This window comes from Lactuca serriola, chromosome 3, assembly GCF_051521515.1.
Source record: "Lactuca serriola cultivar US96UC23 chromosome 3, Lser_US96UC23_V15, whole genome shotgun sequence".
NCBI classification, from domain to species: Eukaryota; Viridiplantae; Streptophyta; class Magnoliopsida; order Asterales; family Asteraceae; genus Lactuca; species Lactuca serriola.
In genome coordinates, this window is record NC_136410.1 from 191,777,106 (window position 1) to 191,849,194 (window position 72,089).

The 72,089-nt window shown below is 39.5% G+C and overlaps 1 protein-coding gene, 2 long non-coding RNA genes and 1 other non-coding gene across 5 annotated transcripts; 2 read left to right on the top strand and 2 right to left on the bottom strand.

The window, feature by feature from the left end:
• Positions 1-12,851: 12,851 nt before the first annotated feature.
• LOC145096608 (small nucleolar RNA R71) lies at positions 12,852-12,958 on the top strand. The gene has a single exon (XR_013703984.1). It is a non-coding gene; the product is annotated as a small nucleolar RNA R71 (small nucleolar RNA).
• Positions 12,959-31,107: 18,149 nt separating this feature from the next.
• On the bottom strand, positions 31,108-33,287 carry LOC145094769 (uncharacterized). The gene is made up of 2 exons (XR_013703545.1): positions 31,596-33,287; positions 31,108-31,274 (listed from the first exon to the last, which is right to left on the bottom strand). It is a non-coding gene; the product is annotated as an uncharacterized LOC145094769 (long non-coding RNA).
• Positions 33,288-36,024: 2,737 nt separating this feature from the next.
• Positions 36,025-39,680, bottom strand: LOC145093470 (uncharacterized). Its single transcript, XR_013702880.1, has 4 exons — positions 39,250-39,680; positions 38,868-39,031; positions 38,267-38,333; positions 36,025-37,190 (listed from the first exon to the last, which is right to left on the bottom strand). It is a non-coding gene; the product is annotated as an uncharacterized LOC145093470 (long non-coding RNA).
• Positions 39,681-39,813: 133 nt separating this feature from the next.
• On the top strand, positions 39,814-43,432 carry LOC145093469 (uncharacterized). Of its 2 annotated transcripts, none has more exons than XM_079031604.1 (5): positions 39,814-40,330; positions 41,121-41,157; positions 41,811-42,047; positions 42,139-42,186; positions 42,804-42,966. In XM_079031604.1, exons 1-5 carry the CDS (start codon positions 40,029-40,031, stop codon positions 42,933-42,935), a joined length of 756 nt encoding a protein of 251 aa, XP_078887730.1. In that variant the 5' UTR covers positions 39,814-40,028; the 3' UTR covers positions 42,936-42,966. The 2 variants fall into 2 exon arrangements, with proteins under 2 accessions (XP_078887730.1, XP_078887729.1); XM_079031603.1 differs by having other exon boundaries at positions 39,832-40,330; positions 42,797-43,432.
• The last annotated feature ends 28,657 nt before the right edge of the window (positions 43,433-72,089 follow it).

Consider the following 72,089-nt stretch of genomic DNA (forward strand, 5'->3'; position numbering starts at 1 on the left):
CCGCCGCAAGGGCGAGGCGCTATTTTCAGCAGGGTTGCGCTGGTTATGTGGCTTATGTCTTGGATGCCCGGGAGAAGGGAAAGACGACAGTTGATGACGTTCCGATAGTGCGAGACTTTCCGGATGTATTTCCCGAGGATTTACCGGGAATACCTCCTGAGAGGCAGGTTGAGTTTGGGATCGACCTGATTCCTGGTGCGGCTCCGATAGCCAAGGCACCGTATCGTCTAGCTCCCCCTGAGATGCAGGAGTTGTCTACGCAGCTGCAGGAGCTGCTAGACAAGGGTTTCATCCGGCCGAGCAGTTCGCCTTGGGGAGCGCCTATCCTGTTTGTGAGGAAGAAGGATGGGTCGCATCGTATGTGTATAGATTATCGGGAGTTGAATAAGGTGACGGTGAAGAACCGTTACCCACTTCCGAGGATAGATGATTTGTTTGACCAGCTTCAGGGAGCGTCTTGGTTCTCCAAGATCGATCTACGCTCCGGGTATCATCAGATGCGGGTTAGGGATGAGGATGTGCAGAAGACTGCTTTCAGGACCGGGTATGGTCATTATGAGTTTGTGGTGATGCCGTTTGGGCTCACCAATGCCCCAGCCGCGTTCATGGATCTCATGAACCGCGTGTGCAGGCCGATGCTGGATCGGTCAGTGATAGTATTCATAGATGATATCTTGGTATATTCCAAGACGCAGGAGCAGCACGAGGAGCACCTGAGGGAGGTGCTGGAAGTTTTGAGGAGGGAGAGACTTTTCGCAAAGTTCTCCAAGTGCGAGTTCTGGTTGCGCGAGGTGCAGTTCCTTGGTCACCTCGTCAATCAGAAGGGTATTTTGGTGGATCCGGCCAAGATAGAGGCCGTGATGCAGTGGGAGGTCCCGAAGTCTCCATCTGAGATTCAGAGCTTCCTAGGGCTGGCAGGGTATTGCTGGAGATTCATTCAGGATTTCTCCAAGATAGCAGTGCCGCTCACCCGACTGACCAAGAAGTCGGTGGTATTTCGTTGGGGGCCTGAGCAGCAGGCAGCGTTCGAGACCCTCAGACAGAGATTGTGTGAGGCTCCGATCCTTACCTTGCCAGAGGGAGTAGAGGACTTCGTAGTCTACTGTGATGCCTCGATCACAGGTATGGGAGCAGTATTGATGCAGCGAGGCCATGTGATAGCTTACGCCTCGAGACAGTTGAAGCCTCATGAGGCTAACTATCCTACCCATGATTTAGAGCTGGGGGCGGTTGTGTTTGCCCTCAAGATTTTGAGGCATTATCTTTATGGGGTCCGTTGTACTATCTACACGGATCACAAGAGTTTGAGGTACCTCATGGATCAGCCGAGTCTGAACATGAGGCAGAGGAGATGGTTGGATGTGCTAAAGGATTATGATTGTGAGATCCTTTATCATCCAGGAAAGGCCAACGTGGTGGCCGACGCCCTAAGCCGAAAAGTGTCGGCAGCCCCTATTAGAGATCTGTTTTTGAGGATGACAGTGATCACTCCATTGTTGGAGCGGATCAAGGAGGCTCAGGTGGAGGGCCTCAAGGAGGAGAGGCAGAAGTGTGAGAGGATAATGGGCCGAGTAGCCTCGTTTGATTATGACAGTCGGGGATTGCTGACACTTCATGGGAGAGTGTGGGTACCGTACTGGGGAGGAGTACAGCAGGTGTTGATGGACGAGGCTCATAAGTCTCGATTTTCCATTCACCCAGGGGCGACGAAGATGTATAGAGATCTTCGACCCGATTATTGGTGGCCTTGCATGAAGCGGGATGTCACTTGGTATGTTGAGAGGTGCCTGACCTGCAGGAAGGTCAAGGCGGAGCACCAGAGGCCTCACGGCAAGATGCAACCGTTAGACATTCCCGTGTGGAAATGGGAGGACATCACCATGGATTTTTTCACCAAGCTTCCTAGAACCGCACGAGGAGTGGATTCGATATGGGTAGTGGTGGATCGGTTGACGAAGAGTGCTCATTTTATCCTGATCCAGGAGAGTATATCGGCAGAAAAGTTAGCCGATATCTATGTGCGGGAAATCGTGGCACGTCATGGAGTGCCGGTATCGGTGGTGTCAGACCGAGATGTCCGTTTTACATCCAGATTCTAGAAGCGGTTTCACGACGAGATGGGTACTCGTCTTCATTTCAGCACCGCTTTCCATCCTCAGACGGACGGGCAGAGTGAGAGGATGATTCAGACTCTCGAGGACATGTTCAGGGCATGTGTTCTAGACTTCGGTGGCAGTTGGGATACGTATCTTCCGTTAGCGGAATTTTCGTATAACAACAGTTATCATGCGAGCATTGATCGACCTCCCTTTGAGATGCTTTATGGGAGGAAGTGCAGGACCCTGATTTGTTGGGGCGAGGTGGGTCAGCGAGTTATTGGAAGCACGGAGGTGGTGCTCAAGACGACCGAGTTGATCAAGCAGGTCCGTAGTAGACTGCAGACTGCGCAGAGTCGGCAGAGGAGTTACGCCGATAGGAGGCGTTCAGACTTGGAGTTCCGGGTGGGTGATATGGTCCTTCTGAAGGTCTCACCTTGGAAGGGTGTTATCAGGTTCCGGAAGAGGGGCAAGTTGGGTCCCAGGTTTATTGGTCCTTTCATGGTTTTGGCCCGGGTGGGTCGGGTTGCTTATCGGTTAGATCTTCCTGAGGAGCTTAGTCAGATCCACAACACTTTCCATGTGTCTCAGTTAAGGAAGTGTTTAGTGGATGAGTCAGCAGTCGTTCCCCTAGAGGATATTCAGGTTGATAGCAGCCTGAATTATATTGAGAGACCGGTCGCGATTCTGGATCGGAAGACAAAGACCTTGAGGAACAAGGAAATCCAGTTAGTGAAGGTGCAGTGGCAGCACCGGAAGGGGTCTGAGTGGACGTGGGAGGCTGAGGAGGAGATGAGAGAGCACTACCCGGAGTTAGTTGCAGATTCAGCCGTAGCAGACTTCGAGGACGAAGTCTGAGCCAAGTGGGGGAGAATTGTAACGACCCGTCTCCGGTATGATGATCCCATAGTATTTATTTAGAAGTTTGCAAGAGGGACTCGGCGAGTTCATAGCCTGACTCGCCGAGTAGGGACGAGATTTTCGAGCACGTGTTAGTCGGCGACTCGGCGAGTCCATATTCGGGACTCGGCGAGTCTGCCTGCCTGGAAGAAACCCTAAATCCCCGGGTTGCTCACTATTTAAGCCACCTTATAGCCCCCATTCTCGCCTCCTTCACCCTCAGAAAGCTGTGAGAAAACCCTAATCCATCCTTGAGTGATCTAAGTGTTCTTATGTTAAAATTTTGAAGGATTGAAGAAGGAAAAGAAGAAAGGAGTAAGGAGAAGAGTTGTAGAGCAAAGATTCAAGGGCAAATCAGAGTTCTTTGAGGTATTCTTCGGATTTCCCCCTGTTTTATGCTTTAAACCTCCATTAGAACTCTTCTAGATCTAGTTTGATGCTTTTCTCAAGCCTTATGATTGTATGGATACCCTATTATGTCGAGATATCCTTAGATCTGTTCATTTAGGAGTTGTAGAGCCCAGATCTATTGTCTTTATGGAGCTATTTTGCATGATAACCCTAGATCTACCCTTTTAAGTGCCTTTTTAGCCTTTATCTCCTTTTTCATGTGTTTGTACACGTAAAGTTGGAAACTTTACGTGGTGAATCAGCTTATTGGACTCAGATCTATCATTTGTATGTAATGGATCCAAGCAGAATCGAGTTTTGAGTTGCTGCATGCAAGCGACTTGGCGAGTCGGAAGAACGACTCGGCGAGTCGAGTCGCGAGTCCCCATTTTTCCCCTCTTGAGTGATGACGAGTGGAAGCCTGTGAGTAGTAGAGTGGACTCAGTGAGTTGGAGAGCAGAATCAGTAATGGAGGGACTCGGCGAGTTGTTCATACAACTCGGCGAGTCCAAGGCAATCTTCTTAAGTTCAAGAACAACTCGTCGAGTTGTTCGTATGACTCGGCTAGTCGGATGAAGATTGTCTGAGTTCTTGGATCGAGAGGGTACTCGTCGAGTCGATGCCATACTCGACGAGTAGCCACGAGTAGGGTTGAGAAGTGAGGCTAGCGACTCGGCGAGTTGGCGGCCCAACTCGGCGAGTCAGGTCAACTGTGGGTTGACTTTGACCGAGAGAGTTGACTTTGACCAAGGGTAAAAGAGTCATTTTACCCCAATGCAGTGTTTAGTATTTGATTTAGTGTGTTTATGGACTTGTAGCCGGGGAGATACCGGAGCAACAGCAGTTAGCTTCCAGAGCCATTCACACAGCAGCCAGTTCACGAGGTGAGTTTCCTCTCAATAGGAACGGGTCTACGGCCACAATGCCAGCCCGTTTAGTTAGCAGTAGTTCCGGACTTTGGTCCGATGCAGTAGTTGGAGTGCTTGATGTCTTTGTGATTCAAGCATGTTTGTGTTATGTGTTTCGGGCTCTGTTCCGATGTAGTATGCAGTATATGTGATTATAATAGTTGATATGTGTTATGCTATGTCATGATCAGCCAGTTCCGGACTTCGGTCCGATGCAGGGGACAAGGTCCCAGTCAGTTCCGGACTTCGGTCCGATGCAGCTAGTTCAGGACTTCGGTCCGATGCAGTCAATTCCGGACTTCGGTCCGATGCAGTTAGTTCCGGACTCTGGTCCGATGCAGGGGACAAGGTCCCAGTTAGTTCCGGACTTCGGTCCGATGCAGCTAGTTCCAGACTTCGGTCTGATGCAGTGGGCAAGGCCCAGTATGTGCTTTATATGTATTGTATGGTATGTGGTAGTTTGGGGGAGCTCACTAAGCTTCGTGCTTACATTTTCAGTTTTGGTTTCAGGTACTTCCGCAAGCAAAGGGAAGAGCTCGGGATGATGGCATCGCACACACCACAGCTTCAGTCTTGTCCTGGGAGTTGATTTAGTTTTCTTGATATGTTTGGATAACAGTTGTGATACAGTTTTTCCCACAGTGTTTTATTATGATTTTCGAAACACGCAGCACATGGTTTTATTATGTGATAATCAGTCTCGTGGTTTTATTATAATAAAAAAATCGAAATTTTCTGGTGGTATTTTCGGGTTGTTTCACAAATAATCAAGGATCTTCCTCTTTTCTCTCACAAAATGCTCAAGGACTCCTTTAGGGTTCTCTCTGGGGTTGGTGGCCGCAAATGACGGCCATAAGCCCTTTTAAATAGGTCTCATACCCTGAAATTTAGGGTTTCATTAAACAGCGTGGACTCGCCGAGTCCAGACGCGAACCCTTTCCCAAACCGCGATCATACTCGGCGAGTTTGAGCTCCAACTCACCGAGTCTCCTCACAAAACACCAAAATTAAGAAGAATAAATAATACATGGGAACCCGGGCTGTTACAATTCTCCCCTACTAGAACTAGACTTCGCCCTCGAAGTCTCGCTTTGCAAATAACTCCGGATGCTGCTCACGCATCTCAAGCTCTGGCTCCCAAATCATCTCGGACCCCTTACAATGCCGTCACTGACCCAAAACCAAGGGTATCTCCTTGTTCCTCAGAAACTTGATTTTCCGATCTCTGATGGCCACTGGTATCTCAGCATAATTTAGGCTCGCATCCACCTGAATATCCTCCAATGGAACCACTGCCGACTCATCGGCTAAACATTTCCTTAGTTGCGACACATGAAAAGTGTCGTGAATCTGCCCCAACTCTATTGGCAAATCCAAAAGATAGGCTACCCAGCCTACCCTCGCGATCACTCGGAATGGAACAATATATCGGGGCCCCAACTTGCCCCTCTTCCTGAATCGAATCACTCCTTTCCAAGGAGAGACCTTCAGGAGTACAAAGTCACCGACCAAAAATTCAAGCTCGGACCGGTGCCTGTCCGCATAACTCTTCAGGCGAATCTGAGCGGTCAACAACCTCTGTCTGACTTGTTGTATCTGCTCTAACGTCTGAAGTATGATCTCTGTACTTCCCATCACACGTTGCTCTACCTCTCCCCCGCAAATGGGGTCCGATACCCCCTTCCCTACGACAGCTCAAAGGGTGGCATACTGATGCACTAATGATGGCTGTTGTTGTAGGAAAACTCTGCCAAGGGAAAATACGGGCCACAATTTCCCCCCGAAATCTAATACACATGCCCGAAACATATCCTCGAGCATCTGAATCGTTCGCTCGCTCTGAAGTGTCCGCAGACATCACCATGGTAAACTCTTGCTCATTTCTCGTATTCATCTTCGTTACCGAGCACCAGGTCAGCTTTTGGCCCCACAGCGGAACCCCCAAAGGTCACACATAACATGATCCAAAACATCTCACTAACTTCTTCCCCGTGACCACTGTCACGGCCCAATGACACGCAAGTCACGAAATTCCCTTTTTCCTCCTAAAAAAATACAATCCAATCGAAGATCGACTCAGCTCTAACCTCTGGCGTCTGCTACACATATTTTACCGCGCGCCTCGCTGACCCTCCCGACAGAGACGGAGACCTCAGTCTCGCCCCGGTTTAACCACTAGGCTCCAAAAACTCAACACTAGGGCTACTCAAGCCTAAAACTCTTCTGCATCATGCACTTATTGGAGAACACTCCATCATCACGCTCTCTTGCCGTCTAGTGGGTACTATAGCTTCCCACAACATTACGATAGCCTCTGACTAGTGAGTACTACGGCTCCCCGTAGTATCACAACGCCAACTAACTAGTGAGTACTACGGCTCCCCGTAGTACCACGACTCCCTCCCTCTGACTGGTGAGTACTACGGCTCCCCGTAGCATCACAACACCCTCTGACTGGCAAATACTACGGCTCCCCGTAGCATCACGACTCTCTCTCTCTAACTTGTGAGTACTACGGCTCCCTGTAGCGTCACAACACCCTCTGACTGGTAAATACTACGACTCCCCGTAGCTTCACCCTATACTCTCATTCTCATTACAACGCCACACTATGTTCACTAACTCATGCACCGAAGACTATCATAGATAGTTACACACACACTTGCCCCGATATGCATTACAGACTCTGGCGGCAACCGCCATAACACAGAACCTACCTCTGCGGAGATCCACTTCCTTAAATAATCCCTCTTGATGACAATACATGAAGGGCTCCCACTGGAACCGTGGATACATGATACATCACTAGTCATCTTAAACCCAAGACTCTAAATAACTCTGAAATCGGGACGCTATACGCAGAAACCACAAAACACCCTAACAGAGCATCACAATGTCCTCCCTCTACCATTAATTCCCTTACTCCCAACACCATACACATACAACAATACATTTCCTCTGAATCCCATAATAATTTCTTATATCACTCGATGTGCAACTTCAGTGCATCCAAACACTCAATTGGAATACAAGGAAGGCGCTAACCCTTCAGAACACACTGATGATCTTCCGAAACCCTTTCCACTACTGCTCAAAATCCAAGCGAGAATACACATCCCAGCCCGGGAGTTGGCTACTCGACAATATTCTACCCATATTTCAACCCAGAAGTTCTCAATTGCCCATACCATCATTACGAGTCTTCTACTTGAGACAACTCTGACCTCCACCAGATTCCTGACCATTGACCACCCGTCATGGAGACACCCATCCTTCTTTCAGACATATACCTCATGCATTATCTTGCCCTACACCTTTCCTTGATCACCAATGACCCTGATCTCATGAATTCAAGCCGCAGGTTTCTGCATCCAACCCCTAACCGCTCTTACACAAATCTCTGGTTCTCTCAATAAACCACCCGGTTCTCCCCCACTTAGGGTTCGAACCATCACTATCTGACACATCAACAACCTCACGAACTATTTTCACCAGCAATAACGCACCTGTCCCTGGAAGGTGCTACGCAATTCCCGATAGTCCCCTTTTAAGGAATTCAATTGATCTCATAACTCTGAACCTCATATGAAATCCTCAAAAACTTCTCGTCACGACTGCCTCTAGTCGTTCAAAGTCTCGTACCAATCCAATACCAAACAACTCAACTGTCCAATAACATCACTGACTCATAGACTGGACCACGAAATCATCATACTCCCCCACCTCGACTCATCAACCGACGTTCCAACACATGGATCATCCCAAGAACAGGGACCCACTCCCATATTCAATACCCAATGTAGATAGAAAAACCACTGCACTGATTAACTCGACTGGACTCCCCACTGATACCTCTACAATACACCCTACTATACTCAAACAGGTGTAACGTGGTCCTTGACTATCTCAGTCCCAACTGACTATCTGCTGATGGTAAATCACTGTCTCGTAGCACACATGCTACCTGATACTCTGATGGAAAATCATCATCAATGACAACCTGCAGGGTTTTACCCCCAAACCCGAAACTTAAACATTAGGCCTCTCATGTTCCGCACACGAACATAAATAGCACCACTCAGGTCATAGAAGGTGACATCTCCTCTATCGACTGATTGCTCAACTCAGACCGAAATTCTCCCTTCCCTCTAACTCCTTACCAAAATACTCTGATAGGCTCTCGACCTCCCTCTCAAGGGACGCCTCTTCGAACTCAATCATGGCCTACATGCCTAAAACCCATAGCGTCCAATCTCTACCTCATCAATCGTGACCGGATAACCGGAGAACCACAAGCATCATTCACTACGAACCATGGTACTCTTCCCATGACATCTCTTCTCAATATACTCCGGTGTATGGTACCCGAACCATAGCATCACTCCTCCATCTGCTCCGATGTATGGTACTCGAACCATAACATCATTCCTTCATCCGCTCCGATGTATGGTACTCGAACCATAACATCACTCCTCAATCCGCTCCGATGTATGGTACTCGAACCATAACATCACTCCTCAATCCGCTCCGATGTATGGTACTCGAACCATAACATCACTCCTCAATCCGCTCCGATGTATGGTACTCGAACCATAACATCACTCCTCAATCTGCTCCGATGTATGGTACTCGAACCATAACATCACTCCTCAATCCGCTCCGATGTATGGTACTCGAACCATAACATCACTCCTCAATCTGCTCCAATGTATGGTACTCGAACCATAACATCACTCCTCAATACGCTTTGATGTATGGTACTCGAACCATAACATCACTCCTCCATCCGCTCATTAGAACCTTCAGAATACTCCCTGTTTCAAGTATGGGTCCTCTGCTTTCAGTAGTATGGGCCCATACTACCTGTCACATCTACCCATACTTTCCACATGGACTATCCCGGAGCTCCTAAGTAGCTGCTCGACCTTCTCGTTCACCAATTCCGTCGCGCGCTCGCTTCCCAGCGAAATTCTCTACTCTGCCAGCGCACTCATCTGGCTAAGGTTACTCCCTAGGCTCTTCCTAGATTCCCAAACTTCTCTGCCATCAGCTGCTGAAGAGCTCCTAATGATGCCAGCCATCTACCTCCTGAATATCGTCATATTCGCTTGGTAGCTGACTCCCATCATCGAGAGTTCCACAAAGCACGAAGCAAGCAGCATTCGAGCATCGAAGATTATATATGACTCACTTTGGGTGATAACTCCGCTTGCTCTGCTCATCCTCGAAAGTACCACCGAACTCTGCAACTCTTCCCCTCGTGGGTTCTAACTATTCTTTCTCTAAGTACCACGGTACTTATCTAGGTATCTCCCCTAGATTACTCCTCTACTCAAATCCCCTAAAGGATTCCAACTAAATATTCTCACTCATCACATACTCAAAAGCACATCGCATATAACAGCAATTCCTAGGCTAAGTCATCACAAATCAGGCCACTCTAGTCCTATGATATGGAATACCTAGCCTGTCTCTAGCATGCAATAATATCTCATAAAGTGCATCATAAATATCTCATAACACAAAAGTAAGGGTATTTTCGGAAATCACCGTTCGGGCTCTGGCTGATTGTACACACTGCTCTTTTTCGCTTTCTCTTTGAACTCTTATTCGCTTTAGAAAATTATTTCTTCGAAAACTTTTCTTACTTCCTCAGTTTGAGTCCAAATTTACCCGAAGGCGCATCCGAATCCCTCAAACCAAGGCTCTGATACCAACTTGTAACACCGAAAATTTCAAAACAATTTTTCATTTAAAAATAATCGTTTAATTCTTAAAAACACTTTGCTTAAAATCTCATTCATAATCGAATTACAAAACATAATTCCATTTTCACTTGCATAGTAAACTAGGATCCTCAAAACATGACTCTTTCTCTAGTGTGTACAATCGAGCCGGTGTCGTCCCGTGATCCTGAGAGAAACCTGAAACACATAACACAAAACACTGAAAGCACGAAGCTTAGTGAGTTCCCAAAAATACCACACATAACACATATTAGCCACTCGAGGCTATAACTCTGTGGGTCCGTGGACCCTACTCTATGAACCCTCTGGTTCTAACTCTGTGAACCTTCTGGTTCTAACTCTGTAAATATGCATAGCATAAATCACATAGAAATAATGCAGTACAACACATAGCATACAAATACTCTGTCACATAACTCTGGTTACCTACTCAAGGTAAAGTATAGTGAGAAGACTCACCTCGCGTATCTCGATAACTCGAAATTCCCGGAAATCACTCGCGCTCGATCCTCCGAGCTATAATCCTCCTACAACACAATATATCTCTAATTAACACTTTCACAACTAAGGTTGACTACCCCTATCAAGTCAACACTGGTCAACTCTGGTCAACGGTCAACGGTCAACTTTGACCGGACTCGGCGAGTGCACTAGAGCGACTCGGCGAGTCTATACGCATTCACTGACTCCCTAGGATCCTCTCTTGACACGTCGAGTACTCCCCTGGCTCGACGAGTTCCACCTGGCATGAATCGCGGGGCCACCACGACTCAACTCGCCGAGTCTCAAGAACAACACGGCGAGTTCCAGCTTGACTCAGTCCACCTGTCAACCCTCTTTGACTCTCCCTGACTCACTGAGTCAACCCTTAACTCGGTAAGACCACTCGCTGAGTGGTTATGGACAATCTTCATGCTACTCGCCGAGTCTGTTCTTCGGACTCGGCGAGTCTAAGCCATGCATGAACTCAAACTCACTCCTGAGGTCAGATCCGTTCCAGTAACTCATAGATCCAGTCCTTCCAAGCACATTTATCACGTAAAGTTACAATCTTGGTGCTCATGCAAAGGTCCAAAGGCCTTTTTTGATGATATGGTCTCTAGAATGCTATTCTAAGCTCATGGTCTCCATTAACACTCATAAAGCTTGAGGGAAAAGAGTCTCTGGACCTATTTGGGTCCAGATCTAAAGCATCAACACAAAAAGAGGCCAATTACTCCATGAATCATTCCACAAAGAAGCCCTAACTCTAAGATTTACACCAAGGGCTGAGAAAGGAACGAATGGTTACCTCAAATGAAGTCTCTGGACTCAGGAATCACTGGATTAGCACCTTCTTTGGTCTCCTCTTTCCTTGATCCTCTTCTATATGCAAAATCACCCACAAATAATCAAGGATCTTCCTCTTTTCTCTCACAAAACGCTCAAGGACTCCTTTAGGGTTCTCTCTGGGGTTGGTGGCCGCAAATGACGACCATAAGCCCTTTTAAATAGGTCTCATACCCTGAAATTTAGGGTTTCATTAAACAGCGTGGACTCGCCGAGTCCACCTTTTGGACTCGCCGAGTCCGGACGCGAACCCTTTCCCAAACCGCGATCATACTCGGCGAGTTTGAGCTCCAACTCGCCGAGTCTCCTCACAAAACACCAAAATTAAGAAGAATAAATAATACATGGGAACCCGGGCTGTTACAAAGAACTTCGCGTATTCTGGAATTTTTGAAAGCGACTCAATAAAAGGGGTATTAATCGGAATACCCTTTATTTGTTGAATAAATTCCAGGTGTTTCCTTTCCAGTGGACTGGGATGCGCTCGAGACGGAAATGGTAAAGGAGGTTGATAAACCGGAAAAGGCTCAGGAACTTTTTGTTCAGAAAAGGGCCACGTCGTGGCCAGACAAGTGCCACGTCGTGGTGCAAGTGTTTCAGCAACCTCTTCACTTTCGAACTTTGGCTTCTTTGGTTTTGGATCGGCCTGCTGTGGTTCTTCTTCTAATGCCTCCATGAACTCAGAGATGGCCTCTTCTTCAGTATCTATGGCCATTACGTGAGATTTGGTCTTCATTTCAGGATTTTTCGGGCATAGCTTCTCATGAACCAGAGTGGCTAGTTGACCAAGTTGCACTTCAAGATTATTAATGGAGGCTTGTTGATTTTTTATTAAAGCTTGTTGTTCTACCATTAATGCATGATGATTCTTTACCAAAGTTCTTTGTTCATTAATAGTAGAATCAGTAGCCTCGTGTCTCTTTTCCGAGGCTTCCATAAACTTTATCAACATGGTCTCAAGATCGGGTTTCTTCTCAGCTGGTGGCTGATCCTTTTGGTAGAAGCCTCGGCCTGTTTGCCTATAATTCTCTTCTTTATGCTTCTTATGTTCTTCATATGGCAGCCACTCTTTCTTTGGTTTCCTCCAGTCTTCATCGTACTTGTCCCCACTCGAGTAGCATACTTGAGCCTTTTTATTCCCATATTCATCCAAATTACAGTCCTTGGTTAAGTGTGGACCATTACACCTCTCGCAACTAACTCTTATGGCATGAATTGAGTGGTCCATTTGTGTCAACCTCCGCTCCATATTATTTAGCATAGCCATTATGGCTGCTATTTCTTCAGTTTAGGTCCCTCCACCACCTTTGATTCCTTCTTGCCTAGGGTTGTGGTACTCACGAGAGTGCTTCGCGAATTCTTCAATTAGCTCCTTAGCCTCCCTTGGATTTTTCTTTGTTAAAGGTCCTTGTGAATCAAGGAGTTGTCTTGTCATAACGTTGACCCCATCATAGAAAATTGACATCTCTTGTTGCACATTTAGATCATGTTGAGGAAATTTTCTGAGCAAGCCCTTGTATCGCTCCCATGCTTCGTATAATGACTCCCCCGGCTGTTGTTCAAAGTTGGCTATTGCCTTCTTGAGTTTAGATATCTTGGATGGTGGGCAAAATTGGTCAAGAAATTGCTCACGCATTTGAGCCCAAGTGGTGATCGTACCCGGTGGAAGTGATTTTAACCATTCTTTATCAGCTCCCTTGAAGGTAATGGGAAGCATCCTAAGCAAGACGGTGTTTCTGTTGACCTTTGGGACATTAAAGTAATCTACAATGTCATTGACTTCATCGAGATGCTTAAAAGAATCCTCATGATCCCTCCCATAAAATGGGATATCCTTCAATGCAGTCAAGATGTGCCCCTTCAGCTCGAATGTGGCAGTGGCAGGTATTGCGGGTTGGATTAAACCGGGACCCATATCTTCTCAGATCCGCTTCTTGTAAGCTCCCATGGACATCTCCTCAATGTCTGCCATCTCGTTCCTTTGCTCGTTCTCGGGTTCGCTCGTATGTTCTTCAAATTCAGGCTCGGTATCGTATTCAGATTCGGTTTGGACGGGTATTTGATCCAAGTGTTCAAGCTTTCTCTTGTTCTTTGAGGATGAACTTGACTCCCCCGATTTCTTTGAGAACACTGATTTGAACTCTTGCAATGGCGTCTTCTTTGGCGTGTGATCTTCCTTCGTGTTCTTGTTCTTATTCTTGTGAAGAGTAGACTTGGGATCTTCGAGTGGTGGCACCAAAGGTGTGTTAGAGCCTCTGGTCATGAACTACTGTAAACTAAAATGAATAAAAGCATAAAACTGAACTAAAATAGAAAAATAAACTAAGAACTAAAAAAAAACTAAAATTCTCAGAAACCACTTCGTGGCACTTTTCTGGCCACGTCGTGTTCTCTGAAATAAAATAAAAAATTAAATTTTGCTGGAAAGTTAACTTTTTGCGGGTTCTACCCCACAAAAAGGATCGATTAACCTAATGCAAATAAATTAAGAAACTATGTCGTTCCCCGGCAACGGCGCCAAAAACTTGATGTGCACGGAAGTACCCACTAATTTTAATATTTATAACCTAACAAACTTAGACTAACTATGCACTTATAGGCAGTGTACCTAATCAGATTACAGTATAGCTTAGGTAAGTCAAATGTCGATCGCAGGGAACGGTGTTATTAATTACTTTATTAACTACTAAATTAATCTAATTATTAACAAGCTAAGAGGGTTTTTATCTAATTTTTCAAGTTTAGATGAACTTAATTCTTTAACAAAAACTCAATCAATAAACAAAATACTTCTGTTAGTTCGAATCCACTTTCACTCAATGGTTATACATTAGCTATAACTATTACTGTTGGTGACCAATTAAGAATGTATTAGCAATTTAGTTCTAAATCTACTAATTATTAATCAATTCATGTAAATCTATTTATGTTCATACAATAGTTAACACATAATCAATTATTAAATAGAATTCGAGCCATGAAGATTAATTAATCAAAACACAATTACAGTCATAATATGAGTTCTCTAACGCAGCTTAGCTTAATTATTCAATTACTAATCTAAGATTGGTTTGATCTTAGCTCCAATAACTAGTGTTCACTATATCATTAGGTATTCAAGTTCATGCAGAATTGTGTTCACTAACTACACAGAACAAGAGTTTAAAGCAATCAAATAACTAGTTCAAGCATGCTACGTAAAATCAATCAACACAAGCATATCACCATCAATTAAAGTTAAGTCTAATGCATTGAAACCATGAGTTCCAGCTTCATCTAGCTAACAGAAGCAGCTAGATTTCGCTGGACATATTAACAGCTAAACAAACGAATATTATAATCCAAAACATGTTAAAGTGTACCAAACTATAAACCAATTTATGAACTCTTTCTTCCTTGGTGCTAGGACCAGCTTCTAGATCTTTTTCTCTTCTGAATTTCGTATTTAGGAACCCCTCTAAGCCAGTCAAAAGTCCTCCAAGTCGTAGGGTTCAAGAGTATATATATATATATATATATATATATATATATATATATATATATTCTGAAAAATCTTGTGCCACGTCGTGGTTATCTCTACCACGTTGTGGTTTTTTAAATATTCCGTATCTGGCAAGGACTCCTTCTTTACGTAATCTTGTCTTCTAGAATACTCATGTCACGTCGTGGTTTACTCTGTCACGTCGTGGTTTTAGCGAATTCCGTGGCTTTCTTTATCTTTTGCACTCCAAACCTCCAATGTTCCATGAATTGTCAAATCTGGCGCCTTTCTTCAAAAATACTTCTAATTGGCTGCAAGTAACAATTTAAACTCATAAGTACCATTATTCTAAACATATTACCAACTTATTAATAAAAATGTCAATAAATATTGCCTAAAAATAGGTATGAATATGGTAATATCATAGCACAACACCTTCCAGCGGCAACAAATTTAGCTTCAACGGTAGAACAAGCCACTAATTTATGCTTCTTGCTTTGCCAACTCACCAAGATATCTCCATGCATTTGAACCCATCATGAAGTACTTTTACGATCAATGTCATATCCACCATGATCAGAATCAGTGTATCCCACCAGATTGAACTCAAAATCATGAGGATAGTATAACCCAATATTTGATGTATGCTTCAAATAACAAAAAATTCTCTTTATAGTGTGAATATGAGATTCCTTAGGACTGGCTTGATAACGAGCACACAATATGGTTGTAAACATAATGTTAGGACGACTTGTAGTAAGATAGAGCAGTGAACCTATCATCCCTTGATACAGATTTGTGTTCATATCAGCGCCAGTTGGATCATCACCAATAAACGTTGATGAAGACATTGGAGTTGTCGGTTTGTAGTTAGAAAAACCATACTTCTTCAGCATATCTGCAAAGTATTTAGTTTCAAAAACAAAAAATACGATCACTTAGTTTTTTAATCTGCATACCTATAAAGAAGGTTTGTTCACCCATCATGCTCATTTCGAACTTCTTAGCCATGATCTCAGCGAATTCAGAACTTAGATTCTCATTAGTGGATCTGAAAATGATATCATCAAAATACACTTGAGCAAGAATGATGTGAGATCCTGAAGGCTTGATGAACAAGGTGTTGTCAATATTTCCTCTTTTTATGCACTTGTAAGAAGATAGCTCGCCAATGTGTCATACCATGCTCTAGGTTCTTGCTTTAAACCATAGACAGCTTTATGAAGACAATATACATGATTTGGAAACTCTTCACTTTCAAACCCTGGAGGTTACTTTAGAAACACTTCTTCTTGAAGATATCCATGTAAGAAGTTAGTCTTAACATCCATTTGATAGACTTTGAAGTTGTTGATCGAAGCAAAAGCAAGAAATAGAAGAATTTATTTAAGTCTAACAACAGGAGAAAATGTTTCATCATAGTCAAACCCTTCCAGCTGACATAAACCCTCAGACAAAAGTATAGCTTTGTTTCTTATGATGATACCATCTTCATCCATCTTGTTTTTAAAACCCAACGAGTTCCAGTGATAGTTTTTCCTTGATCCTTAGAACAAGAGTCCGCACATGTTGACGTTCAAATTCATTCAGCTCATCTTGCATAGTCTTGATCAATTTAGCTCCTTTCAGGGCGTCAACAACATTCTTTGGTACAATCATCGAGACAAATTCACAAAAATGTAGAAGTTGCTGCTGAATCTGCTACGAGTGAGAATCTCACAATTTACATCTCTAATGATTTGAGATTCAAGATGATCTCTAAGAATTCTAGGATTAGGACATTCATTCATGTTGTTTGGAACAAAATCTTATTGAATTGATGGTTTAGCTTCTTTAGAGATGGCAGGCTGATCTTCAGAGATAGGTTGTGAGCTTATATTTTGATCAACATTAGGAACAACAGGCTCAGTGTCATTTCACAAGAATTCATGAACAAGGTTTGAGGGACTGGAAGTAAGTTAATTCATAATTGATGATGGGTGATCAATCTGGTCATGAATGAATGAGTCTTCATTGAAAGGTACATGAGCAGTTTCCTTAACAGTTTGCCTTGAAGATTAAATACGATGCAAGCTTTGGATATACTAGAGTAACCTAAAAACACTCCTTCATCAACTTTAGCTTCAAACTTAGAACGTTGATCTCTTTTATTCAACCTAAAAACACACGAAAGTAAGAGATGTACGGTTTCCTTCCCTTAAGTAGATCATAGGAACATTTCCCATGACGCTTAACAACGATTGACTGGTTTTGGGTATAATACGTTGCGTTGACAGCTTTAACCCAAAATGACAAAGGAAGACCGGCTTCAACAACCATAGTTTTTCCAGCTTCAATGAGTGTTCTATTTCTTCTTTCAGCTATGCCATTTTGTTGGGGAGTTTTAACAGCAGAGAAATTCTGGGAAATTCCTTAGTTTGAGCAAAAGTCTTCCTAAGATGAGTTTCTAAACTCAGTTCCATGATCACTACGTAATTTACTAACTTTGTGTCATAGACAACTTCCCATTGCTTAATGATAGAAATGATTTCATCAGCGACATGACTCTTCTTTATAAAAAATACTACCCAGGTAAATCTTGAAAACTCGTCCACAATAACGAAAGTATACTTCTTCCTAGCACTTGACTTAATTGGGACCGATCCAAAAAGATCCACATGGAGAAGATGAAGTGGTTTGATGATGGAGGAACAAGACTTTGGATTGAAGGATGACTTGGTTTTCTTACCATTTTCACATGTTGAGCATAGCTTATCATTGACAAATTGCATATTAGGAATTCCTCTTAAAATCTAATTCCCTGAAATCTTTGATATGTTCTTGAAATTCAAATGAGATATATGCCACAACCAATTTAGATAAGACTGGCCATGAGAGAAGAAGCAACAACGATGAAAGTTGTTAGTAGAGAACATATCCAAGACATCGATGTCATTCTATCCGTTAACAGTTAGAATAGTGACATTGTTTTGATCAACAACCTTTCATTCTCTCTTGTTATATTGAACTTCATAATCAGCATCACACAGTTGGTTGATTGAAATGACATTGTGCTAAAGACCTTTCACGTAAGATACGTTCTTGAGTACAACAGAATTGCACATGATGGTTCATATCCCTTTGTAGCTCCCTTACCATTATCTCCATATGTAACAGTAGGATCATCCTTCTTTATGAAATCAAGAGACTTGAATCCAGTCACATGTCTTGAGCAACCGCTATCTAGATACCAAATATGTTCTTTACCCTAAAACTAAAATATATAGTTAATATACACTGACCCCTCTTGCAATGGGTCACTTAAGAAAAGATGTTATAACAATCATCAGGGAGACAGTTTGAAGAGTTTCCCTTTTTTATCCACTTTTCATTTCAAATCATGATGTTGTCATTGCGAATGGTTTTCTTTTCAAGAAAACACTCTATGACTTTATGAGAAGCTTCACCACATCGATAACAAACTTTGATTCTAGGATTCTTTCCATTAACATTAGATTTTGATTTCTTTTCAACTGTTGAATCTGAAGAACATTGATTATTTGATTTAAGAAATTTTGTTTTAGTTCTGGAACAAGGATTCTCATCGATGATATGCTTAGACAATACCTTGTCATGAGGCTCATGAGACATTGAAGAGTCATATGAAGTAGAAGACTTTGACTTATCTTTAGGTTCAGAGTTGCTAACTGTACACTAAGGAACGATGCTAAGAATTCCGTTTACGGAATGAAATTCACTATTACATATAAGAAATTTTAGCAAAGCCTTGGTGGAAGGTAGAACATAGTCACGATGAGAAGGTTGGCGGGAAGTATCAAGAGCAAATAATTGAGAAATACATTTGATGTTACCATTAGAATCACCGGAGCAATGAGTATCAATTAAAGTTTGATTTAAAAAAATAAGAACTCACAAATCTATTTTTAAATTCTTTTTCTAAACAATCCACGGTATAGAAGGTTTATTTACACTCAACACCTTTTGTTAAGGAAACATCACCTATATCGTTGTAACACCCACATATTCGGGCTAGTCAATTTCGAGACAATAAACATCAAAAAATGAGTTTTTGATGGAAGATTGGTTAGAAGGCGTAATATTAACGAAGTTATAGTATGTGTTACAAGGGTTTCGTACATATAAAGAACGCCGAAATCCGAGTTATAACGAAGAAGTTATGGCCTGTCGAAGTTTTACGGCAAAACCGGCATGGCACCGGGAAATGTAAATAGTGAATTTACGATAGAGAACTTTTTAGCCTTATCAATATAAACAAAAGTTTTAGTGTATGTTAAACTGAGAGCGTGCATAAAAAAAATGTCCAAATCTGACTTCGTATGAGGAACTTATGATTTTTCTAAGATTTGGCTTAGTATTGCACAACCCGGAATTCGAATTTTAGATCGAGCGGTTTTTGCCCAATGTGACCAAAATGAGAGTTAAAGGTCTCATTAATAGGAACTCAACGGTAAAAAGACAGACGAAAATGGAGTCCGTATGTAGAAGTTATGAATTTTACGCGGTCATTTAACAGTATAATCTCCTCTTACTGTTAAATTTAAAATCGGTTGAGAATTAGCCAACAGAGTCAAAACAAAAGTTTTATATCTTATTTTTATCTACACGTGGATATAAAGAACGTCGAAAACGGAGATTGTATGCAAAAGTTATGAATTTTTGAAAATCGACTGTTTTACCCCCTATATGCGATGCCACGTGTCAGCACCAGGCTTTGCCTTGGTGTCCAAGCCAGCTCACGACGTGAGCACTACTTCCTCACGACGTGAGTGACCCCAACTCAGCCTATAAATAGATGAATGAAGGCTACCGAGTTCCTCACACCTCCCATCATTTCTCTCTCTCTCTCTCTAGAACCTCTCTCTAGCCTCTAAAACCCCCCTAAAGCCTAGGTAAACCCCCTAGCACCCCGAAGGAAGCCCCGAGGCTCCCGGAGACTCTGAGAGAAGTCTTTCGGCACGGTAGCGCTGCTCCAGATGAGCTCGGTTTTGAGAAAAAACCGCTGTAAGTGAGCTACGTCTGCCCTATCTTTAAATATAGTTTATATATAAATATAATATCGTTATTATGAACCTATAAATAAGATTTATCAGTGATTCAAAGTCGTTATATTGATTGATCTACTTAAAGGGATGATGTCTAGGCTGTGATTTAGTGAGATGTTTAAAGTGGGATTTCCAAACAGTATACTTCGTATACCAAACGGAACCTACCTCCGATATGATCCTACCAGGTTGTTCCTTACTTGATAGATCATGAAGTAGATTCTGAGTTAATGATGAATCTAGACTAATAATTAATCATGGTAATATTAGACTAAAATTTAGTGATAATAATGCTAGGTTTCGTCGAAGGAAAATAGAATCGTTAGAAGCGAATCGCTGGCTGAGTTTGGAATCATCACTTTAACACGTGAGTGCATAGTTATTTTCATCTTACACATAGATATGAAATATTTTATATAAATTACGTGCTATATGTGCATATTATCTGTATACTTGTTATCTATGTTGGATGAACGATTTTATACATGTTTTAAATAATTTAAATTGTATATGTATTTTATATCTACAAATATGTTGGGTAAAACATGTATAGATGAATGATGAGAGATGAAAAATGATATGAGTGAACATTGGCAGCTATAGACTTAGTGCCTAATAAATAACCTCGGCAACTATGGACTTAGTGTCTATTGGATAAATGCTGGTAGCTATGGACTTAGTACCTGTTAGATAAAGTTGGTAGTTATGGACTTAGTACCTATTAGATAAACACTGGTAGCTATGGATTTAGTACCCGATGAATGAACTTTAGCAGCTATGGAATTAGTGCTTTACGAACGAGCATTGGAGCTATGGACTTAGTGCCTGTCATATAAACCCTGGAAGCAATGGACTTCGGAATGAACGAATGCAGGATAGATGACTCTCAGGGTAGACCCTAAGAGTAAGGAAGATACTGGGGATGGGTAATTGGGTTGATTGTTTGATGTTTAAGCATAATAATTAAATTATTTTTGGCTGAAAACCCTATGTACTCACCAGGTTTCCCAACCTGACCCACTCAAGCTTATTTGTATCACAGGTGTCAATATGAAGTTACATTACACTGAGAGATTAAAGAGATGTAGATCACCAGTGTAAATGAATGTAAGTTCTGTTTATGCTTATGTTTCTATATTAATGATGACATCCCAAATGTTTTCAAATGAACAAAAATACATTTCTTTGGAAATACTTTGATAACGTATTTATCATGTTTTTCTGGGAACAAATTTCACAACATTTTTATTAAAAGAGGTACTCTGATTTTTATAAAGCATAAACAAAATCGGTCTTTTCTGGCCGTGAAAATGGGGATGTCACAATCGCCTCCAGAATTTTCTCACACTGATATGGAATCTGAGCATTAATAATTCTTGTGACTTATGGTGAGAAGACGCCCAATTTTTTAAAATAAGTTGAATGCATTTAGCATGATCAACAACTTTTTCTTTTTCAGAATGGAGAAAATTGTTGGTCAATGAGATACATGTGTTTTCCCTTTTTAAGAGAGAAATAGATTTTTCAAGAAAAGAGAGTTTTCCTTTAAGATTTTTTTTACTCAAAGAGAGAAGATATTTCTTTGTTTGAAACAGATAAAACGAAACATAAGTGATCAATCATGTCATCTTTTTCGATGTTATTGATAGAAGAGAAATTAACAAGATTTTTTACCTGATACGTTGAGGTAGCGTCTTATTCTAACATAGGGTCTGTAGCAGCTTGAGAAGGATCAATGTCAAGAGATCCAACGCTGTCATTTGATGTGTCAACATGAGATTCAATGATATGGGCCATGAGACACTTACCTATTGAGACTTTGTCATCTGAAAGATTTTCCTTTTCAAAAGCAGATGATAGTTTGATCATCATCTCTTGAGCAGTCGAGCAGTTTTGAACCAAACGATAGATATAATAAGGGAGTGAGTTTCTAATAGCAACTCTCGCCTTTACATCGAGATTCAACACCCTTTTTTCTTCCTTGTTGAATCCCGAAATAGATTTCCTTTTTAGCTTACTATCAGATGCACCATCATTGGATGATTGATTCGTAACGGTGATGGGTCCTTTGTTGATGACGTCGAGCATGTCAAAGTCCATGATCTCGAGAGCATCCATGGCCTTTGACTTCCAAGAAGTGAAGTTTAGTTCATCAAACTGAGGAATCTTGTTGTAAGCAGTCGATTTTGGATTGTAAGAGGTCGACATAATTACTTGAGTGTATCAAAAACCTATTGTGATACCAATTGAAGTTTTGTATCGATCAGATACACTTCAAGAATAACGAAGAAGAACAAAATTATTAATCAAATAAAGAACAAAAACGTAAATAACACAGAGGATTCACCAAATTGTCTTTCACCAAGAAAGGGGTTGTTTTTACCAAAAAAATGGGTTGTCACAAAGAAGGTCACCAAAACGTTAACGACACCAAGCCGTTCTACATTAGGGTTTTACCTTAATGTTGAATATATACTAATCTATACAAGTATATCCCTTAATTGAAGGAATTGTATCTAAACTATATACTAAGAACTGATCTTCATAACCATGATATCGAATATGCTATCTATTCTATACTTATCCGTATCATTACCTAATATACAAAGGTTACACATAATAACTATCTACACGATGACGCTGATAAACTTGAGATGCTGACGTTGATGTTGATCTTAACGCTGGCGTTGGCAGATAGAGTATAAGTATTTTAACTCATCAGATCATAAGCTGAGACCTTACACATATTAATCAGTCAAAACCAAATACGGATGAGGAAAGAGATTTCATGACCAGGGTTCCATATTTGAGTGTTTTTGGATGTCTCATATATGCTATAGTCTATATTACATGTAACGCCCGCGTTTCCAGGCTAGGCATTTTCGTTGATGTAATAGTCTAGGTTAACCTTTGTAACCCGTTTTGAAATAATAAAAGTGTATTATTTGAGTATTATGTGTTTTGTGCTTAATTGCTTAATTATGTGGTGTGATTAATTCAGAATAAAAATAAGCGTCAAAATTAAAGTTTGAGATAAGCCCGATAAATTTTTCATAAAGTTGTAGTGGTCGAAACAAGGATTCCGGAGATATAAGGAATGCCGAAATCCGAGTTATAACGAAGAAGTTATGACCTGTCGAAGTTTCGTGACAGAACCGGCACGACCCAGCGCGACCCAGCGCGACGTAAATAGTGAATTTAAGGTAGATAGATATCTATCCTTAGTGACCTAAATGAGAATTGAAGATCTCATCGATAGTAGTGCAACGACGGAAAGACGGACGGAATCGGAGTTCAGATGAAGGAGTTATGAATTTCGAACGGAGTTTTCCTGTCCCGGCCTACTAAAGATATTATATAAGTAATATACTTATAATATATTAAAAATAAAGTCAAAATTAGCCAATGGAGTCTAAACGAGAGTTGTAGAGCATAATCTCACCTTCGCGGCGATATAAAGAACGTCGAAAACGGAGTTCGTATGCGAAATTATGAATTTCTGAAGTTCGGGGCGCGAAACCCCAAAACTGTCAGAGACTACGACGTGGAAAGCAGTGCCACGACGTGGCAAGTGTCCTGACACCTCCAGGAGGCCCCCATATGCAACTTGGGATGACGCATGCAGTGACGACCAAGGCCACGACGTGGAAAAAGGTTGCCACGACGTGGCAAGGGCCAAATTTGCCCTATAAATAGATTTGAAGGGCCAGCCGTTTAGGGTTGCTATTTTCTCTCTTCTCTCTCCCGTTTTGCATCGATTTGCATGCCAAAAGTACCCCGAAGCCCCGGTAATATTCCTGAGTCCCGAAGCAAGTCCCGAGATCCTGAAGATCCCGAGAAGTGCGGTTCCCGAGCCGAAGCTCTGCCCGCGAGAAGTCGATTTTTTGTGAAGATCTTTCAGATCTGCTGAGGATTTCTACTTCTGCAAGTCATAGTGTTGTCCGATCATCTTCTGATCAAGTGAGTGTATACTACCTTTCATAAACACGATAATAATACAAGATTGGTTCGAGTGTATTAAGTATATTGTTGTTTATAAGTGTGAGTGTGTAGTTACTTTCTTCTAACGCATAATTATGAAGTATTTTATACGGAATACGTATTATGTGTATAATTTTGTGGTTATGTGTGAATGTGTATTCACTTTCTTCTATCTCATAGATATGATTTATTCTCTATGAAATACGTGTTATGTGTGTGTGTGCCTCATCTGTTATGTGGAATATGTATTGATTAAAGCATGCTATACAGTTTTTTTTTAAACTATGTATAAAATGTATATTTTTATCTACTAATATGTTGGGTAGAACATGGGTAGATAGTTGGTGTGTAATAAACAGATGAGAGGCCTCGTTGTTGTTTGATTTAGTCATCTAGCGGAGTTTAGATGACGACCACTGGCTATTCTAGACAGTCTTGTGGAAACATTAGCAGGTTCGCCACCTGTAGGTGTTAATGAACTTGGGTGTTCATTTGTTGTACTCCATCCCCCTCATGGTTGCCTTATTTGACTTATATTGCTGAGGTACCCCCGAAGCATGTGTTGTCGCCCCGATGAAATATTCTTAGACTAGGTCCCTTGTGTTAGTTGTTTTAGGGACATAAAGTGAGAATAACGGGAATAGGTAATTGGTTTATTGTTGGTTGGTGAAAATTAAATATGATTATTTATTGTGGGTTGAAAACCCTATATGCTCACCAGGCTCCCAAGCCTGACCCACTTAGTTTTATTTGTATTACAGGAAGTGGCGCAAGGGCGTGAGATGGATGAACCATCAGTTGTTTTGTTTACAAGTCTGTATATGTTTATATTTGTTGAATGACTTGTAATGTATTCGTTTATGCTTATTGGTCTGTATCAGAACATGACACCCCGAGTTTTGATTATAATGAAAATACATTTCTTTTATGAAATGATTTGGTAAACATTGTTTTATCATGTTTTGTTTTTGGGAACAAATTCCGCAACTCTTTCAAATCAAAAGGATTTACTCTGAAATTATTTTAAAAGCATAAATGAAAATCGGTCTTTTCTGGCCGAGATTTTGGGGATGTCACATTACACCTGATATGGCTCATGCTGTTAGTGTGGTAAGCCGGTTTTATGAGTAACCCATGAAAATCTCTCTAGTAAGCAGTCAACTAGATTATATGATACTTGAAGGGAACGATTGAAATTTGTCTGGTTTATGGTGCTAACACACTAAATAGTGACATGGTTGGTCATGCATATTCAGACCATGATGGTGATCTGGTGAAAAGAATATCACTAACATGTTATATATTTACTTTATTCAGATGTGCTATAAGTTGGAAGTCAACATTAAAAGCTATTATAGGCTTGTCTACAATTAAAACATGGCACATGTTAATGCTCGGAGGAATAAAGGGGTGTATATGGTTAAACGGTCTTATTTAAAGTCTTAGATTGAAGGTAGAGAAACATATATTGTTTTGTGACAATTAGAGTGTTGTATGTCTTGCAAAGACAAAACATATTGATGTAAAACTTAATTTCACCAGGGAAGTTTTGGAAGAATAAACGTTCACTATTAAAAAGATATATACCAAGAAGAACCTGATCGACATGTTGACAAAATCGTTGCCTACAGAGAAGTCTAAGCATTGCTTGGACTTGGTAGATGTTCGCAAGTGGTAAGTCCCTTCGGGACAAACAGGCATGAAGGGGATGATTCTTGATCATCCTTGATGGCCGAATAAAATTTAAGTCAAATTGAAGATTGTAAATTTATGAATTAGAATTTTTGTGACCGATTAAATAACTCGACCTGAACGGAGTGAAGAAAACTCGAATGACGATTTTGAAGGGATACGTGTTTGGAGTATGTTGATGACAGTTAGGCTCGAAGTTGTACACATCAAACATTTATCCTATGGGGTGCAGAGGAATGGAGCCCCATGATATGAAATTTTTTAGTTATTCCAAATTTACTTTTATATGATACATCTCTAGGGAAAATGACTTATTAAGGTAATTAACTTTTCGGTATGTTCACATCTGGGTAACTATTTTTTTTTTGTATAAATTTAGGTAACAAACTTGTTGGAAGTATTCACATATGACCCTTATGACTTGCTATAGCAGGTTAAATCCTAGATGTGAACGCTTTTAACAAGTTCGTTACCTAGATGTGTACAAAAAAATAGTTACCCAAATATGAACAAAACGAAAAATAAAAGTAAATACACGAATGGTCCCTGTGGTTTGGGAGAACTTGTGTTTTTGGTTCCTAACTTATTTTTTTTAACTTGGATGGTCCCTACTGTTTATTTTTGTTACGCGTTTGGTCCCTGTTTTACTTAAAAAAACTATTTTGCCCTTATTAACTTATTTTTTAATTCATTTTCTTATTTATGTATTTATTTTTTATATATTTAAAAAAACTAATAGACCCCACATATCTGTATCTTCTCACCATAAACCTCAAACTATATTTGAGAAATTTAATTCGGATGGTCCCTATTGTTTATTTTTGTTGCACGTTTGGTCCCTATCTTAACTAAAAAAACTATTGTGCCCTTATTAATTTATCTTTTAATTAATTTTCTTATTTATGTATTTATTTTTTATATATTTAAAAAAATTAATAGACCGCACATATTTGTATCTCCTCAACGTAAACCTGAAACCACATTTGAGAAATTTAATTTGGGTCTTACCGATCACCATCACATCTCTCATCCTCCCCAACTTCTATTTCTTTTCCATCTTTAGTAACATCGACATCTTCACCATCCTTCTTTTTTTAGGTATTTCAACTCCGACGAACCAACACCATAACCTACTGTCTCTTCATCTTTAGTAGGTTGTGGTGTTGATTCAACGGAGTTAAATGACCGAAAAAAGAAGGGATGATGAAGACGTAACAAAATTAATAAGTGCACAATAGTCTTTTTAGGTAAGACAAAGACCAAGCTCGTAACAAAATTAAACATTATGGATCATCCGAGTTAAAAAAAAAAGAAATTAATTAAAAAATAAACAGTATGGATCATCCGAGGAGATACAAATATGTGGGGTCTATTAATTTTTTAAATATGTAAAAAATAAATACATAAATAAGAAAATTAATTAAAAAATAAATTAATAAGGGCATATTAGAATTTTTAGGTAATACAGAGACCAAACTCGCAACAAAAATAAACAGTAGGAACCATCCAAGTTAAAAAAATAAGTTAGGGACCAAAAACACAAATTTCCCTAACCCACAAGGACCATTCGTGTAATTTACTTTTATTTTTCGTTTTGTTCATGTTTGGGTAACTATTTTTTTCGTACACATCTAGGTAATGAACTTGTTGAAAGCGTTCACATCTAGGATTTAATCTGCTATAGCAGGTTATAATGGTCATATGTGAACAATTCCAACAAGTTTGTTACCTAGATATGTAAAAAAAGATAATTACCCAGATGTGAACATATCGAAAAGTTAATTACCTTAATAAGTCATTTTCCCTACATCTCTATAGTTGTTAGGGTTTACAATTATAAATTTTCGTAGTTAGAAATTTCAAATGTAATCACTTTGTAACCGTTTTATATAAGAAAAAGTTCTCTTGTTTGTGTCAATGGACATGTGTCATATCAATCTAACCACATTAAATCTTTGTATCTTTCATCTTGTTATTTTGGTTTCTTGCGTGACATCAATAAAAACATATAAACCTCGATACACAAATAAATTACTGACCCAATGCATAGTCAACAAATTATGTACGTCTCTAATGTGAAATAATGAGTTTATGACCAAATAAAAGTCAAAAGGATCCCACCATTTTCCATCATGTTGGGTTAGGTATGAAGATGGACCCCCCCCCCCCCCTCCCCCCACCCTTACCCTTACCCCACCCTCCTCAAAAGCACATTCACTATACTTATTATGAGGGCTTTTCATGCCTACATCCAAGGCCTCACGCTCCATCATTTGAAATTTACTTATGCTTAACGGTTTGAGCTACAAGTTTTCAAGAAAACGAGAGATGCCTAATGAATTGAACGATAGTGATATGTGAATATGACACATCATAAAAAGAATGGGATCAAAATCATGACATTTTTTTTTTCACTTGGTAACCAATGATGAATTTCTTTGTCGATATACAAGTGTAAGTTTTTGTACGACTTCAATGGACATAATGTTTTGACTTGTTCTTTGATATATGGTTTTATAATTACGCGAGAAATATCATCTTCACGAAATTCGATATATATAATCTTTTGAACATCGATCACGTGACGAAAATGATCAAATGAGAGTGGAGACATAGGTGGTTATTTAGGAGTAGAGTAGTTAATTTGCCGTTTTTAAAAAAAAATATAGTTATAAGTCATAATAATAAATAAGATATATTGATAATCGGAATGAATTAGTTGTAGTTATATGCTAAAATCAAATTGTTTAGTTTATTTTAATCATTTACATATACATAAGCTAAAGGGTTTACAGTCCAGTGATATCAAATGTTGTATAGATATCACTTTCTTTTCTATACTTTAAGTCATTTCTGAAATATATGTGAAATTAAAAATTGATTAGATTTTTTTTTCTAAAACTTAAAAAATAAATAAAGAATAAGCATGTATATCAGAAAAAAGATACACTTTACACTCGACCTAATAAAAAATTATAGGGATTACTTAAATGTCTAAAACAATGATGGAAACATAATTTCAAGTAATAATGGTGATGCCAAAAGAAACAAAAAACTTATAAAAAAATGCTAGTATTTTTTTTAAATAAATCGACAAAAAAATGTTATTTCTTAACCAAAAAAATTAAAATATATTTATTTAAGTCATTTAACTAGATTTTTTAAAATTTTATCTATCTATACATGTATACATTAATCAAGAAAAATGACCAAAATGAATGATGCACCAGAATTTCAAGTTATATAACGAAATGACTGCTAGTTTCACAACATGTCATATTAATGTTGTGATTTTTTTTATTGCCATATGATGTATCACCATGACACCATGTATGTTGTGAAGTACAAGACCATTGCGAAATATTTTTAAAGGAATTTCGATTATGATTTTTTCATTTAGTTTAATTAGGTTTCGTAATAAGTCTGTAAATTTGTAAATGTTCTAAAATCATTGCCAAATTACCCAATTTTGTCCATAGTAGCCATTGAAGCTTTATAACCGACTTACACAAACTCAACTCCCATTACATCTCTTTCAAATATTTTCTTTTTCAATAAATGGCTAGTAGGTCATATAATGGCGACAAATGTAAAGAAGTTATAAGAACCTCAATAATGCCAACAAATACAAATATATTTGTGAAGACAATGATAGTGACTTTTGATTAACCACATATTTCCTATTTTTTCAGCAAAATAGAATTCTACTTTGTCGGTGGGATCTCCTTGGTCAACAGAAAACAATTCGTGAAGGCGAATCTATGTTGTAATTGCATTTTTGGGATTTGTTTCCATGACTCGACCGCAATCAGCTAGAGTTTTGAGCAATAGGTTTTGACAAAATCCTCTCCGATGAACTAGTAGACGTAACATCATGTTTGGATAAAGGAGATTTTTCTGGTTCTGGAGGCTTAAATTTATTCTCACGTGAAAGCAAGTGACAAAAGTCAATACCAATGACGACTAAGTAGAGGTAGCATTTTTTAGATCTGTCGAGCAAGTGATTCAAGTTGGACGATCATAAAACAGATTGACGATGTAGAGTGTAAAATCTCACCGAAAGAGTAGCTCCACCGGTTCCAGTTCTGGTTCAGTTCCAGTTCCAGTTCCCATCGAAGATCCATGAGGTGGGTTCTATACCATCAAATCCACAAACCATAGTAATGAATGGACATGGAGTTCTACACAACTTGCAGCCGATTGTCGAGGCATTTGAAGTTTGATGTTGGTGGACGCTATTTGAGTGAAGCATAAAGAGGAACAAAATTTTGTTGGAGATATCTAAAGTGTTGTTTGATTTTCTGAAGCAAAAATCCATGAAGTCTGCGGACCACCTCTGCAACCCTCTGCAGTAGAAGAGGTGGACCAAACGGCTGCAGACTGTAATAAGAAGCATGTTTATTTTTTTAACATCCGCATACTATTGCAGACATTAAAAAACTTAAAATAAACTAATTTTATAAATCAAAAATAGTTTTTTAATACGGAAAATTTAATAATGTATAACATTTTCGCAAGAATTAATGATATTTTAATAAAAAATAATGATATTTCAACAGTAAAAAATAAAGATATTTAGTAAAAAATAATGATATTTCATCAAGAATCTATCATTATTCAATATAAAAAAGCAAAAAAAAATTCAACAAAAATAAACGAAAAAAAAAATGAAATAAAATTTCAACAACATATAATAAAAATTTCAGCAAGAAAAAAAAAAGAAGAAGAGGTTGCAAGAGGCAGTACAAGTGCTGCACCAAACAGAACACGCGCATATGTTTTTTACTCTGAAGACTTCTAACAAAAAAAAAAGCTGCGAGATGAAAAGTGTTGCGTGTGCTGCGTCGTGTAACAATAAGAGGTCTGAAGATGTTTTTTTTTCCAAAAAACAAACAACACCTAAGTGAGGGTTTCAATTAATAACCTAGTGAGAAGTAGGGCTGTTCACTGTTCGGATAAAACCGAATTATCCAATTGGACAATTTGGATTGAACTATTTGGTTCGGATATTCAGATTTTTTGATTGGTTTTCAAGAAAACCGAATTATTATTTTGGATTTCGGATTGATTTTGGTTTATAAAATAAGAACCGAATAGTCCAAAAAAACCGAATAAATATTTATTATTTATCTATTTATAATATATATCTATAGTTATTTATTAATTTTGTAATTTATTTTTTCAAACAGGTTCAAAACATTTCACCCGATAAAAAAACATTAATATACATTTTCTCTCAAAAGTTTTCTATCTATAAAATATTTAAATATAATATATCTTCTTATTAGTTGTTTATAAATTTCAAATCCCAACTAAATAATTTGTTTTTGCTTCTTGTATAAAGTTGGGTAATATTATAATTATATGTCGTGTTAAAATGTTTCGGTTTTTGAAAACCGAATTATAAAAACCGATCCAACCGAATTGTAATTGGTTCGGATCGGATTTCAATTTAGTTTGGACTATTCGGATTCATGTTTTGAAAACCGAAATCAATTTGGATTCATGTAACAATGCAAATTTTCAAACAAATTTTTCATTTTAAAAATAAGGTATTTCCATTCAAGACAAGGCATAAATAGTTTAAATATTCTGTCAAGTACAAATAGTCAAAATCCCAAGATCATAAAAGCATTCTTCAGTGTGTATCGATCATGCCGGCGCCTTCCCACGGTCCTCGCTAGTACCTGAAACACATACATAACAACTGTAAGCATAAATGTTTAGTGAGTTCCCCAATATACAACTTACGCACATACGGCTTTCTAGGCCCTGACCTTCCGGTCCATGTGTCTCAGGGGACTTCCGTCCCTGCTGGGTAAACCTTCCGGTCCTACCCACGCCGACCTTCCGGTCCATCACACAACATATCGCCTTCCGGCCCATGACATACATAGCACACATATAACAAATAACTTACCACATATAGCATACATATCACATATCATATCCGACCTTCCGGTCACACAGTCAAACCCTTCCGGGTACAGTATAGTGAGAAGACTCACCTCGTAAATGCTGAAAGCTAGCAAATCCTGAAGTCACTCGTGCACAATCCGACGAGCTACAACCTCCCTATAACATCACATATCTCTCATTAACACTTATATCTTCTAAGTGTGACTATCCCTAAGAAGTCAGACTTAGGTCAACTCTGGTCAACGGTCAACAGTCAACTCGACCGGACTCGGCGAGTGCCATGGCGACTCGGCGAGTCTAGACGTTCTCCAACTCTCTGAGAGTCCCTATCTACTTGTCGAGTATCCTCCTTGACCCGACGAGTTACTCCTGGAAGAATCGCGGGGCCACCCCGACTCCACTCGCCGAGTCTGAAGAACAGCTCGACGAGTTCCACTCAATCTCCAAGCTACTCGCCGAGTCTGTTCATCGGACTCGGCGAGTCCATGCCATGCAGTCGATCAAACTGCTTCCTGAGATAAGTTTCGTCCCGAAATACACAAGCATGGGACCTACTGGACCTCTAAAGGTCCTAATACAGGGTTATAGTCGTTGGATAACAAGGTACTAATTTATCTAATCACCAAATGGGTTCCATAAACCCTAAATCCATGCACACATCAACATAACAGAAGGAATCCGAAATATTACCTGAAATATGCACTCTCTGTGTCCCCAAACTGCAGAACTCGAATCCCTTGCTGTTCCTTTAGCCCAAAACTCTTCTCCTCCTTGCACAACAATTTCTTCAAAGCCCTAATATCCTTCAATCTTGCTCTAGATGCCCACAGCCGTTTAGGGTTCTTCTCAGTCGACTAAAGACGGAAAATGACGGCCTATAAGTGCATTATATACGACCCAAACCTGAACGGTTAGGGTTTTCGCTAAACCGCGTAGACTCGTCGAGTCCATATCGGACTCGTCGAGTCCAGTCGCGAACCCGCGACCAAGTCTGCGAACCTACTCGGCGAGTCTTGGCTCCAACTCGCCGAGTCCCCTCTTAACTTACCCCAAAAACATAATTTAACAATACCTGAGATTCCGGGCTGTTACAACTCTCCCCCACTTGGATTAGACTTCGCCCTCGAAGTCTCACTCTGAAAATAGTTCCGGATGCTGCTCCCGCATCTCACGTTCCGGCTCCCAAGTCATTTCCGACCCCTTACGGTGTTGCCACTGGACCAACACCAGAGGTACTTCCTTGTTCCTCAGAACCTTGATCTTCCGATCTCTGATGGCCACTGGTCTCTCGGCATAATTCAGGCTTGCATCCACCTGAATGTCCTCTAATGGAACCACTGCCGACTCATCGGCTATGCACTTTCTCAATTGCGACACATGGAAGGTGTCGTGGATCTGTCCCAACTCCGCTGGCAACTCCAACCGATAGGCTACCCGGCCTATCCTTGCAATCACCCGAAATGGCCCAATATACCGGGGCCCCAACTTGCCCCTCTTCCTGAATCGGATCACTCCTTTCCAAGGAGAAACCTTCAGCAGAACGAAGTTTCCAACTTGAAACTCAAGCTCGGATCGGCGCCTGTCTGCATAACTCTTCTGTCGGCTCTGGGCAGTCAATAACCTCTGCCTAACTTGCTGAATCTGCTCTGTCGTCTGAAGCACGATCTCCGTGCTGCCCATCACTCTCTGTCCCACCTCTCCCCAGCAAATGGGGGTCCGACACCTTCTACCATACAACAGCTCAAAAGGTGGCATACCAATGCTCGAATGATGGCTATTGTTGTAGGAAAATTCTGCTAAGGGTAAATATGCATCCCAGTTACCCCCGAAGTCTAACACACACGCCCGAAGCATGTCCTCCAACGTCTGAATCGTCCGCTCGCTCTGACCGTCTGTCTGGGGATGGTATGCGGTACTAAAATGCAATTTAGTACCCAGCTCCTCATGAAATTTCTTCTAGAACTTGGAAGTGAAACGCACATCACGGTCTGACACAATCGAGATCGGCACTCCATGCCGAGATACCACTTCTCTCACATATATCTCTACCAACTTCTCCGCTGAAGAACTCTCGCTGATGGCAAGGAAGTGTGCACTCTTCGTCAACCTATCCACAATCACCCAAATTGCATCAACTCCCCTGGCAGTCCTCGGCAATTTGGTGATGAAATCCATAGTGATCTGTTCCCACTTCCACTCGGGGATCTCCAATGGCTGTAACTTGCCATGCGGTCTCTGGTGCTCGGCCTTAACCCTACGGCAGGTCAAGCCCTCTCAACGAACCATGCAACGTCCCTCTTCATACAGGGCCACCAATACTCCTTCCTCAGGTCCAAATACATCTTCGTAGCACCGAGATGGATCGAGAATTTCGATCTATGAGCCTCTTCCATCAAAGTAATACGCGTACCGCCCACAAACGGTACCCAAATCCGACCCTGAAACGTCATAAGCCCTCGCCCATCCTTAACGAACTCTGAAATTAACCCCACGACCCGCTCTTTCTTCTGCATTTCTGGTCGCACAGCTTCGGCCTGCGCCCCACGAATAGCATCCAATACTGGAGTCATCACAGTCAGTCTCAAGCATACATCTCGCAATGGAGTGCTCTCCGCCCTGCGGCTCAACGCGTCGGCTACCACATTAGCCTTACCTGGGTGGTACAGGATCTCACAATCATAATCCTTGACCACATCCAACCACCTCCTCTGACGCATATTTAGGTTGGGCTGATCCATCAAATACTTCAAGCTCTTATGGTCCGTATATATCGTACATCGAACCCCATACAGGTAGTGACGCCAAATCTTGAGAGCGAACACTACTGCCCCCAACTCTAAATCATGCGTGGGATATCTCGCCTCATGAGGCTTCAGCTGCCTCGACGCATACGCTATCACATGACCCCTCTGCATCAACACTGCACCTAGTCCCGAAATCGATGCGTCGCAATATACCACAAAATCCTCCATCCCTTCTGGGAGAGCTAATACCGGGGCTTCGCACAACCTCTGGCGAAGTGTCTCAAAGGAGGTCTGCTGCTCGGGCCCCCATGAGAATGCAACACCCTTCCGGGTCAATCTGGTGAGTGGCACTGCAATCTTGGAGAAATCCTTAATGAATCTCCGATAATACCCTGCCAACCCAAGGAAGCTCCTGATCTCAGAAGGTGACTTCGGCACCTCCCAACTCATCACCGCCTCAACCTTGGCCGGATCGACCAATATCCCTTTCTGATTAACAACATGTCCCAGAAATTGGACCTCCCGCAGCCAGAAGTCACATTTGGAGAACTTTGCATAAAGCTTCTCCGACCTCAATACCTCAAGGACCTCCCTCAAATGCTCCTCATGCTGCTCTCTAGATCTCGAATACACCAGAATGTCGTCGATTAATACAATCACTGACCGATCCAACATCGGTCTGCATACCCTGTTCATGAGATCCATGAACACAGCCGGGGCATTGGTGAGTCCGAAAGGCATCACCACAAACTCATAATGCCCATATCGCGTCCTAAACGCTGTCTTCTGGACATCCTCATCCCGCACTCTCACCTGATGGTACCCTGACCTCAGATCGATCTTGGAAAACCAAGATGCTCCCTGCAACTGATCGAATAAATCATCGATCCTCGGCAACGGGTAACGGTTCTTGACCGTCAACTTGTTCAACTCCCGGTAGTCAATGCACATCCGGTGTGAACCATCCTTCTTCTTAACAAACAGAATAGGTGCTCCCCATGGCGAGCTGCTCGGCCGAATGAATCCCTTCCCCAGCAGCTCCTGGAGCTGCGAGGACAGCTCTTGCATTTCTGGAGGTGCAAGACGATAAGGCACCTTAGCGATAGGCACGGCCCCCGGAACCAGATCGATACCAAACTCTACTTGCCTCACAGGAGGTACTCCCGGCAGCTCCTCGGGAAAAACATCTGGAAACTCACGCACCACCGGGACCTCCTCAACTGACTTCGGTCTCTCGGAAACCACCCACGTATCCATCACATACGCCACAAAACCCTTACAGCCCTGCTGTAGACACTGCCTCACCCTAGCGGCCGAACAAAAAGTTGATCCCGAACGGGTACCCTCGCCGTACACCGAAAGAACTCCCCCACTATGGTCTCGTATGGTCACCAACTGACGCTCACAGTCGATGACAGCGCCGAATCGGCTCAACCAGTCCATGCCTACGATGACACAGACATCACCCATCACAATAGGAATCAGATCAATCGGGAATTCAACCCCGAAAATCTCTAGTACACATCCCCGAAGAACCTCCGTGGCACAAATCACTTTCTCGTCAGCTATAGAAACTCTCAAGGGTCGGCTCAACGACTCACGACTAGCGCTGATATGTTGACTAAAGGCTAAGGACACAAAGGACCTACTCGCACCCGAGTCAAATAACACTAAGGCAGGCACAGAGTTCACAAGGAAAGTACCTACGCATACAATAACATAAGCATAACATCTCGACATTAAAATAAATACATGAATTACAACATACCTGCCACGACATCGGGCGCAGCGCGGACCTCCTCCGCAGTCAGCTGAAAGGCTCTTCCCCGAGCCCTCGGGGCCTCGGCCTTCACCGGTCGAGTCGCAGTAGCTCCGGCAGCAGGTGCAGATCCCTGAAGAAGCTGAGGGCACTCGGCCTTCCTATGGCCTGTCTAGTTGCAATGAAAGCAAACCGTAAATCCCTTGGGACACTCCCTAGCAATGTGCCCCTCATTGCCACACTTGTAGCAAGCACCAGATCGATACGCCCCCTCATGACCCTTGCCGCACTTTCCGCAAGTGCGGCCCTTCGAACCTCCTTTGCTCGCATCGGCGGACTTTATCCGCTTGGCTGCCGGCTGGAACTGAGCCGGTCGCCGGTCCACCCGCTGAGACTCGGCCTCCTCCCTGGCCTGGGTCTCCAACTCGATCTCGCGCTTCCTGGCATTCGCCTGAAGCTCGGCAAAAGTATGGTAAGTGGAGTTTGACACAAACTCCCGGATATCCCTCCTCAACACTCCCAAGTACCGGCTCATCCGAGCCTGATCAGTGGACACCAGCTCGGGGCAGAACATCGCCCTCTCATGAAACTTCCGCGTGATCACCGCGACAGAATCAGTACCCTGCTTGAGGGTTAAGAACTCCTGAACCAATCGTTCCCTCTCCACCGGGGGAACGTACTCATCCCTGAACATGGCAGTAAACCCCTCCCATGTCACCGCTGTAGTCTCTGCCAAAGTGAAGTTCGCCGTCACGAACTTCCACCAGTCCTTCGCTCCCAGACGGAGCTGGTTCAAAGCGAACCGTACCCTCAGGTGCTCCGGGCATGAACAAGTGTAGAAGCACCCCTCTATGTCCGCGATCCACCTCATCGCAGCAATCGGATCCTGCGTCCCATCGAACTCCGGTGGCTTCGTGTTGCTGAACTCTCAGAACAGCAACGAGTCACCCCCCTGTGGCCTAGCAGCGGCCACAGCTGCAGTAGCTGCAGCGGTTGCAGCCTCAGTCAATGCGGCGTACCGCTCATCGAATGTCTCCATCAGAGTGGTCTTAATAGACCCAAACATCTCCGGGATCTCAGCCCGGATCGCTGCCGCCACCTCCTCGTGAATCATCTGACGAATCTCCTCGTCACTCACACCGCTCGTACTCGCTCCGTGGCGTGGTCTAACCATGATGTCTCTGAAATACAACATAAAACTATCAGAGACTCCATCGAGTGTAATCGCACTCGATAACGCAACCCTACTCAGTCTCCGATATCCAGGGATTCGTACTTGGGTCTCCCACTGACCCGGTGTCTTCGGTAGTACGGGCCTAATACTACCGACCACACCGCATCAGCATTCATCCCAAGTCCTCCTCCCCAAACCCCGGATAGTGAGTACTCTACTTCTGATATGCACTATCTACCCGCATACTAGCAAAGCATCTCATATCGGCAAACTTCCCTAGACTAAGGCATCACAAATCAGGCCACTCTAGTCCTATCATGGATACCTAGTCTTCTAGCATGCATAACAATTTATATCATATAACATTATAAGGTATTTTGGGGATCTTTACCGTTCGGGCGCTGACTGATCGTACACACTGCTTCTTTCTTGCTTACCACAAAACCATTTACAAAAGTTTATGCCTTTATTTAAGAAGTCTTCCTCAAATCCTCGGTTTGAGTTCAGTTACTCCCGAAGGTGCACCCGAATCCCTCAAACCAAGGCTCTGATACCAATTGTAACAACGCAAATTTTCAAACAAATTTTTCATTTTAAAAATAAGGTATTTCCATTCAAGACAAGGCATAAATAGTTTAAATATTCTGTCAAGTACAAATAGTCAAAATCCCAAGATCATAAAAGCATTCTTCAGTGTGTGTCGATCATGCCGGCGCCTTCCCACGGTCCTCGCTAGTACCTGAAACACATACATAACAACTGTAAGCATAAATGCTTAGTGAGTTCCCCAATATACAACTTACGTACATACGCCTTTCCAGGCCCTGACCTTCCGGTCCATGTGTCTCAGGGGACTTCCGTCCCTGCTGGGTAAACCTTCCGGTCCTACCCACGCCGACCTTCCGGTCCATCACACAACATATCGCCTTTCGGCCCATAATATAATCGCCTTCCGGCCCATGACATACATAGCACACATATAACAAATAACTTACCACATATAGCATACATATCACATATCATATCCGACCTTCCGGTCACACAGTCAAACCCTTCCGGGTACAGTATAGTGAGAAGACTCACCTCGTAAATGCTGAAAGCTAGCAAATCCTGAAGTCACTCGTGCACAATCCGACGAGCTACAACCTCCCTATAACATCACATATCTCTCATTAACACTTATATCTTCTAAGTGTGACTATCCCTAAGAAGTCAGACTTAGGTCAACTCTGGTCAACGGTCAACAGTCAACTCGACCGGACTCGGCGAGTGCCATGGCGACTCGGCGAGTCTAGACGTTCTCCAACTCTCTGAGAGTCCCTATCTACTTGTCGAGTATCCTCCTTGACCCGACGAGTTACTCCTGGAAGAATCGCGGGGCCACCCCGACTCCACTCGCCGAGTCTGAAGAACAGCTCGACGAGTTCCACTCAATCTCCAAGCTACTCGCCGAGTCTGTTCATCGGACTCGGCGAGTCCATGCCATGCAGTCGATCAAACTGCTTCCTGAGATAAGTTTCGTCCCGAAATACACAAGCATGGGACCTACTGGACCTCTAAAGGTCCTAATACAGGGTTATAGTCGTTGGATAACAAGGTACTAATTTATCTAATCACCAAATGGGTTCCATAAACCCTAAATCCATGCACACATCAACATAACAGAAGGAATCCGAAATATTACCTGAAATATGCACTCTCTGTGTCCCCAAACCGCAGAACTCGAATCCCTTGCTGTTCCTTTAGCCCAAAACTCTTCTCCTCCTTGCACAGCAATTTCTTCAAAGCCCTAATATCCTTTAGTCTTGCTCTAGATGCCCACAACCGTTTAGGGTTCTTCTCAGTCGACTAAAGACGGAAAATGACGGCCTATAAGTGCATTATATACGACCCAAACCTGAACGGTTAGGGTTTTCGCTAAACCGCGTAGACTCGTCGAGTCCATATCGGACTCGTCGAGTCCAGTCGCGAACCCGCGACCAAGTCTGCGAACCTACTCGGCGAGTCTTGGCTCCAACTCGCCGAGTCCCCTCTTAACTTACCCCAAAAACATAATTTAACAATACCTGAGATTCCGGGCTGTTACAATTCACTTGATTGGATCGGATGAAACCGATCTATCCAAACGAACACCCCTAGTAAGAAGGCGGAAGTGACATGGACCTTGTGGCTCCACGTAAGCTATGCCAAATATGTTTAAGCACATAAAAACCGGTTAATAGTTTGGTGATTTCCCTATTTAACAAGTAAAGAGGACTTCATATCTTAAAAGAAAAACACTATGGAAATTTGAAAACAAAAATGAAAACTTTACAAGGCTATACTATAATGATATTATATATTAAAATTTTATGAATTATTAAGTTGACATTTAAGTCTCACAAAAAAAACTTAACGGAAAAGATGAATAATTGTGGATGCTATAAATAATGATAAAGTGCTTTGATTCTTTTATATAATTTGAATAAAAACGGATAGAGTAAAAAGTGAGGGAGATTGGATTCAAATTTAATAAGAGAAAAATTGAATTTTATTTAAATATGGAAAAAGAAGGTGATAGCATCCATGCGCAGAGAGCAAAGGGTGCCCCACTCCCACCCCCTTTCATGGCCTCGGCTCCCATCCCAACAGCCGTCCACCTCAAAAGCTCCCTCAAATATCATTCTCTTCCTCACCGCAATTCAATAAAATAATCGCAGTTTTCCCCTTTTCTCCGATGATTTCCGGGGAACATTACAGTCTGCCACCACCATTATTCAATCTCATCACTTCATCTTCTTCATCGATCAACAACTAACTTCTTACACCACACAAACACTTGTGTAACGGAAAGAGATAGATCAATATGGGCGGGATGACCTCATCCATGGCGGCGAAATTCGCATTTTTCCCGCCCAATCCACCTTCGTATAAGCTAGTTAAAGACGACCTCACTGGTTTACTCCTTCTCAGTCCTTTTCCTCACCGGGAAAACGTCGAAGTTCTTAAACTAACCACTCGTCGAGGATCGGAGATCGCTGCTGTGTACGTGAGACACCCTATGGCTACTTCAACTGTTCTGTATTCTCATGGTAACGCCGCCGATCTAGGTCAGATGTATGAGCTCTTCATCGAACTCAGTATTCGGTTAAGAGTAAATCTCATGGGGTACGCTTTTCTATCTCAAAACCCCTTAATTTTACTCTCTCTACGTTTTCTCCATTTCTCAATTTCCAGATTTGGATACACATTCGTCGCTGTCAAGCACTGTTTTATTCATTACTAAACCCTAATCACTTCGAATTACACGTTCAATTTAGTGATTAGGAAGTTATTTGCATTCCTAGATCTCATGGTGATTTGCTTCTTGTGTTCTGTTTATGTCAAAGATATCTGTTTTGATGATTGTCCCCTCTAGTATTCTTTCGATTTTTGATCGGATTATTGTTTGTGTCTTCTAGGGTTCTTTCAATTTGAGATCAAATCATTAAAAAAAATGTAAAGTACTAATCCAATTTCTACCTTTTCATTAAATCTTGAGTTATATTCAGTGCATTTCTACTGTAGATTATACTTTTCATTTGATTTAAATTGTTATCAAGTTACTTTTTTCTAAATCCTTCTTGCAAAAACATACTTTTTTGCAATTCCATTTTATTCTACTTTGTTGTTAATCATAAACTGCACGCTAGAATCATCCTTCAACATTATCTTGTTCACAATCTTAATCACTTGATCAGGAGTAAATGACATCATTAAAAATCGGTTACTAAAACTCACTTATGATTTATGATTCATGATATTGAAAATAGTCAAAATACAATGGAAATATTCACCAAAAAACATTTGTGTGATATTTATCTCATTTTCTACATCTTTCCTAAAATTTCTAGTTTTGATTGAAGCATTTACTAGGTGATCAACATGGAGATACATTAAAAGAATGTAATTTTTGCAGGTATGATTACTCAGGATACGGACAATCTTCGGGGAAGGTGAGTAAATTTGGAAAATTCATAGCCAAAATGTTTTAAAAAAAAAATTAGGAGGTGTTTGGATGCGTGTTTAATCTAATGTTGCAATAATCAATTTTGAGTGTTTGGATAAAAATATTATAGTTAAAACAACCAAAAGAAGTTGATTTGAGAAAATTGTTTATCAAAGATAAATGTAAAATTATTTACCTATTCTTAGCTTTAAATCGAGTAATCATATAATTCTGATTATTCAAATTGCAATAATAATTTTCAAAACATATATCCAAACACCCTTTAGGCTTGTTTGTTATCTAGGACATGACATGATATGACAGACAACCTTGTACTGTATTTGGATTAAAGCAAAGAGACAAAAAATTGCAATCTTTTGTCCCACCCACAAATATAAAACAAGGTGTGACAGAGACTTGCTATTGATCACATATGTGCAAAAGACGTAAATACCATTTTTATCAACAACATCAAAAAGAACGCTAGAAAGCTTGTTCGTCTAGTCATGTTCTGTCTTGTCTTGTCTTTTCCTGTCTAGTAAAATCATGTTCCGTTCTGTTTTGTCTTGTCATGTTCGGTTAAATCATGTGTTATTCTGTTCTGTTCCGTTTTGTTTTGTCCTGTGTTGTTTATAAGGCAATATCTTTTGTGTGGTGCAGCCAAGTGAGAATAACACATACGCGGATATCGAAGCAGTTTATAAGTGTCTCGAAGAGAGCTATGGAACAAAACAAGACGATATCGTCCTTTATGGCCAATCCGTTGGAAGTGGGCCCACATTAGATTTAGCAGTTCGTCTTCCTCGATTAAGAGCAGTCATACTTCATAGTCCGATACTCTCAGGATTACGAGTCATGTACCCCGTTAAACGAACATATTGGTTCGACATTTATAAGGTTGATTACATTTTTTTTCTAAAATTCCATTTTATTCTTTTTAAATAATAAAAATAATCACATTTAAATCACTTTTCTTCCATTTTTTCAGAACATCGACAAAATCCCTATCGTCGATTGCCCCGTTCTCATCATTCATGTAAGTTTGTAAATCCCGAAAAAATAGGTTGTGTTTTTCTGTATTTTGTTATATTTATAATATAATCTTTATAGTTTTATTAATATGTTGAAAACAAATATTGTATTTTAATCTAAATGGACCTTTGTCTAGTCCTCATCTACTTTGGAATTATATGATTTCTTTTTTCTTCTTTATATTATATTATTAGCAACATCTGACTTCCATTATTTGGTCTTTGGAGTTTTCTAGTTCATGTCCCCTACCCCCTACCCTTACCCCACCCTACCCCACCCCCACCCACCATGCTCTGCTTATCATGTTATGCCCTTGATTCAATGTCTCAACTAATGTCTAAATGATTGCTAGCTACCCTTTTTAATGATTAAATGTTAAAAAAATTCTTAAAAGAGACTTAAATGATGTTGCTTGCTATATGTGGCAAAAGGGCATTGTTGGAATTTTGATACATTGGGTAAAGTATTATGTGTAATTTTTTAGGTCAAAATTAAATCATGGTTAATTTGTCAACTCTCTTTTGTTTCACAGATCAATAAGTTAAAAGTAAATTGTAGATATTTATTTGCATTTTCACTATTAAAATAAATAATTTATTTAATAAAAATTCTAGGGCACAGCGGATGAAGTGGTTGATGTGTGTCACGGGAAGCAACTTTGGGATCTTTGCAAAGAGAAATACGAACCGCTTTGGATCGAAGGAGGAAACCACTGCGATCTCGAGCTTTATCCCGATTACATCCGCCATCTGAAGAAATTCATCTCAACGATCGAGAAATCGCCGACGCACAGACACAGCAGTTCACGGCGGAGCACCGATCATCACTTCGAACCACCAAGGCGGAGCACCGACGTGTTCGAGGCATCGAGAAAAAGCACAGATCGACGAGAGAAACCGAGGAAAAGCACCGAAAAACTGAAAGCGCAATCGATTAATGTGGAGAAGCTTGAGAAGATGAGGATGTCGTTTGATCAGATGGAGAGATCGAGAAGAAGTGTTGATGTGAATGTGATTGAGAAGACGAGAAAGAGTGTGGATGTTCAACAGCTGGAGAGAGGGAGAAAGAGTGTTGATCGGATGGATAGAATACGAAGTGGATAGAATATTCATAGAAGGTGTTGTGATTTGATTTGGTGTTTATTTAAACTAAAAAAAAAATGTAAAATTTAAGCATGGTTTGATTGATGTTGTTTGGCATCATATGTTGTTGGTTGTATCTATTTCATATCATTTTTTTTCTCTTTTTAATTTACTAGTTTCACTATTACTTGAAATGAGAAAGGTTGTGGTGGAATACATTTGTATTATGCAATAAATTCATGCCAAAATGAGTAACACTACGGGAAAGTTTGGTTTGATGAAATAAAATGATCAAAAAGGACTCATGAGGTATTATCTTTTCAATTCAATGTTTTTTGATACACTTATCTGATCCAATTATCCATCGGATGTTGGATGTTAATCAATCTAATTCGATTGAACCGATCCAATTAAACAATGGGGAATTAGTTTTATCTATTTAATATTCACTACAATGTCAATCAAGTTTCTATCCAAAGCTAGAATTGAGTAACGAATTATTTAAAGTGTTAAAAAAACACTCATGATGAAAAATAGTTAGTGATAAGATAAGTTATTACTAATTTTGTGCAAAAAGTGTTATGTTGGTTGGATATGTAAAATTGAACAAACTTGATATATTAGTTCAAAAACACACCCTCAACCATTTCAAACCACCATTGATGGCATAAACTCCACTTTTACGGCCACTACCCTAGTTAAATGGAGAATGATTTTTTTTTTTTAGAGTTAATACATAATTTTGTGCTCTACCATGGTAAAACAAAATATTTCTTATTGATTGATAACTTAAAATTCAATGTACCCGTCTAGATAAACAGTTATAGTTAGACTAATGGAGAAATCTACCATTAGCAAAAAGAAATAGGTGATATGTAAAAAGCTTGTGCTTGAATTCTATTGGTCACACTCAAAAGTCATCATGAAAATTTAAAGTAAATTTTGTTAGTGCCGACAAAAGAAAATACATTCTTTGCATAGAAAGCATATGAACATACTATAGTTCCACTATTTTAGTATATCCAAACAAACATACTATTAGGTTTCACTATTTTACTATAGCCAAAATATTGTTACGACAGAAGTATACAATCAACAAAACAAATAGAAATATAACAAACGAAATTCAAATATATGTAATATACAAGAATCAGTTTACAGAAAACATACTTGTATGCTGACTACACAGAAAATATAATAACGAAATTGTACATATTGAGGTCTGCTTTGCAGTGTCATAAGACAGAAATTTCCCTGGTAGGGATCTGTCAAGAGGATACAACAATCAACCAAGACCTTCTCTTGATTCTGACGAAATTAACTATGTTCCCTTCATTGTTTGTGGAATACGAAATTATATGAGGAATATGTGTGTCGTTTTTTCTGAACCTGAAATCTGGTCTTTGGTGATATATTTATATATATACATTGATTGTTTTTCCCTCTAAAACTGTCAACACAGTTAAAACGAATTTAACAGATTTGTTTAATATAAAAATAAAAGTCAAAATCAGAATTAATATATATATATATATATATATATATATATATATATATATATATATATTAATGTAACTAGTCAATGAGACCCTAAGAGCCCTAAGGCCCAAGGCCAATCTTTTGACCATTAAATATATATATTAATCTAAGTTTTTCAAGACCAATTTGACTAGCCCAATCACCAAATCCAACCCAATCCCTTTAGTCCAATCCTTTGATCTAATTGGTAAACAACTAGGAGGAGACTTTTTAAGGGGGTATAAGTTTCCTTTTTCTTCGAATGTGGGACAAGTCCCGTAGAGAAAGTTTTCATTTAACAAAGTTCCAACAATACCCCACATTTTTATTCAAACTCCAAGAATACCCCACATTTGAATAGAAAATAAGTGAACTTTGATATTCAAATCAAGGAAGTAAGATATGACATGCATCTAAATAGGTGTTATAAAACTTGAACCTTTCATAGTGAGTACTGTTTGGATCTACTTGGTGGATAGTGAAATTGAGTCTTAAACTAACCACTTTTTATAGTAGAATAAAAAATAAGAAGTATCACACATATCATATCTAAGCATAGATCATTTCTTATTGTTGTGTTCATTTCGGTCGTGAACAATACTTTCTTCATGAGACTTTTAGAGAGCTTAGTCATATCAGCTCCCAAAGATACGATCTCACATCCATCTCACATAGGTAATGCTAATCTGGAATAATTTGTACTATTCCACTATAAAAGCTATCAGCATTATTAAGTACCGACAATATGAACTTCTAAATTGGTAATGCTAACCTTAAGTACCGACAATATGAACTTCTAAATTGGTCATGGAGGAGATGACAGTGAAAGGAATACATATTGATAATTCAACTTTTATACTATTAGTATTGTTTTCTAAAAAAAGATAGAGCAGATAAATGTATGCATCAAAAAATGTGACGCTAAAGGTATAAATGGATGCATAAGTTGCTTAGTGTGATTCACAACTCGTTATAATAATAATGTATGTATATTGTTTTGCTAACCCATTACTATTGTTTGTCTTTAGTTCGACCATCAATGAGAAGTTAGTTGAAATGTTGTCTTCATATTGTATGTATTAGATGGTGAATATTAGTATGGTAGTTTTGTGTGATCTTTATCTTGTTTTAAGCACGTTTGGGAAGACGATGTCACATGGTTTTTTGATATGTGTTTTAGAGGTCCATAATTTTTTAGTACAAGATTTTGAAAACTCAGATGCATTGCAATTATAACTTAATTTGCATTTCATAAGTTTACCCCTTGAAGTTGCTTTATAGCGATTATGATAATCACTCGAAGTAACTTCATGGTGTAAACCTATGAAATAAAAATAAAGTTCACAACTTATTAACAATTCAAATGCAATAGAGTTTATAAAATCCTGTACTAGAAAGTTATAAACCTCTTGAAAAACCATATCAAAACACCATGTGACATCCTTTTTACTAACCAACTTAAAACAAGATACAAATCACACAAAACTCTCATACTAATATTCATCCTCTAATACATACAATATAAAGATAAAGTTTTAAATACCTTCTCATTAGCATTCGTGCAATACACACTCCTTGCACAAGTTTCCCTTTCATGGCCAAACTAAACACAAAAAATAGAAATAGGATTAGCATAGTAGTATACATACTGCAATGTCCCGAATTTCAAGGAAAAATTTTCATTTATATTTATTCAAAACATAATTTATATTACATATTAATTATAAAATAGAGTTTTAGCGGAAGTATTAAATATATTATATTAATGCCTTCGATGCAGGTATAGTCATGTGTGAGCCTTTCCTCAGTTAGAAGAACAACATGAAAAGTAGTTAATCAACAACTATGTGTCGAGGCTTAGTGAATTCCGCCAAGATACCATATGCCACAGTATATATACAATGCATACATATAATGACATTCAACATAAAGCTGGTCCATCCCTTTTTGACTTTAGCATAAAACTGGTCCACACATTAGCCTTCAACATAACGCTAGTTTACCCGAGTATATTGCCCTTCAACATAAATCTGGTCCATCCTCAGCTCCAATATATATATATATATATATATATATATATATATATATATATCAATACTTATCTAACAGACAATCAGTTCAACTAGATAGGTAACTAACTAAGCTAGTTGTAACACTTGAAGTTGGTAAGTGTCACATTTAATCTCTATTTTAAAAAGTTTGCGATTTGGTCCTTTTGGCTAGTATGCGGGGCGTACTCTATGAGTAAGCTTGGCATACTAGCTGAAGTTTGATCATGGACATCGACCACGTACGCTGGACATACGTGGGTTATGCTGGCTAGGGGCAACCCCTAATTTTTAGGGTTTGTGCCCTATTTAAGCAACATTAACCCACCTCTTAGACATTCTAGACCAGTCTTCACATCCTCAAACTCGAATTTCGTCCCTTAGCCTTTGTGTGGTGCTTTTGAGCTCTTGTGAATCAATTTTTGGGTGTGTTTTATGCGTCTTGAAGAGGAGGGGGTAGATTGAAGACTCATCATTTAGAGAAGAGCTTAGAGATCCAGCTTTAGCATCTCCATTTCATGGATTTTGAGGTATAAAGTCCATAACTTGTCAACTCATTTCATAGATCTTTTCGTTTATGGTCATTTTAGTCCCTTTTGGTTAGTCCTTGTGAGATAAGGCTGTTTCTAGAGTCTAACGTTTAGATTTGTACATATTAAGGGTTACTTAAGCATAAAGATGCAAACTTTATGGTGTTTATGGACTCATGCATGTGTTAAGTCATTTGTTATGCTCTTTTGAGCTCTAGAGCCCCACTAAGCCATGCATCATGTAAAGTTGCCAACTTTACATGATATTTCATCTTTTGGGTCAAGATCTGAGAGTACGAAGTAGAGTCTGAATGGATTTAGAGATTTTTGATGTGGGTTGGCCAATTGGGGAGTATGCTGGGCGTACAAGCTCGCGTACCAGCCCAGAGTGTGTATGCTAAGCGTAAAAGCTGCGTACGCCCAACGTACTCAGCAGATGGGCTTCGGAAGTTTGAGCTTCTCAGCTTTGGGCCATGTTTGGACTTTAGGTAAATAGGGACTTGTTGGGCCATCAGGTTTATTTTGGGTTGATGATTTTATTTTGGGTTAACTTGGAAGAAGGCCCATGAAGGGACTCGAGCCTAATTTGGAAAATTGGGCCATAATTGGGCTTTGGGTGACCATTTTGGAATTGGGACTTTTAGTGTAGTAGGTTTGGGCCTTGGTCTTGGAACAAGCTAGGTAAAAAGGTAAAATGGTCTTTTTCCCTTAATTTAGACTGGTGGTTATGGATTGGAATCCAATTATTAATGGGATGTTATTTTATGGTTGATAGCGCAGGAATTTTAGCGGGCCGACAGCTAGAGATTTATCCGTGAGATTCAGTAGTCCGAGGTGAGTTTCCTCATTGTGTTTAGGGGGTCAAAGGAACCAATTCCAACCCATTGTTTATTATGATAGGATGCTAGATGTCCGTGTGAATCTTACATGTGTATGTATTGGTATGTATACCGAGCGATGCCCAATGACTATATTGTATGTCATTGAATTTGTGATTATCGTATGTGTTAGCATGATTATATGTTTATATGTGTACCGGGCAGGACCCGATGTTAGGCAGGGCCTAAAGAATGACATATCTGTAACTCGAGTGAGGCTCGATGTCGGGTGGGGCCCGAGGCCGAATGGAACTCGATGTCGGGCGAGGCCCAATGTAGGGCGGGAGCACCATTATGTGTTTATTATGTATGGTATGTGGTATTTTTGGGAACTCATTATGCTTTGTGATTATTATTTTCAATTTATGTTTCAGGTACTTCTCGTGCAAAAGGGAAGAGCTCGGGGTGATTACAGTGCACACATGATTTAGTTCCGCATTTTCATGATAACTCTGATAATTTGTGATGCTTTGATACATTTGATCCTTTTGAGATTTATGATGATTTTTTGGGATAATGTTTTATTAAATTGAAAAATGAAATATTTTGGTCTTAGTTTTGGGACGTTACAAGTTGGTATCAGAGCCTTAGTTTGAGGGATTCGGACATACTCTCGGGTGTTTATGAACTAAAACTGAGGATTTGGTAAAGAATTTTTTCAAAAAGAAATGTTTAAAAAGAAAAGGGTTTTCTAATACAAGAAATGGGTGTGGTGAATGCAATTGATTGAGCTCAAGTAAGTTTTCCCAAAATACCCATACATGTTATCTTATATGATATGAATTATGAATCTGTGAATCACATGCTAGTTAGGGCTAAGGATAAGCTCAGTATTTGCATGATAGAATGCTAGGAGAGATGAATTTGTATGCCTATTATATGAGCTTTTAGACTTGTATGCTAGTACTGATCAGTCACTGATAGGATGGCCTGATTAGGTTATGCTTGGTTCTGATTACTCGATGATCGAATGTTGATTGCTTTGTGCTTTTTAGGAGTTCTCACTAGTTTCAGCTAACTAGTAAGCGAATATGTTGGGTTACATATTACTGAGACTAGATAATTTTAGAAAGTTAGGTTTTGACTCTATTGCACAGCTCTTGTTTGAGTCCAACCGTTGTAGTGTGAGACATCTCATTTAAAGAATTATCTGGTTTTGGTGATATGTAATTGTATTCATGAGCTAATTAGAGGAAGTTAGCGGGGGTTCCATTTGCAGCTGATGTCAGAGAGTGGTGTGGAGTTTGCCCTAGGAAAACCTAGGAGAAGATGTGGTACTGGGAGCCTTATCTTGTTGAGGGTTAATTGTATGGATATAAAGTGACTTAGCGGATTCAAGGAATTACTTGAGGAAAGTACGGATAGACGTGGAAGGTAGTATGGGCACGTACTACTGGAAGTAGAGGACCCGTACTCGAGTCAATGAGAGTTGCGATGAAACCAGGAAGCTTGTAGAGTTTATGATCCCTCGATATATATTTTGATCCATATTTTGATGGTTTATATGGTTTAGTTTCAATATGGTGACTCTGCGAAGCAGAAGGGTTGGTAGTACTGGCGCTGAGGAGGGCTCGTGCTCAGTTTCTAAAGACGGGCATGTGTGGCTCTTGTGATCTTTGGTACGGTCAAGAAGGGCATTCTGGAGATTTTGGATGAGCGTTTGAGCTCCTTTGGTTCTGAGATAGTGGCCTTGGTAGGAGCGTGTTCTGTGACCTTCAGGGATTTTCGGGCATGTGTGGCTCTGGACTACTATGGGGAGAAGGACCATATAGAGATTAGGCGATGGTTAGCATATGTTTTTAATGCTTTCTACACCAGCAGTTGTCTTGAGGAGGCAGAGGTCAAACTTGCTTCCTCTCTTTTGAAGGACAGGGCACGAGACCGATGGGAGGAGGTTGGGCACTCCGTTGGTGATGTGGCTGTTGATTCGATGTCATGGGATGATTTTACAACGAGATTCAGGGCTGAGTTTGCACCGGTGATTGAGGTACAACAATTGGCGCGAGAGTTTCAGGATATTCGCCAAACTACTGAGACGTTGGATGAGATCACCATGATGTTTTGAGAGAGGACATTTTGGTTCTGCAGTTTGTAGCAAATGAGGAGATGAAGAAGGCGAGGTATCATGAGATGTTAAGGAGCGATATTTGGCAGTTTGTGATCCAATCCAGTTGCAAGACATTGGAGGATATGATAGCGAGAGCCCAAAAGAGGGAGATTGATATCGATATGGAGTGGAAGAGGAAGTCGGATCAGGATCAGTTTTCAAGGGGAGTGGGCAAGAGGCCCAAGGTTCAGGATTCGAGATCGAGGGGCCAGCAGGGCCGGAGCCGCTGTGGGAAGTGCGGCAGGACGAACGAGGGACCATGCAGGGTGGGGGGTTCGGTTGCTTCAAGTGCGGTCGGACAGGTCATTATAGCAAGGATTGTACTGCTACCACCACCACCTTAGGATGATCTGATTTGCTTTCATTGCAATCAGAGGGGCCATAAGATGGCCCAATGTCTGAGTTTGGATGCAACAGGATCGGTGTCAGCGCCTGCTCCTGCAACTCTACAGATTACTGACGGCCGCCTGATCAAGGCAGATGCACCTGTGGAAAAGAGCATGGTTTTTCAACTGACAGCTGAGGAGGCTCGTTTAGCTCCTTATGTGATGACAGGTATGTATCTTCTCCTTATCTCTTTATTTATATTGAATTGCCTGCTTATATTTATGTGTTCTATTTTAGGATCATTCCTTGTGAATGGTATTTCTGCATTGGTCTTGTTTGATTCGGGGGCTACTCGATCCTTTGTGTCGCTTAGGCTTAGAAAGAGGTTTGTTGGAGCTCCAGGGGAGCTGGATTGTCCTTTGGATGTCGAGATTGCAAATGATCGATCTGTCCGGGTAACAAGGGTCCATCGGGGTTGTATTTTACAGTTGTTCAGCGAGCAATATCTGGTCAATTTGGTTCTCATTCCTTTGCGTCGGAAAAAGGTTATCGTGGGAATGGATTGGTTGAGACCTAAAGGGGCAGTGATCGATTTTGACTTTGAGCAGCAGTTAGTTAGGATTCAAACCCCAAGTGGGGGAGAGTTAGTGGTTCAGGGAAAGTTAGTGATTCGAACCACCACCTTAGGATCTGATCTGATTTGCTTTCATCGCAATCAGAGGGGCCATAAGATGGCCCAATGTCTGATTTTGGATGTGATGAGTTAAAAACTCTTAAGATTGATTAGATTCAAACAAGTAAAACAATAAAGAACTGAATATGAATCAACAATATGTTGAATGATTAAAAGTCACAGTCTCAAAAGAGCTCGATGAAGAACTGCTACTGTAGAGGCTATGTAGGGTTTACAATGACACGATTAGCATATACATGATGCATGCATGCACCTTAAATAGTAAAACCCTAATTAATAAGACAAAACTACACAAATGGTCCCTTTGGTTTGTCAAAATTTGCCATTTGGTCCAAAAAGGTTTGGACTAGCACCAGAGGTCCAAAATTTTCATTTTTTTTGCGAGTTTGGTCCAATTTACTATTACCTTTTTCATAATGACGATTTTGCCCTTATTTTTTTCTTTTTCATTTTTTTATTTAAAGATTTTTTCAGATTAAAAGAAAAAAGAAAAAAAGAAAATTTTCCTTTTGTATTTAATTTATATAATTTTTATAACAGAAAACGTAGAAAATAAAAATGCAATCTCTCTCTCTCTCTCTCTCACATCTGCTTGGGTTTTTTTCAACCTCTTACCAAGGCTACACATTTCCTACCAAGGCTACCAAAATAACACACGACAAAATCAAAAGTCCTCCTATCCTCCGCCATATCAAACGAAGAAGACTTATACCCTTTCATCCACAAAACCATCTCCTCGGGTAAGCCCGAAACGCTACTCCACCACCTTCGTCATTTCTGCAGATCCAAAAAGGTTGAGATCGAAGAAGTCTGGAAGGTTCATTATCAAGACTTCATAAATGGCTGTCGATGACCTCTGTTCTTTTCTTTCGGACGTCGAATCGCTTAAATCATCCATCTCCCTTGCGATCGAATGTCAAAGTTCAAATATCGATCTCTTTCAGATGCAATAAAGCCAAATATTGAGAATTCATGTTGATTTTTTTCTACAGGCGCACATGAACGAACCCATCAACTTTGAAGGTTCTTGACGCACATATGTAAACACACAATGACTTCATGCTTCAGGGTTTTCTTTTCCACAAACTTATCAAGTTTCAGGACTGGTTTTAGGGTAATTATTTTCGATTTCATTTCTGGGCACACACAATTTCAATTTCGTTTCTAGGCAGACACTAACACCAACCTTCACCACACCTGTTGTGAATCAGATTTCAAGATCAGACCTGGCCTTTTGGGTGAACGATTTCAAGCGATTCAAAGAGAAGGGGATGTAAAGAATGTGATCAATATCTTCTTAAATACATTCTAATGCTAATTTTAACATTGGATATCTACTGATGGAGGTGAGATTTGTTACTATCATTTACAGGAGAAGATGAAGAGAAGGTTTAATTTCATGTGCAAACTAGACCTGTGAGAGGTGCCGACGATAATGATGATCATGAAAGGATCTAATGAAGTTGTTATTGGGTTCAAAAGTGAAGAGGGTGAACAGGAGCAGAGTGAGGAAGATGAGGAGAGCAAAAATTGAGATGTAGATTGAGCTTTGTCGAGGATATCAATGGAATTTAGAGAGAGAGAGAGAGATATTTTCTTTTTTATTTTCTATTTTTTTGTTATAAAATTTATATAAATTAAATAGAAAAGGAAAATTTTCTTTTTTTCTTTTTTCTTTTAATCTGAAAAATCTTTAAATATTACAAAAAATGGAAAAGAAAAAAGTAAGGGAAAATCATCATTATGAAAAAAGTTAATAGTAAATTGGACCAAACTCGCAAAAAAAAAAAATGAAAAATTTGGACCTATGGTGTTAGTCCAAAGATTTTTGGACCAAAGTGGCAATTTTTGACAAACCACATGGACTATATGTGCAGTTTTGTCAATTAATAAACACAGGTGGACAGACCCAAACCGGATACACAAAAGACTAAATAAAGGCCCAAAAGACGTAACACTAATATACTCAACAATCTCCCCCTTTGTGTCGATTGAGACAAGAGTTCTTCAAGGCTGAGTTCGTTTCTGCACTTCAAAAACTTTTGGAATTACGCCCAGCAGAACCTTGCGAACTTGGATATACCATAAAATCATATCCGAGAAGCATTTCCTGTTACCTTTGATGTTCCCTTTGTGCTTATTAACGAAGCCCAGGACATACTCTAGGCAGACAATGGTGAACAAATGCTTATCATAGAGAAAGAAGCACACCTTGTGAAAGTTTGCATATGTTCGTTCCTTCAATTGGATGTGACGCACCATCCTTCCTTTTGAATCTACCCAATTTTATTTTGTCAAAACCTTTAGGGACTTCCTTGGGGAGTACACTTGGTTTCCTTCGCAATACAGTAGCAACCTCAACATCCATATGCCCAACCTCATGAATGTATGAAATAATCATTTGCTTGAGGCGAGCAAAAACAAGCACATATTTCTGTCCATCTCTCAACAAGAAGTTGTAAAGCACGATCCATTTATAAGGATTAAGGCATGGCAGATCAGCGAGGGTAAACTCGAAGACCTGACTGGATGAACCTCTCGCAACCTTAAAGTTCACATTTGGGAAGCTATCGGTTTCAAGTTGATCAGTGACCTTCTCAATAGTAATCTTGTTCGCACCCCACGTATTGTATCGTGGCTTCATATGCTCGAGATTTAACGAGAACAATAAGTGGTCTGCACCGCTATTTGTTGTTGGAGCATTGGATACTTTCATAAAGCTACGAAACCGGAAAGTTTTCGGAGTGATTAGAAGGTCCATCTGCGGATCTTATGTGTTCTGAAGATCGAATGGCACAATTGGTTCTAGCCAATAGTGACTCGACATATCCACAACTTCACTTTGAATACGCTTCAGATTCCACACTGGAAATAAGAGCTTTCGGATCTCCGCTGTGACCTGAGCTTCTCGTTCAGCTTTTTCCTTCTCTTCAGCCTCACAAATGATCCTTTGATGCTCATTCAGTTGAGCTGCACGTTCATTTCTTCTTTTCATTTCATGTTCATCAAGCTCTTCATCTTCATTGTTGTCAAAAATTGGTTCTTCATTAAACAACTTCTCTTTGCCTTTAGAATCCGAAGCTACATTACCATTCAGTTCTTTTTCAGATTTGTGCTTGGGGTTTTCCTTCTGAGTTAACTTCACATTTTCTCCCCCTTGTTTCAGAATAGAGCCCGACTCTGAAACACCCTGAATTTGGTTCAACATTGCGAACACCGGACTTAATTTTTCCGATAAATGCTTCCTGATAGAGATCGTGATCATTGAGTCACAAGTCTTAGTGATGTCGGATAGCAGACCATTCGCATCCACAACACAACTCTTGATAACAACCCTTTCTGACAGAAGCTCGGTGATTTGTTTTTCAGCTTGCTCGAGCTTGATAGAGAGAACTTTCTTGTTTGTTGTTTTCTCAGCGAGCTGATCCTTAAGACTGTTGTCAGATGCCAAGTCATTTTGAAGCTTTTGAAGTTTAGAAGAAATGGTCGTTTTGAACTTCGATTGATCAGATTGGATGCTAGTGCGAACGACTTCAAGCTTTGTCCTTTCAGAGCGAAGAGAGGATCCAAGGCTACAAATAACTTCATTAGCCTTCGTAGTTTTAGAGTCGGATGAACTTTGAAATTTCTCCATGAACAAGCGAGCATCTGTAATTAGTTTATCGACTTTTTCGGTCATTTCGTTGCACACTAAAGCGGAAGCATCAACCGCCTTGTTCATCTTTTCAAGGTTGGCGGAGTGCTCCTTCATAAGGGTCTAGAGAATGGACCTAATCGATGCTTGTGAATAATCATCAGTGGATGATGCTTTAGAGGCTTGGAGCAACGAGTCCAGTTTCTCATTTATCGCTTTTAGTTGCCCTTTTGTGATAGGAGCTTTTTCATCACTTGTAGTCCGAATGTTTAATGGACTGTAAGTGAATCCTGCGAAGTCTTCGTCACCATCATCACCATAGAATGTGTCTGGATCATCTAGGCAGAAAGGAGAGACAGGCGGAGTTGAATGACCAACTGTGAATCCAGAAGCACCTGCCCCCACATTAGATGTGTTGACAGTTACTACGGTTTTAACAGTGGAGGTAGAAGTGGTGGTGGTGAAATCAATGAAAATTGGGGTTTGGGTTTGCGAAACCCCCACAGATATTGGTGGTCAAGGGACGATAGTGATTGGAGTTTAAATAGTGGTAGTTGGAGAAAGGACATAAAAATCTTCAAAGAAGTCATCTGTAATTGGAACAAAAGTTGGGATCTCAAATGTTACCTCTGGATTCATAGAGACATCTTGCGAAACCATAGGTTGAGATGTAGTGTCTGCCTCGTTTTCATTGTGAACCTCCTCCTGAATTCGAATGTTTGAAATTGTGTGTGAATCCTAATTTCCGTGGTCACTCGGTGTTGGACCTATTGGTTTGCAAGCCGCTTTCTTGATCTTCATCTTCTTAGGAACTTGAGGGGGTTCGGAGGTTCCTTCATTAGACTTTTGTTTATGACCTTTCTTTGATGACTGAACAGTTTCATACGTACCAACTTTCATACCCTTTTGCTTTCCTCCTTTCTTGGGTTGATCTACTTCGTCAAGTATCTTTTGAAATTCTACAAAAATAGGGCGAAATCCTGATAGGGGTTGAGTGTGATAGTCTTGTAGTACCTCGCTCACAGCACGAACATCTCGAAGCATTACTTCAGGAATAGAACCGATAAAATTGAATTTGGATTTATCGGCGAGGATGATGTTCTTTGTGTGATAAGTTGGGATCGCAGCCAAAGAGGAACCTTCCACATAAGGAGTGTTAAACTTGTTAATCGCCCTTTGAACAACAATAGACCAGAAGCGAGCACAAGAGATTTCACTGTGTCGAGTGGTTGAGAGAGCGATTTGTTCGAACTGTGCCCAGAGAATTGACCCGTAGTCCAAGTTGATTCCGGAATAGATGATGTACATCATTGCCAAGAAGAATTTGCTTGCACAGTTGTAGCCAGTGACCCGTTCAGAGAAACTCTTGAAGAGCAACGTGAATAAGCCATTCCACATCGGCGACAAGTTGACTTTCTGAACTTTGAAACAACAGTTAACGTTTCCTTATAGCCCATCTGGTAGAACATCTCCATAATCGCGAAGTTGGAGATATTGTCAGGGTTAATTAGGTCTGGACCCTGAGGAAGTCATAGGAGAGTGCAGCACCTCGATTTCATGATATAGGTTTTGTGGATTTCGAATGAGACTAGTTCTTCTCCTTTAGTATAACCTGCAATGGAATAAGCTCTCGAGAGATGTACCAGAGGAACAATCTTAGTTTTGGTTAGCGTGATGACGAGTGGGGAGTACTTTAGGCAGTCGACGATTGGTCGGAGAAACCCATCGTATTTTGTTGGGTTAAGATCAAGGATCATATTCTGATTGGATTTCAGGTTGAGGATTAGGGGATGGGCCATATTTTCTAAAGGACTCTCTGAAGAAGCTGCCATTGAAGCTTTGATGAAGAAGACGATGAACAATAGAGAGGTTTAATCACTGGAACTATTTGAGGGTCTTTGAAAGCGGTAACAAGTATTGAATTGCCAAAAATCATTTATATGGTTTTTTGGTGAGAGAAATCCAGACATATGGTGTATCGGTTACTAAAAAGTGGCCCCAAAAGGTGTGACTGACAGCTGTGACGCATGGCAAACGATGTCATATCAGGGGTGTTACAAATCATCGTCGTTTCAAATTCTCCTTCCCAATCTTATCCGTTAGGATGCCGCGTGAGAGACACGCTTTCGCAGTTGAATCAGTTATGAACTTTCACAGTTGAGTCAGTAATGGACTTTCGCAGTGATGTGACATTAACAAGTCTGCGGAACTCAAAATAAGAGTAAGTGCTATGAACTAGACTTTGGAAAATCTCATGGATCTTCGTTTGAGACTGTGCCAAAGATAAAGAAACAAATCAAAATTTATATGTGGGATATTAGTGATGTCTTATAAAGACACAAAGCAGTGGATCCCAGACAACAATCTCTTCCTTTGGAGTCAAGATAGACTCTAAAGTGTCTGTGTGGTTTCCCGTTGAATTACGATCACTAGTTTGTTAAGAAACAGCGAAAGGCATCTTTTGATTAGGATTTAAGGGTGGTTTAATCTTCAACCAAACTACGAAACTTGATATAAGTCCGAACGGTTGGATGAAGTACTTATTTGACCAATGTAGTCATTTGAACAAGTAAGCTTTGGAATTATTTTAAGTGACAAGGATTCGCATAGAAATCTCAAGAAAAATAAAAACTAGATCTATTGGGAAGAAACTGTTGCATTAGTGTCTAAGTCCATAACTATTTTGGTATGTACTTGACCCGATGGTGCATGGTCCTTTTGGGTTGCCTTCACCAAAGCAACTTGATAGGATGAATTATGGAGAGAGAGGATTAATTATGATTTATTAATATATTATGAGAATACTATATTAAAGCAGAAATCATATTGTTTAATTAATATTATTCAAGAATTAATTTTGTGGCTAAAAGACATGAATTAAATAAAGGGGACTAGAACTGTCAATTGTGTGATAGTTGAATATTGGGCTAATGGACTCCATAGAGGATGGAGTGGACGAATTCTATAGGGAAACCCATTAGAGATCGTCCAAGGCCTCTAAGGAGGGAGTCCATGGGCTGCTTAGGGCCTAAGCAGTCAAATTAGGGTTTCCTTGTTAGATAATCATAATAGCCTCACTATTTAAGGACCCCTAGGGCACCAAAAACGTGGCCAAACAATTCCTTAGGGTTTCTACACGTTTTTGGGTGTCTCCTCTCTTCTCATTCTTCATCCTCTTGCTCTTGGTGTTTGTGAGCCATTAGAGGAGTGACACTTGTGACTCTAAGCTTTCTAAAGCCATTACAAAGAAGGATTTGAGATTGTTATTGCTACATAACAATCAAGGTAAGATCTAAACCCAAATATTATGTTAATATGATTAACTGTATGCTAGATCTAGGGTTTATAGCTTTGGATATTCAATTGCATGTTCATTAGACAAACTAGATCCAAAAGCTATTAGGGTTTGCATGTACACCATAGGAATGATGTTTTGCTCAAAACCCATCAGTGGTATCAGAGCCATGGCTATTTGTTTGATATATTTGATGCTATTATGGATTATCCTTGCTTAAAATTCGAAATTTAGGGTTTCTGGGGGCTGAACTTGCCGAGTCCATAGATGAACTCGCCAAGTCCATGGTGACCTCGCCGAGTCCATGCCTGATTCGACGAGTCAGCTGGTTAGAAAGAGGGAAAACCGGGATTTTGTGCTCCTTTGGCTGTGGGATAGTTACCAAAATTTTTTTTATTAATATAAATCAGATATTTATGATATTGGGTGATTATCTTTGCCAAAATTTAAAGATAACTTCATATTAGTTAAATAATTATTTCCTTATATGATTAGATTTAATTATTTGTATTATTTGGTGAATTATCTTGGAAGAATTTGGACTAGGTCAAATTAGATAACCACCAATTAATTGTTAATTGCCTTATTTGAATTTTGTGATCTAGAATATTCTTGATAAAGTTTGGAAAAGTTTCAAATTAACCCCTTTAGGTTTTATAGTTTAAATTTGAACTTAAAAGTTTTGTTTTTGAAATTTAAATAAGTTAAACCCTAATGTTTTGAAATGTTTCAAAACTTGCCCTCAAGTTTTGGAATTTAAAAGTTGATTAAAAGTTTAATTTAGAAATGTTAAATTCTAAAACCTTAGTATTGTTTTGAAAAGTTCAAATCACACCCTTATGGTTTTATTAATTAATTGAAGGGTATAATTAAAAGAGATTTAATAAACCCATAAAGTTTTGGTTTACTTTTAATTAAATTAAAAGTATAATTTATTAAATTAGACCACCTAGTATTTTAAAAGTGTAAAATACACCCTATACTATATATAACATTAAAAGTCTAGTATTATATGTATGAGTAAACAATCAGTCTTACCGTTAGTAGGCCTCATTCACGAAGCTGGTCTATAAGGGGTGTTTAAGGAAATTGCTTATAAAATGGCGATTGAATGGGTATCCACTCTTACCCACTGCACTCTTGACTAGTGGAGGGTCGTTAGCCGAACGGGTAGGATAGGACAGAAACCTTCCATTATAAGTATAATGAAGTACAAAAGTAACTAAATGCTTTTACAAAATTCCCAATCTTAGTTACTTTAGGCAAAAGTGAACTGAAGCAATTCCATGAAATTACACTTTGTACCCTTGCGAAGATGTTAGTGGAGCGTGTGTGGTTAACCAACACACTAAATGGTTCTAAACAAAGGTAGCAAAGGGTGACTCAATGTTTGTCATAGTTCAGTGGAGCGTGTGTGGTTAATCGGCACATCGAATAGGTGACTGTAACATTTGGGGCACCATGTAAGTTTGCATGGTTATTCACACCCTGTTTTGTGATCCTCGACATCTCAGTCACAAATCGAGGGGCATATCGAGATTTAAACATGCCATTGAAATGTTCAATGAATGTCAAAAGATCTAGGAATTTTCAATAGATTTAAAACTTAAATTTCTTTTTCGTTTTTCATGATGGAAATTGGTAAATCGTCATTTACCTATCTTCAAATATTCTGCAACTAGATTACGGCATCCCTCTTCTAGGTTGTGGAGTATTGTGTTGGATCCTAGCCTCGATGTTTCATTTGGGTGTCACATCGAGGATTCTAATCAACTTAACTTGAATTTTCTCCCGTTTTGTAGATGTCAAAGTATGACAACTATGGTCTTCCAAAATCCCATGGAACAAGCTTTCCAAATGAAGATGATGTTCCACGATATGATCGAGGAACAAGAGATCATGCTTCACTTCCTCCACCTCCTCCAATTATTCTCCCTAACCCACAAGTTCGAAGGCTTGAAAAGTTCAAGCTCACTCAAGCCCTTTTGGCAAGTAAACATGGAAAACCTGTGTGTGTACACGTCTTAGAGATAAAGTCACACATTGATAGGTTAAGGATGTTGGGTGTCGAGATTTCAGGTAAGTTGGCTGTTGACTGGGTTCTTCAGTTGCTTCCTGAATCATATAGTGAGTTCGTTAAAGAGTACTATATGATGGATCATGACGTGACCCACATTGATTTGACCTATATGCTTATAGCTACTGAATCAGCAATGATTTGGCGAGCTGGTCGAGCAAATTTGTCTGGTAAATCAAACTCCCAAACTTCAATGGATATTGGAAATGGTGACATTGCAGATCCAGAAAAGGTAAATTCTGAGATAGTTCCTTGTGCCATTCCAAAAGAGTCCACTTGCTTCTATTGCCAAGAGAAGGGGCATTGGAGACGAAGCTGCCCTATTTACCTAAGAGATCTAAGAGATGGGAGAGTCAAAACGTATGATGCTACTTTAGGTAAAATCCATTAACTAACTCTTTTAAGTTCCTATTCTAGATTCTTAATACATGATGTGATAAGATTGCATTTTGATGTTTTGAAGGATCGAAGAAAAGAGAGGAAGCTTAAGGGAAGGAGTGAGCGGAATCTAATCATGAAGAAATGGATTTCGATCGCATTGCTTGAAGATTAGATTTTTGAGCTACTACTTGGAGTTAGAATAGATTGCTAAGAAATATGTATTAACATAGTTTTTCAGTTGAATTGCATTGTAAGGACAAATTTTTCCGCAATAATATAAATTTTGATTTTATATTATTTATTTATCATTGCAATGGCGTGTATGAAAAATTGATGTTTGAATGTTTATGTTATTAGCAATAATGGATTATGTTATTTGTGGAAATGTCAAGAATTTACCAAATAGGGAGAGTTTCTCATCGCCCAAGTTTCAATTGGACAGAAACTTGGAATCATACAACTTGGTTGCATGATGAATGAGAAATTTCATATTTGGAAATTAGACTAGTTCATTGACAAAGTGTCAAGTGAAGGACTAGGAGATCGAGTACACAAGGTTGTGTGTTGATCAAGTCCACCACAAGAGTGACAAAGATATTCGTCATGATTTATTAAAGGTTTAGTAAATATGATTATACTTATAAGATTAAGTGTAATTCCGAGTTAACTGAAAGAGTTTAAATCAAGTAGGCAAAAAGATAAGAAGAATCAAGTAGGCAAAAAGATAAAAGTTTCTCTATTCTAAGATAAAAGTTTCTCTATTCTAAGAAGAATCAAGTAGGCAAAAAGATAAAAGTTTCTCTATTCTAAGAAGAAGGGAGAGTACTTTTTATGTTTTATGATAGGTCTTAATGATTAAGAACCATATCTTAATTGATCCTCTAAGTGAGTCTTAGTGCAATTATATGTCTGAGAAGAGGAATCAAGAATTGAAGAAATGGTTAAATCAAGAAGTCAATCATACTTCGTTCCAATATCAAGTTTTAGAGTTAAGATTTTGAATTGAGTGACAAGTCTTAAGAAGGTTTATAACATTCATCAAATGTGGAATTTGAAAAGGTTTTCTTATTCCTGCACAATTGAAATTGGTAAGTTGTGTTGTCTTGGATAAGACAAAGACCAACTAGGACCAATTATGTGAAGTGTTTTGTCTTGATAAGAACTACACTAACTCTTGAATATTTGTTTTGTCAAGGAATGTTTCTTGAAAAAAAGAATCTTATATGTCAAGGATTCAGTGGGAGTCTTAATGGTCTTGAAAGGTTTCAAAACAAATCAAGAATAAACCTTATCGATCATCACTAGCACATGACTTGAGGTTTATAACCTATCGTGTCGACGTTATTTTGTTTATGTGCCATTCCAATTGAGTTAATTATGCATGTGAGTTCTATGAGTTCTCATTTGAACGCATAAAAGGCAAGCACCTTGATCAATGAAAAGTACATTGATAGGAAAGGGTGAGATGCTTAACTACTTGGAAGACATGGTTGGCACCCGTGTTACCATAAGGCGAGAGATCAAGATTGAGAAAGTTCGGTCCATATGAGTTTGGATTTGTCGCAAATTCTGGTTTTGGCAAATTCGTATGGATAGGAACAGATACGCCATAAAATCTAAGTGTGATAAGATTCCCTCCTTCATGAAAACGACTGTGAGGAAATGCTTTCACTAAGAGAGATTTTAAAAAAATAGTGATTGTGAAAATTGTATTCTTGAATTCGATTATGGTTACGGTATCCCTTTCCATAATTCGAATTGTGAGATTTGGCAATTAGTCTGAATTGTTTAGACACACATATGAGCTATCTAAAGCAAAGGTGTATAAGTTTAAGAAGCTTTGATAAAGGATTATCAAAGCATTAGGTATTAGAAATATGAACTTAAGAAATTCAATAAGTATTGTTTTCTGAATATATGTCAAAGCTAGTGGGAGCATAAGTGTTATGCTTATATGATAATAATCATCATGATAGTGGGAGCATAAGTGTTATGCTTGTATGATTATTATGGCAAGTATTTCAAGTTAGCAATATTAATTATAGAAAACAAGGATTATACTTTGCAAAATCGTAAAGGGTTGAAAAGTTTTTTTGCAATAATTAAGGGAGAGAATATTGTAATTCGTTTCAAAATCTAAAGCTTAGATTGAGAAATTTTAATAAATTTAGTCAAAGGATACATAGTGTGTTCTTAAATTTCGATTATGATTACGGTATCCCTCTTCATAGTTCGAATTGTAAGAACGAGACACATAAAATATTATGGCAGAAGATTGATAAAGTATCATATCTTTATGTAAGAAATTATGCATCGTGTCCCATACGCTTCGGGTATAGGATTGATTGCCAGTGCTATTATATTTGACCATTCTAAAATTTTCCAAATGTCTAGCGCATTTAGAGGAAAAAAGGACTAGAATTGGTTTTGACTAAAATAATTAAACAACTATCAAAGGACGATCCAAAGCTCGCTGAGGATTGGTCGCTTGTGAGTAGTTGGAAGTATGGTATTGGATGACATTATTATGAATAGATAAGATTCTATGAATTGTCATATGACAAATATGGAAATGTTTGCATATTGGGAGTTAGATATTGAGAATCTATGTCTAGATTAGAAACTTTTATGCAAGAAGGATGTTCAAAGGAATGTACTTTGAGTGAGAGACATCATATCTATAGAATTGTTTCTAATAGAGATTGGCCAAGTCTTGATGATTTTGAGCTATGACTTTACGAAAGAATCATTGCATAAAATGTTAGAATCTAGCATAAGTAACAAGAATTTGATATTCTTATACTTATGATAAGGATTGGGAGTTGTGAAATGAGTATGATTGGAAATGTGTTCATTTGATCTATTTCCCAAAGTAAGGACCGTAGGTAAACATTATGTGCATGCTGAGAGCATGGGACAAGTGTAGTAATAATTCAAGTAAGAAGTTGATTACCCGAAACAACAAATAATGAGTAATCATTATGATGATTAAATAAAATGTTTTATTTATACCCAGAGTTTGGGGCCATATGGGATTAGTATTATTCTTGTGTTTCAGTTTGCATGCTTTGACTTCCTGAATAATTCAATTGGTTCAGAACAATCAAATTATTCGAACGGACCACAGTCGTTCATATGTTGGAAGTAGGTATGAATGAAGACTGTCATGAATTGGTGTGTGTATTGTCTAAAGTGTACTAGACATAAGCAAATGTTTGCTGCAACGTTTATGAGTGCTTATGAATATGATCTGAGCATTGGATTAAAACCACGCTCACTTGGATCACTTCATGGATTTTATCTTAAGTGATTGGTGAGATGATAATATCTTATATTCTTGAAACTGAGATGTGTGAGTTGTATCTTGTGAGTCGGTTGCACATTGATAATATGTAAACGCACCAGTAACTTGGTGTCATAAAACATATTGTAGTGTGTGATTCGGTGAGTGAGTGCAAGCAAGCATTGAATCAAAGTTTATCTGTTCCTTTTATCCAAAGTGGGATGAAAGCGATATTTGTGGGCCCCTCGATGATTTAGTGATGTAACCTAAGCGCTTGGCCAAGCCGGGACTAATTTGATGTGTTCAATTGTAGTCTGTTGTCAGTCGTCATAAATCGGAAATCGGGAAACAGTGTAGAGAGAATGATTGAAATCCATGTCTCATGTCTATACGATATCTAGAATGGAGGAATATATGATCCCTTATCTAAAGGACACGCTTCTGATAGGATCTGAGTTGACAGCGGTTTTAGAAAGCTACGATTGCAGATCAGGATCTGAAGTCATACGCAGAATAGTTATTAGACTTATCCAAGTGGGAGACTGTTGGATTAGTGTCTAAGTCCATAACTATTTTGGTATGTACTTGACCCGATGGTGCATGGTTCTTATGGGTTGCCTTCACCAAAGCAACTTGATAGGATGAATTATGGAGAGAGGATTAATTATGATTTATTAATATATTATGAGAATAATATATTAAAGGAGAAATCATATTGTTTAATTAATATTAGTCAAGAATTAATAAGAATTAATTTTGTGGCTAAAAGACATTAATTAAATAAAGGGGACTAGAACTGTTAATTGTGTGATAGTTGAATATTGGGCTAATGGACTCCATAGAGGATGGAGTGGACGAATTCTATGGGTAAACCCATTAGAAATCGTCCAAGGTCTCTAAAGAGGGAGTCCATGGGCTGCTTAGGGCCTAAGCAGTCAAATTAGGGTTTCCTTGTTAGATAATCATAATAGCCTCACTATTTAAGGACCCCTAGGGCACCAAAAATGTGGCCAAACAATTCCTTAGGGTTTCTACACGTTTTTGGGTGTCTCCTCTCTTCTCATTCTTCATCCTCTTGCTCTTGGTGTTTGTGAGCCATTAGAGGAGTGACACTTGTGACTCTAAGCTTTCTAAAGCCATTACAAAGAAGGATTTGAGATTGTTATTGCTACATAACAATCAAGGTAAGATCTAAACCCAAATATTATGTTAATATGATTAACTGTATGCTAGATCTAGGGTTTATAGCTTTGGATATTCAATTGCATGTTCATTAGACAAACTAGAGCAAAAGCTATTAGGGTTTGCATGTACACCATAGGAATGATGTTTTGCTCAAAACCCATCAGAAACATCTTAGGTCTAGAACGTCTCATTAAGATCATAAAAAGAAAAAGATATTTCCTGGTACTGACCACGAAAGTGGACATTCGTGAATTCCAAGGTGAAATATCGAGAACATGTTTATTGTTCACCGTCTATTCGTATATATGTGTTGGATTTTTGGTTTCACTCAATTCGTGGTGATAACGAATTTAAGATCATAAACACAGAATTGGTTATAACCATAAACCTCAGTGGTAACTTCTAAGAGTCTGAAGGGTTACATTTGTGAATGCGAAAGATGATGAATAAATGTTATGAGGTGGTTCCAAAGAAAGAATGCAGCTCTGCTGTGCGAAAGTGACAAAGCAGATAACTCACAACTCGATGTGAGAAGATTCAGGTAGCTCTTGACTTATGTGAATGAACAACCTTATTGGGAAGAAACAATTGGTGTTATCGAATCATTAAGGAATCTACATAGAAATTCTTCGAGGCTTTGGTCGACATGCAGCAGCATGCTTCTAGGGACACTTAACTAGTGCAATGTTTTGGAATTTATACCTGCCCAATCATTCGTAAGTGAGATCACCAAGATGTTTGCCTTAAAACCTACTCACTTGGCCATAACTTGATGATAAAAATAAATAATGAAAATAAAGAAAATATTTTTGTATTTTTGTTTTTCGAAAAAAAAAGAAAGAAATAAAATATTTTTGGATTTTTGTTTTTCTGAAAAAGAAATAAAAGCAGAAAGAAATAACAAGAAATAAAGAAAATGTATAAAGGATGCATGAAAAATTCCAAACCACGAATGAATAGTTGACTGTGAGTCACTGCTGACATTCACACCAATTCGCAGTGTGAACAGTTGGTTGCGAGTCACTACGAGCGTTCACACCAATTCACAGGACAGAAGATGAATGCAAGTCACTACGAGCGTTCGAACCAATTACCAGGCCAATCAAAAACTTATGTCTGAGAAGGTGGTTTCAGAATAGACTCAACCTCTATCATTCCTAAGCCTTGAAGAATGCGATTGAATGATTGTTTAGGCAATGCATTCATGAAGATGTCGGCTAACTGATAAGTGGATATTACAAAGTGTATCTCGACATTTCCATCTTCTACATGATCTTTGATGAAGTGATACCTCAGTGCTATGTGTTTCGTCTTTCAGGGTTGCATTGGGTTATGACAAATGCGAATCACGCTTTCGAAGTCCCAATATAAGGGGATTCATTTCATGTTGATGCCATACTCACGAAGTTGACTCTGAATCCAAATGACTTGTGAAGTGCAGGAGGCAACAACTTTGTACTCTGCTTCAGCAGTCGATAAGGAGATGCAAGTTTTCTTTTTAGATTGCCAACTTACAAATTTTCCATCAAGAAATCGGCATCCTCCCATTGTACTTTTTCTATCCATACCACAACCTCCAAGATCAGGATCCAAAAATGCTTGCACAAAGATACCTGAACCAGAGGGGTACCAAATACCTAATGAGGATGTTCGTTTGAGATACCTGAAGATGTTCTTAACAACTGTCATGTGAGGTTCGCAAGGATTAGCTTGAAACCTATCACAATAGCAAACATAAAACATGATATCTTGATGACTAGTAGTTAAATTCATCAATGAACATGTCATTTGACGATAAAGAGTCATACCAGCTGCTTGTTTATCCAGAGATGGCGTTACTTCTGTTCTGAATGCCATTAGAACCTTTGCTTTGGAATCTCCCACCATTCCAGACTTGGAGAGTAAGGTCTTTGTATAAGCCTCCTGATTTATAAAGATACCTTCCTGACTATGTCTTATATTCAAGCCAAGAAAAAAAGTTAATCGGGCCTATGGAGGTCATATCAAATTTAGTTTTCATCAGCTTTCGGAACTCAACTGTTAAGCTAGGGTTAGTTGATCCAAAGATGATGTCATCAACATAAATTTATACGATCATCAAATGGTCACCATCTTTCTTGCGAAAGAAGGTTGGGTCGACTGATCCTTGTTTAAATTTAGCATGTTTTAGAAAACAAGTTAGAGTTTCGAACCAGACCCTTGAAGCTTGCTTTAGACCTTAGACTACCTTCTCCAGAATATAACTGTGGTTAAGATACTTTTCGTTTATGAACCCTAGTGGTTGCTCCACATACATTGTTTCTTCGAGTTCCCTATTTAGGAATGCACACTTGACGTCCATATGATAAACATCAAAGTTCTTGTGTGTTACGTATGCCAGGAAGATGCGAACTGATTCTAACCTTTCAATGGGTGCGAAGGTTTCTTCGTAGTCGATGCCCTCTTCCTACCGGTATCCCTATACTATGAGTCAAGCCTTATTTCTTATCACATTACCCTCTTTATCCATCTTGTTACGAAAAAACCCATTTAAGACCAACAGTAGATGCATCCTTTGGTGTGGGAATGAGTGTCCACCCTTGTTTCCTTCGAATTCATTGAGCTCCTCCTGCATATCTTGCACCCAATCATAATGATCAAGAGCAATCTGAACCTTTTTGGGTTCAATTTTGGAGATAAACGAATTGAACATGCAAAATTCCACTTTGGAGAATAGTGCAGTTCGCTTTGCCTTTTGTTGGGATCTCCTAAGAACACCTGAAGACGATTCTCCTATGACTTGAGTATTCGGATGATCTTTGGTCCATTTAACCAATGCATGGGTAATTTGGATCATATGAAGGATCCAATTATGCATTCACTTCTTCGAACTCTGATTGTACATCCGAATCATCATTCGTATTTCTATTCTCCCCCTCGAATGATGTATATATGTTTTCTTCTGGATTCGGACTCTCCCCCCTGGAAAGGTGGCTCTAAGTTAACTTCCGGGGTTCGTTCCCCCCCCCCCCCCGAAAAAGTGTATCAGATGAGGAGGTTGAGGTAGAACCCTCCCCCTGTGATGGAACATTCGTATCTGTAGGTGGAACAGAAACTCCAGGATCTTTCGTAGTTGTGTGTTCCTGTTCCATTTCTTTTGCAACATCGTTAATGATTTTCTTCAATTCATCTTCCTTATTGTTTGCTGCTTTGGACTCTAAGGAGATTTCCTTTTTTGGCTCATCGAATATATTCAGGAACACTTTGTAAAGATTGGAGAGTGGAATGGTAGCAGGATTTGGTTTAGGAAAGATCTCCTGTGATGGACTGTTATTCTTCTAAAAAATTCTTAATGTAATTATCATTGAACGTAACATGGTAGGTTTCTTCAAACTTTTTGGACCTTTTGTTGAGAACCTTGTATGATTTAGAAGTTAGAGAATACCCGTTGAAGATACCTTCGTCTGCTTTCACATCAAATTTATTCCTTTGTTCCTTTGAATTGAAGATAAAGCACATGGAACCAAAAACATGGAAAAACTTGACATTAGGTTTACGATTATTTATAATTTCATATAAGGTGACACATAATCGCTTATTGAGGATGGATCTGTTACGTGTGAAACAAGTTGTCCCAATCGCATCAGCCCGGAAGTAGAGAGGCAGATTCACAAAGGAGAGCATGGTTCTTGAAGCCTAGCATAAAGACCGGTTTCGCCTTTCAACAACCCCGTTCTATTGTGGAGTATAAGGAGCCGAAAATTGTGTGAAACTCCTTTCGCATTCAGAAATTCTTTAAACACTTGGTTTTTGAATTCCAACCCGTTGTCGCTGTAAATGTTGCGAACCAGCTTTCGTAGTTGAAGCTTTATTTGCTTTATAAATTCTTTGAGCTTGGGAGTGGCTTCAGATTTCTACTTAAGAAAATACACCCAAGTAAATCGGGAAAAATCATCTACAATAATGAGAATATACTTATTACCACTAATGCTTTCAATTGCAGAAGGACCATAAAGATCGATATGCAAAAGTTCAAGTTGTTGTATGACTTTCGTATTCATGATTGTTAGATGAGTCTTCCTGCTCTGCTCTCCCATTTTACAGGCTGCACAAAGATGTTCTTTATCTTACTTCAAGAGGGGTAGTCCTCGCACATGATCACCAAGAACTAGCATTTTGATGTCTTCGAAGTTTAGGTGAAAAAGTTTATGATGCCATAGCCATCTGTCGTCTGATGAAGCTTTTTCAAGTAAATAGATAGCTTGCTTCCCTTTGATAGGTTTTATGTTGAGAGGGAACATCTCGCCTTTTCGTTTATACTTTAAGAGAACATTCTTTGATTTCTTTTCGATGATCTCAGAACCCTCATCGTCAAACGAAACTTTCAATCATGTGCCAACAACCAGCTGCGAAACACTAATCAGATTGTGCTGCAAGCCTTCCTCATATGCCACTTTGCTAATAGAGTACTCTCCATTTGTGATCACCCCATATACTTTTAATTCTCTGAGTGAGTTATTGCCGAACTTCAGTCTTCCACCATCTTTTAGTGCTCGAAACTCTCACAGTTTCCCCTTCCTACTGGTCATGTGACACAAGCAACCACTATCGATATATCATTCTGAGTCAAACTGCTCGTCACGTATTAGCTGCGAAAGTTAAGAAGATTTAGGAACCCAAATTTGTTTGGGCCCTCATGAGTTTTTCACAAGAAAAGAAACAGAAGGATCAACCAGATATGTTCATTTTATTAATGTTGTTTTATTTTTCTTTGTGATTTAAAAATAGTAATCCTATTATCTTTTGAGTCCGTATCCTTGGTGGATCATATCTTTTGTTTATTCTGGATTTGCTGTTTAACAGCCTTTTTCTCAACTAGCTTAGGATTAGCTTCAGATCTTTTTAGAGGAACTTTTGGCTCCGAAACCATCTTTCCTTTGCCTTTAACGTCTTACAAAACCTTGACTGAATGCAAAACATTCTTTTTAGAATGGAAGTGAGAGTTGGTTTTCTGCACAGGTTTCACATAATTTTGACAAGATGGTTGTTTAGAAACCTTTTGACGCGAGACCTTAGGGGCATGATTTTGTTGAAAAGTCTTAGGTTTCACAGATGAAGAGACTTTCGCATTCGAATGGGATTTTTCTCTATGAACGAATTTGGAATTCTTGGACTGCCAGAACGACTTTCTTTCCTTAAGATTCTTGTTATATCTAGCATTCCTTTGGCATTTTTGAGCTGCGAATTGCTCTAAGTATTTGTGAATGTTGGCCCTATGTTTTGGCTTTCTGGTAGGGGTTTCAGTCAGAACTGACGATCTATCACTTGGAACACTCTTAGTTCCACTTGGACTTCCTTTTTCGTAGCTTGAATTGACCTTGTTTAGAGGTCTGCTACGCATTGGCTCTTTGTTTTCCATGAGGTCATTTCAGATAGACCTTTGGTTTTATCTGCATTGTCTGGTGGAGCAGACTAGAAGAACTCATCACAGCCATCTTTGTTATCATCCTTGACCATGGACGTTAATTCATATGTTTGATTTTTGTTCAGTCCTTTAGTTGTAAAGACTTGGTTTGGAACAGTTTGAAATTTTGGGAAAACAGTTGCTTTGGCTTTTAAAACTTTAGTTTTGTTTTCATGAACACGTGCGAACTCAACTGAATTTTCAGAAATTAAGACTTTTGCAGGTATAGTTTCGCTTTTGACAAATTCTGAGCAGTCAACCTCATCCTCTATAAAGATTTTACTCATATAACTTTCATCGTCAAATTCAGAAATGTTTTCAAATTTAAGTTTATTTTCTGAATTTAACTTGTTGTTTAGTGAGTCAAATTTCTTAACAGTTTTGGTTTTAATTTTCTCTTTGTCTTTTTCATCTAAAAGTTGTTTAAGCATGTTTTTGTGATCTTTGGACTTTATGAATGATTCAATTTTGTTAAGTCTTACTATGTATGCATCTGAGGTTTCATCTGAAGAAACGATGGATTCGTACCTGTAGCAATCAGCGTCGATATCATCCTCTTTCAATACATGGAAGGGTAAAATCATCTTGTGGATTTTCTTTCCAATTTCACAATTAAGATGCAACTGAGTGATATCGAAATAAATTCTTTTGGCAATCAAACAAAAATATTATGCTATTTTAAAAGACTCAAATTATCCCTCTGTAAATAAATTGACTCATCCCTAGACCAAGACAAATCAGGTTCCAACTTTTCAATCCATATGCGTCTCTCTTCACTTTTCGATGAAATCTTGCCGAGTTGATCCGTTAAGTTAGAATTTGTTGTGCGGTTTTTTTTAAACTATCACTACAACTTAAAAATATGTATTTTAAGTCGTTCATTTTAGTTTCATATCTTGATATAGAAATATGCAAATATTCAAGAATGGGGTTTACCTTGTTGATGACCTGCTCGCATTCACTTATTTGCTTGGGAACAGGTTTCGCTACGAAACAACTATCTGCGACATGGTCACCATCAGTAGCATACGCCATCATTCCAGATACATCATTCGTCACCATCATACATCTACCATCAAAATGCAAAACCTCTTCTTTCGCAACAAAACTCCTTCCACGAGTCGGCATGCGAAGTTCTTTGTCTTCAGAGTCGGTTGACCAGATTTCAACCCTGCCAAACTCATCAACATCATTATTTTCCTACACAAGTAAAACAAGTTTAGCATCAACTCTAGATTTCTTCTTCTTGATTTCCTCCAACTTTCTGAGGAAATAAGCTTCATCGCCCTCTCCCTATTTCTTCTCTTTCATCCTTCTCAACATGCACTTCTTGGCAGGATGATTTTTGCCATGACAGTAGTTTTAATCATAGCCGGAGTCACCTGAAAGCTTCTGTTCCTTCTTTACTTCTTCCTTTTAAGAGCT

Coding starts and splice junctions, on each gene's coding strand:
- LOC145093469 (XM_079031603.1), top strand. CDS start 40,029: ATGGGCGGGATGACCTCATCCATGGCGGCGAAATTCGCATTTTTCCCG. Junction 42,048..42,138: donor ATTGGTTCGACATTTATAAG/GTTGATTACATT, acceptor CCATTTTTTCAG/AACATCGACAAAATCCCTAT. Junction 42,187..42,796: donor GCCCCGTTCTCATCATTCAT/GTAAGTTTGTAA, acceptor TAAAAATTCTAG/GGCACAGCGGATGAAGTGGT.